The 50705-nt window shown below is 43.4% G+C and overlaps 2 protein-coding genes and 1 long non-coding RNA gene across 5 annotated transcripts; 2 read left to right on the forward strand and 1 right to left on the reverse strand.

Annotated features, from left to right (window-relative positions):
* Positions 1-4069: 4069 nt before the first annotated feature.
* On the forward strand, positions 4070-17097 carry GSTO1 (glutathione S-transferase omega 1). The gene is made up of 6 exons (XM_019459371.2): positions 4070-4215; positions 4436-4544; positions 8346-8568; positions 11563-11661; positions 14991-15097; positions 15850-17097. Exons 1-6 carry the CDS (start codon positions 4182-4184, stop codon positions 16001-16003), a joined length of 726 nt encoding a protein of 241 aa, XP_019314916.2. The 5' UTR covers positions 4070-4181; the 3' UTR covers positions 16004-17097.
* On the reverse strand, positions 12038-15850 carry LOC109272867 (uncharacterized). The gene is made up of 2 exons (XR_008424919.1): positions 15262-15850; positions 12038-12358 (listed from the first exon to the last, which is right to left on the reverse strand). It is a non-coding gene; the product is annotated as an uncharacterized LOC109272867 (long non-coding RNA).
* Positions 17098-17222: 125 nt separating the features above from the next.
* Positions 17223-42473, forward strand: GSTO2 (glutathione S-transferase omega 2). Of its 3 annotated transcripts, XM_019459363.2 has the most exons (8): positions 17223-17923; positions 23814-23924; positions 24193-24301; positions 26873-27095; positions 28050-28151; positions 35063-35149; positions 41063-41169; positions 42181-42473. In XM_019459363.2, exons 2-8 carry the CDS (start codon positions 23894-23896, stop codon positions 42338-42340), a joined length of 819 nt encoding a protein of 272 aa, XP_019314908.2. In that variant the 5' UTR covers positions 17223-17923; positions 23814-23893; the 3' UTR covers positions 42341-42473. The 3 variants fall into 3 exon arrangements, with proteins under 3 accessions (XP_019314908.2, XP_019314913.2, XP_019314915.1); XM_019459368.2 differs by lacking the exon at positions 35063-35149; XM_019459370.2 differs by lacking the exons at positions 28050-28151; positions 35063-35149.
* The last annotated feature ends 8232 nt before the right edge of the window (positions 42474-50705 follow it).

Below are 50705 nucleotides of genomic sequence, written 5' to 3' on the forward strand. Positions count from 1 at the left end.
CTGCGCGCACAGAGGTCCTTAGTCAGGCGGCCTCCCGGGGCTGTGGACGCCTGCACGCACCTGCCGTAGGCCGCGGCCTCGGCCTCGGCCTCGGCCCCACAGGCCAGTAGGTGTCCCCGGAAAGTGTGGAGTTGGCCTCGCAAGCGCCCCCACACCGCTCTGTTCCACGACAAGAGTAGCTCCTCCTGGCGCACGTGGGCGCCGCCATCTTAGGTCCATCCTCTTCCCTCTTCCCTAAAATCAGTTTCTTAAAAAAAATTTTTTTTGATATATAGCATAGAGTAATAACTCAGATTACATAGAAAGGTTTTCAAATGAAGACAGTCTTCATCTCATTTCTTCTCAACTCATTGTTTCCTACCTCAGTTCCATTGTCCAGAAGCCACCTTACAGCGTAAGAAACAGAATATAACCAGGCCCTGCAAGCACCGCACCATGTCACGTGCCTTCTCTTTTTCTTTCTCTTCCTCGATCCAGCGGTATTCACTCACCTGAATTCTGTTTATTATTGTTGCTTGCTTCTCAATTTTACCACATATGCGTGTGCCATAACTGACATGCTGTGTCATTTTGCATGTTTTTAAAGTTAATATATTAGTCATGCCACGTATATTATTTTGTGACTTGCTTTTGTGACCCAGTCTTATGTTTTCGAGATGCATTCATGTTAATAGTTGTAGCTGTAGTTTATTAGTTTTCATTGTTGGATAGTTGGCCATTACATGAACATATGAATACACCACAAATTATTTATCCATTGTACTCAGGGTACACTTTTACTATCCCTCTGTCCCTGTTCCCCCCCCTCACCCCCCGTTTTTCATTTTTGTTTTTGTTTTTTTGGTTTTTTGCTATTCAAGCTCCTTTCTTTATGGACCATTTATTCCTGTATGGCTTCTTATTGTAAGGATTATAATGATTTTTTTGTTTTTTCACTTGACCTCATTCTGGGCCTTACTAATTCTTTCATTCTCATTCCACTGGTATTTTTCCATGGAATCTCTTTGTTGAAGGCTGCCATAGACTGTCACAGAATGTTAATTCTGTAAGAAGATAAGGGCCCCTAATTTTTCAAGAGATTTTAAATATAATTAATTAAAATAATAACGAGTGAAACACTTCATGTGACTTCAATATTCCTAACTTACTCTATAAAAATACCTTATTAATTTTAATTGATCGTGTTCTAAAAAGTATAATATTATTCAAATTACATTCCTGACGAGTCACAAAAGAATGTTGTATCAAGTGAGTGTATATGGTCCGTAAGTCACTTGTGAGTTATGGTGAGTGAGTGTATATGGTGGTACTTAGAAGGCAAAACACTGTTTCTTATCACTGGGACCTCCAACTCTTGACCTTTAACCAGCAGAATCAGTTTGAGTTAGCCCCCTCAGGTTAATTACTGACAATCACAACTGCAAAAATGTGAAATACTGTGCCCTTCACCTGTGGCTAACAGCAGTGGGTATCCAGATGGTCACATTATGAACACAATCACAGAGGGCCTGGAGAGGAACCACTATAATGCACAGCAGTACAGTAGTTTCCTGGGACAATATATGTTTTTTTCAATTTCTTCTTTTGAGCAATTAACCTTTTACTTTATTGTTGAATTGGATCTTTCAAATCATTACAACAAAATGTTACACTAGTCATGAAGTTTTTAGGTTGGCCAATCAGAGACTTAAATGTACAAGGTTAATTTGCATTATATCATAAATGTGCTAAAAGACCTTCTAAAAAGTTAGTTTTCTAAAAAAAGAGCTAAGCAAGACCCCTGTGTTAGTACAAAATGTGCCTTAATTTTTTCCATTTAGTATCTGTAATAATAAGCATTTATTTAACGTTTATTCTGTGCCAAGAACTCGTCTAAGTGTTTTCTATATATTTACTAATGTAATACTTCTTCAAACTCTATAAGGGAGGCAAGAAGTTGTCACCACTGCATTTTACGGATGAGGGAACTAAAACACAAAGGGATCTTGCCTACACTCACACAGTTTAATAAGGGGTTATTATAGAGTTTTATAAGAAATTCATATATTGAATTATTAATTCATAAATCCATATGTTGAAACCTCACCCCCCAGTACCTCAGAATATGACTTTATTTGGAAATAGGTCCATTACAGCTGTAATTAGTTCAATTAAGATGAGGCCATATTAGAGTAGGGTACCCTAATCCAGTATGACTAGTGTCCTTATAAAGAGGGGAAATTTGGACACAGATATGCACACAAGGAGGAGGCCATGGGAAGGTGAAGGCAGAGATGGAACAGATGCTTCTACAAGCCAAGGATACCAAAAATTGCCAGCAAAACCATCCGGAAGCTAGAGGAGAGGCATGAAATAGATTCTCCCTTATAGTCTTCAGAAGGAACCAAGTCAGCTGACATTTTGATCTCAGACTTCTGGCCTCCAGAACTGTGAAAATAAACTTCCTTAAAAAATTTTTTTTTTAAATGTTTATTTATTTTTGAGAGAGAAAGAGAGAGCAGGGGAGGGGCAGAGAGAGAGAGAGGGAGACACAGAACGGGAAGCAGGCTCCAGGCTCTGCACTGTCAGCACAGAATTCACGCACTGTGAGATCATGACCTGAGCTGAAGTTGGCGGCTTAGCTGACTGAGCCACCCAGGCGGCCCTAAACTTCTGTGGTTTAAGCCACGTAGTCCGTGGTACTTTGATAACCTAACCCTTGAAAACTAATAAAGGGGTGGAGTGGGCATCAAACCCAGGCAGGAAAGGCTGCAAGATTGGTGTGCTTATCACCTCACTCTCTGCCTCTCCCATAATAGAGCTAATTAAAATAAAAGCAGACACCAAGGCCTGGAGCAAATAAATGGCACAGGAATTACCAGCTTGCAAATCTAGGCAGACAAACAAAACACTGACCCCTTTCTAGAGTCTGTACCATGTGCCCTGGAGCCTCTGCTTTTCTGCCTCTTTAAGGGACTTTCAGCAGTGGCTCTAGACAGACATTTGTCATAGATCTACAAGTCTAAATTTACGCAGCTCACTTGCGGGACTCTGAGCCTGTGCCTCTACTCAGCTTCAAAATCCAAACGTTTGCGGCGCCTGGGTGGCTCAGTCTTTAAGCATCCGACTCTTGATTTCAGCTCAGGTCATGTTCTCACCTTTCTGATGGCCCCTTTGGAGGGATGGAGCCTACGAAAGGCTCTGTGCTGAGCCTGCTTGGGATTCTCTCTCTCCCTTCCTCTCTCTGCCCCTCCCCAGCTTATCCCTCTCACTCTCAAAATAAATAAACTTAAAAAAAAATCCAAACCTTTAATAGGTTTTTTAAAGCAGCACCAGCATTCTGAGGTTAGTATTATCCACATTTGTGCTGTTCCCTTTGGGTTAAAATTAAAAGGATGTGTCCTACAGGTGACAGTAAGAACAATGGCCCTCCCAGTAGCCATATTAAGCTATGCAATAGTAGTTGTATTAAGTACCGACAAGGAAAGGAAAAGGCTGCACAGATGGATGGGCGACCTGACACCGGCAGTGGACAGGTATCTTTACAGAATACATCCCAGAACTGTGAGCAAGCTCGAGGCTGGGGCCCACAAGCCCTCAAGTCAGGGGAGTTTGGGGACAGAAGGGGATCTGCACCCAGACACATGTCACCTGAGAGCAGCGGGTGTGCCTCCTCGCCCAGGTGTGGGGTGTGGGAGGTCAGGTCAGGGTTAGGCGTGGACATACGTGGAGGCCGGCCTGGAGACCACCATCCTTCTGGATGGGGGGATGTCTCTGAGGGTGTCCAGCTTCTTCTGTGGCTCTGGACGTGGGTACCTCTCTTGGCCAGCGAGTACACTCGGGCACGACCAGCAGCTGCAGTGTTTTAGCGCTAGTTCTGCAAAACCGGGAAGGCCAGGCCTAGGTGGGCGCGTTGGGTGGGTCTCCGGCTGCGATTTCCCTGCAGGCTCTTGGCCGCAGGGGCGGCGCGTTCCCGCTTGCAGAGGGTGGGAAGGGGATTCTGGAAGCCGCGCGCCAGCTTTCATTAAGCGCCCGGGGCCACGCGGGGCCCGGAGAGCACAACCCCCGCCCAGCTGGCGGCCGCCCCCCGGCAGGCACTTCTGAGAGGAGAAGAGAAGGGAGCAAGGACCGAGGGAGGGGCGACGTACTTCCTGAATCGCCTGCACACCCTGGGTCGCGAGCTGGGCCTGCCCTGCGCCGCGATGTCCGGAGGGTCAGCCAGGAGCCTAGCGAAGGGTGAGGCCGGCCGGCCGCGGGAGGAGGGGGGAATCTCGGCCACCCCCTGCCGTGTGTCCGGTGTGGCTGTTCCGGAGCCACCCAGGGGGTCCCCCGCACGCGGGGATCGGGCCGGGGCCGCAGCGCGCGGGACCTCTCCGCGGCCTGGCCCGGGGGTGGCGGGAGGATGGGAGTCCCGGCCGCTCTCGGGGCCGTGACCACTGCCGCGTCTCCCCCGCAGGAAGCGCGCCCCCGGGGCCGGTCCCCCAGGGCCTGATCCGCGTCTACAGCATGAGGTTCTGCCCGTTCGCCCAGAGGACGCTCCTGGTCCTGAAGGCCAAGGGAATTGGGTGAGGACCCAGGCAGGGGCCGTTCCCCCAGCCGCCCGGGAACCAGCTGCTGCGGGGCGGCCGGGTGGGAACCTCGGATTGGGCCCCAGGGCTTCCTTTCCTGCAAAATAAACTATTCTCAGACTTTTGGGGGGACAGAGCAAATTATGAACCCACTTCCCAGGGTGAGAGGTAGGGGGAATGCCACAGATTACACCAGTCTAGGACTCCCCATTTAGATCAACCTAACCACTTTATGGATTAGAAAAGCTGAGGCTCTGGTAAAGCTGGTGATATGGGAGATCACTTGACAGCAGCGCTTTTAGGTCTGGTAAGATCCCTGATTCTTGGTCCACTGCCCTTTTGCTTTCACCCCACTTCTACATTCATGTCTGATATCTAATACTGTTTGCTGTTATTCTGAGTATATAGTCCCTTCCCTAATAGTTGGTAATTTACCCCAGGACAGAGTCCAGGCCTTGACCGTCCTGGCAGAGTGCTGAGTTAATTGTACTGGACATATTCTTATAGGTTGGGTTGTTGGTTGAGTCAAAGTGTCTATGCCTAAAAATTTAGTCTTTTGCGAAGCCTGTTTGAAATTAGCATGGTTTTTTTGACCAATGGGTTATGCATAGAGAGTATGCGATAGTCAGTTGGCTCCTGATACCAAATATCCATTGGAATCCCCTCCCTTCCAATGATCTTTGGAATTTGTTGAGCAGACATTAGATACCTGTGGTGTGGAAGTTTAAAACATAGCCCCCATTCTTAAGAAATTTTCCATCTTGGGGCGCCTGGGTGGCTCAGTCGGTTAAGCATCTGACTTCGGCTCAGGTCATGATCTCGCGGTCTGTGGGTTCAAGCCCCGCATCAGGCTCTGTGCTGACTGCTCAGAGCCTGGAGCCTGTTTCAGATTCTGTGTCTCCCTCTCTCTCTGCCCCTCCCCCGTTCATGCTCTGTCTCTCTCTGTCTCAAAAATAAATAAACGTTAAAAAAAAAAAAATTAAAAAAAAAAAAAAAGAAATTTTCCATCCATGTGCTTAAGGTTTATAAACTAATTTTAGTTTTCTAGGGGGAGAATTAGGCAGACAATTTTACCTAAAAGAATGTAAGATGCATTCTTTTTCTGAAGGAAAAAAGTTTCTTCTTTTAATTGTTTCTTTAATGTTTATTTTTGAGAGAGACAGACAGTGTGTGAGCAGGGGAGGGGCAGAGAGAGAGGGAGACACAGAATCTGAAGCAGGCTCCAGGCTCTGAGCTGTCAGCACAGAGCCCGATGTGGGGCTTGAACTCACAAATGGTGAGATCACGACCTGAGCTGAAGTGGGATGCCTAACCATCTGAGCCACCCAGGCGCCCCAAAAATATTTTTGAATTAGCCATCACTTCACTAAAATTTGCATCTTATTTGGATGAAATTGATTCTGAACACATAGCAAAATGCTCAACATTCAGTAACATCTATCCCAAACTTTGTATTTTATCCTAATCTTATTCAAATTGGATTGAAAAAAGATGTATCTTATGCTTATGTAATTGGAAAGTATAGGGGCTCCTGGGTGGCTCAGTCGGTCAAGTGTCCGACTTCAGCTCTGGTCATGATTCGCAGTCAGTGAGTTCAATTCCCGCATCAGGCTCTGTGCCTGGATCCTGTTTTGGATCCTGTGTCTCCCTCTCTCTCTCTGCCCCTCCCCACTCACACTCTGTCTCTGTCTCTCAAAAATTAATAAACATTAAAAATAAAAATAAAAGGATAGGAGCAAGCACAGCTGGATTGGGAGGCATAAAATCCTGGTTTATGTGCCCCGCTGGAACACTAGGTTGAAAACAACCTACCTTATTTACTGGGACAGTTTTCCAAAGGAAAACTGGACTGATTTTACCCAAATAGTGTGTGTATGGGGGTGAAGAATGGTAACAGGAAACAACAGAGGTCTTCTACATTCTGAATCAGTTTTCAGTTTCACACCCAGAAGACTTTTATTGGACAGGTGCTACATTTTCACATGGTATAACCTGACAAAGCATGGTTTTCTCTAAAAAGTGCATCTTCCAACTCGTGGCAGGTGTGTTGACTTGTTAGCTCATAATGTCAGGTTGACAAATCCAAGTGTGTTCTAAGTGTGTTCTTTATCACAAAAAACCCCCCATTTTGTTGTTGTTGGTATAAAACAACTTTTGTTTCATGGTATAAAAATTTCAGAAGTGTTGATAATTCCTTGGCAGGGAGCTGGCCTTGTATTTCTTTCCATGGCTTGTATCTGAGTTCCAGTAATCTGTCCGCACACAAACCTCTTGATACACAAATGCTAGGGTTCATTGTAGCTATTTCTGTTTCCATGGGGGATTACATATTTAAATCCTCAAACTAAATACTATTCTAACTTCTGAGGTGGATGGGGAAGTAGGAAACAAAAGGTGTTGGTGTGTTATTATTTTTGAGTAACTAACCTGTTCTGTTGAATGATTACTCAGATTTAACAATTATATGAAGCTTTCCTTTCTTTTATTTCCTCTACAATCTCTCAGGCAAGAAACAAGTTAGATCTAATTACAGTCTGAATATAGCTTGGATTTCATTTGTTTTCCTCCTTTTGGGTTTGCTTAGCGTAGCTTACTCACGTAACATTTAAAACAAACAAACAAACAAACAAAAAAAAACAATAATGCATGGACATTTAATCTGAAACTTGGTTTTGTGGGTGGATTTTTTGCATTCCTTAATATTTTTTTTAAAAATGAGGACCTTTCTACTCAATTTAGCAAGAGGAATTGAATTTTATCATGTTGATTCTCTTATAGTAGGTAATGGATACAATTCAATTATGTACCTCCTATAATTTGCAATGATACCTTATACCCCAAAGTGGATTATCTTATTGACAATCTTGAAGCATTTTCCACTTATTCATTCATTCAATAAATATTTACTGAGTACCCTATCTGAAACCACTTTTATTTTCACAGCATTTAAATCTGTTTAAAATTTTACTCACTTACATGTTTGTTTATTAATATGAACTAGATACACAAAATCCCCGCTTTCAAGGAGCTTACATTCTAGGGAGGTGACATAATAAACAGGTAAATAAGTGAGCAAAGTAATTTCAGATACATGTCATCAGGAAAACAAGATGATCATGTTAATAGAGGCTCTCAGCAGCTTCAGAGAGGGTGGTCAGGGAGGGCCTCTTGGAATGGTGTTTGACCTGAGAAGACAGGCAGAGAAGGCAGAGGAACAATAAATGTTAATGTTCTAAGGTGAGAATATGTTTGGCAAATTCAGGGAATATAAAAAAGGCCAGTGTGCCCAGATTGTAATGACCAGAGGGAAAGTTATAGGAAACAGGTGTGACAAGTAAGAACAGGCCAGATCACATGCCACAGAGGGGCTTAGAGTTTATGCTCATTGCAATGAGGAGCAATCAAGGGGTTGCAAGCAGGAGGGTGGCCTGATTCAATTTACTTGTGTGTGGAAAATGGACTGTAGGGAGGGCACAGTGGAAGCAGTGGCCAGTGGGAGACTACTATAGTGGTCCAGCTGGCAGATGATGTTTTGGACCAGATGGTAGCAGTATAGCTGAAAAGTGGATATGATTTTGAGGTCTAGCCGACAGGTCTTGATGATCCATCCATTTATTTGACTGGAGGCAGAGGGAGCAAGGGAGAAGGAATCAAGACTGATTTGATTCCTGAATTTGGGGTCCAATCAGCTAAGTGGATGGCAGGGCTGGTAAGGATCTACTCAGAAGTACCAAAAAAAAAAAGAAAGAAAGAAAGAAAAAGTTCCACTCTCTTGATTGTCTTTTGTGTGTCTTTCAGGCATGAAATCATCAACATCAACCTGAAAAATAAGCCTGAGTGGTTCTTTACGAAGAATCCCTTTGGTCTGGTGCCAGTTCTGGAAAACAGTCAGGGTCAACTGATCTATGAATCTGCCATTACTTGTGAGTACCTGGATGAAGCATATCCAGGGAAGAAGCTGTTGCCAGATGACCCCTATGAGAAAGCTTGCCAAAAGATGGTCTTTGAGTTATTTTCTAAGGTGTGTGTATAAGAAATCTCAGCTCTTATTTGAACAAACTTTGTTGTTTAAGCTAAATCAGTGTTGTCATTTATGACTCAGGAATGTGGGAAAGGAAAAGAAAGCAGTGCTCTTATCTGCTCTGACATGTCCTGCAAGTCCTTTCACCATCCAGTTCCTGTTTGCCTCTCCAATGTTAGCCCTCCTTACTCTTTGGACACTGTATTCCAGCCGCTGAATATTTAGCTTTCCCAGACTTGCCACCTCCTCCTTAAATCTTCCCCCTTCTCACTTTGCCTGGTTTTCTCCAAGTTCTCGTTCATGTATCTGCTCAGGTTCTGCTGCCTTCCAGAAGCTTGTCCGCGCTGGCTTAGTGCCCAGCTGTGTTCCCACATGTGCTAACTTCTCTGGGCCAGTGACTGCCTGCCTTCTTGCCTGTGTGTTGCACCAGGGCTGTGAGCTCCTTGAAGGTGAAGCCGTGTTCCCATCACTGTTGGCTCACTGCCTAGGTCTGTGACCAACTCTGCCTCTTCCTAGTTGTGTGACTCTGAGAAAGTTACTCATTTACTTCTGTGCCTCAGCTCATCGCTTGTAAAAGGAGTATAATAACTAGTATAATAAATGCTCCTTTCTTGCAGATAAAAATCAGTTTATATAAAACACCTAGAGCAGAGTCTGACACATGGTAAATACTGTGTTAGCTCTTGTGGTTCTAGCCACAGTGTCTAGCAGCGGGCATCTACTGTGTGTTGGCAGTAGCTCTTAGCTGAGTAAATGACATTCTTGTAGAAGAACTATTTTAATCAGCATCAAGGTTGTAGATAGTTCAAACAATTGATATTAACAAAGAAATGCCCAATAGTAGACAACAGGTATAGCTATGTCAAGTTATCTCTATACCCCTGTTATTCATCAGAATATATGTCGGCATATCTTGTCTTCTTTAAATGGTTAAAGAAATACCTAGAAGGTGGAACTTACAGAGAGAATGTATTACGTAAGGAGACATTGCAAAGGGAAGCCAATGGGGAAGGAAGAGGGAGTTGTCTGGCTTAGCAGAAGGAGAGGGAAAGAGCAGATACCTGCTGTCAAAAGTGATAGACAGGGAACATGGCAATTAGAAGAAAGGTGTTGGAGAATTCAAAAAAAAAAAAAAAGTAACAAGAGATTCATTGTAGAGGCATCTGATTGGCTCAGTTGGTAGAGCATGAGACTCGACCTCAGGGTTGTGAGTTCAAGCGCCATGTTGGGTGTAGAGATTACTTTAAAAAAAAAAAAGATTCATTGTATTGTCTCGAAAGAAAATAAGCTAAAAGCTGGAGATGTTCACCATTACTTCCCAGCTCACATTCAAGGAAAAGGTGGCCTTAGGTACCATATGCCCCCTCCCTCCTGGCCACAGCTCTCAGCAAACCAGAAATGCCCCCACCTGTACCTGCAGCCAATCATCTTCTTTCTTGAGAACTTGAAACTGAGACACAGAGATTAACAGTAAAGGTGTTGAAGCTTTAGAGATGTGTGTGTGTGTATAAATGTGTGTGTGTGTATATATGTGTGTGTGCGTGTGCGTGTGTGTGTGTGTGTGTTTATATAATTGGAGGCTTAACAAACCAAAGGCATGTAAAAAATACATTTTTTAAGGAAGCAGAAATTAAGAGCATTGCAAAGGGACTTGATATCTTGATATATAGGAAACCATATGGAGCAGACATTTAAGGCAAGGCAGGGATAGTTAAAGCAGGCATGCCCAGATGGAACTGTGTGCAGAAGTGCTGCCAGCAAACTTTCAGTTCCAAAGAGGGCAAGCTGTACCGATAGGGACAGGATATCAGGACATTCTCCTGGATTTTTATAAGCACCTGTTGATAAACTGAGACGAGTGGACTTCAAGCTCTCGCAGTGAGAAAACACACAAGTGCCTCCAGCAGGAGCCCTACAGCATCTGGCACTATGCCTGTGAGTCTTCAGGTAGTCAGCCCCTTCGAACACCCTTCTCATGTCCTCCCCGAGGTGGAAAGCAGAAAAATTCTCTTCCCCAGCTCCCTTTGCAGCTGGGGCCAATGCCTGGGACCTAGGCTCTTCCTGTCAGAAACACACATGGTGGAGCTGGGCTCAGAAATGAGCCATGTGGCGCTTGCTTCAGCAGCGCGTGTATGAAAATTGGAACCATCCATCCCCTGCACCAGGATGACATGCAAATTTGCAGAGCGTTCCATATTTTTAAAAAAGACATGGTGGGGGGGCGCAGTCAGGTAAGCCTCCAACTTGGGCTCAGGTCATGATCTCACAGTTCAGGAGTTCGAGCCCCCCAACAGGCTCTGTGCTGAGAGCTCAGGGCCTGGAGACTGCTTTGGATTCTGTGTCTCCGTCTCTGCCTCTATCTCTGGCTCTCTCTCAAAAATAAACATTAAAAAAAAATTTTTTTTTAAAGGTAAAAAAAGATGAGAAACGAGCAATGTGGGGAGACAGGCTTGGGGCAGGGCACTGATTCTGCTGGTGGGAGTGGCAGGGGAGGGGGTGGGAGGGTGGCGCAGAGCCCCAGGCTTTCGGGAGCAGTGGCGGTTGCAAGATTAAATTCCGGGCTTTAGTTACCTCCGAGTCCCACTTCTGGCAAAGGTACAAACCGCAGCACCTAGTGCTCAGCTCACTGGCAGCAGTGGGTGCTTCCCATGAGGTCAGCTCGGAGCATGATTTTGGAATGTTCCAGCTTAGTTCTCAGCCTTTTTTTTTTTTTTCAGCCTCTCAATAATTCAATGGGCCACTCAATACTTTTTAAAAGGTATTTTTAGCTCAAACTCGCCAAAGTGGGTTCTACTATTTGCAACTTATAAAATCCTGAGCAAACAGCACCTTTCACCGCAAAATTGTTTCTAAGATTGATACCTGACCTCTGTGAACACAGGAATGGGTGCACCTTTCAAGTTTCTCAAACACCCTGAACTGGGACTCTGAGGGTTCAGTGAGGGGGCCGGTACAGTTAGCCTCACACTGACAGTAAGAAATTACTCTGTCTAGGTTCCCCCTTTGGTAACAAGCTTCATTAGAAGACAAAATAACGAAGACGGCTCTGGCCTAAAAGAAGAATTGCGTAAAGAATTCAGCAAGTTAGAGGAGGTAATCTCTTCTCCTAGCTTTTATCAGAGTAAATGATACACTGTTCCTGCCCTCTTCTTTCTTTCTATTCCCGTTTCCCAAATCACTTTGTGACAGTTAGTAATAACATCAATTAAGGAATTTTAGGTTACAACAGATTGCTATAAGCAGGTGCATTTAAGATAGAAATCAACACACCTAAAAATATTTTGTCATGGCTTGCTTTTAAAACAATTTGTTGCACTGATGTTAACAAGGGGGAGAAATGCACTGATATTTCCACAATTTGTTACCTGTTTTCATTTTTCCATGCCTGTTTCTAGTCCTCATCCATATATTAAAACAAAAAAACAACAAAAAGAAAGGAAGAAAGAAAGGAAGGTTAACATAACTGTAATCAGGGCATAGATATTATTCTGTGTTTTTTCCACTTAATAATACATAATAAACATTTCCCACCACAGAGTTTGCCATGAATCGTAAAGAAACTTGGAGAAGCCTGGCTGAGTTTTTACCTCCCTTGGGGCAAAGCTGCCATTTGGGCCTTTAGATCAAGTCTTTCTCTTGGTCTTGAAACATACCATTTCCTTGCTCAGCCTTGGGTTTTTACTAGACATAGTTCCTGTCTTGTATGGGAATGTATCCTATATTTTGTCAGTTTGAAGTTTGCTGTAGACTTTCTTCACAACTTTTTTTCATTAAGAAAAATGTTTCTAGTCTGTAAAAAACAAAAAGTAAAAAACAAAAAGTCATGCATTAGTGTTAGATTTTACTGAATGTTTTGTCTATATATATTACATCTATTGATATGTTCATAGAATGTTTTACCTTTAATCTGATAAATATGGTGTTATTGACAGATTTTTCTGGTGTTAAACCATCCTAGCATTACTTGTTTTCAATGGATTTTTCTATATACTATAGAACTAGTGAATACTTAAAGGTGTTGTATATTAATGAGATTGAGCTATTATTTTGTTTTCATAGTGTCCTTATTTTTTATATCAAGGACATTCTAACCTGATAAAATGAGTTGGGTTACTTTCCCTGTATTTCTAATCTCAGAAACCATTTGATAGGGTTTGGCTGTTTCTGCTTTTACTAACTAGCCCAGGAGTTCAGTAGCTCAATGCATTTATTTTCAGTCTTTCTTGATTGTTTAATGCATTAATGACTAACACACTACTTCTAAACATCGTAGCTGCATCCAGTATGTTTTACTGTGAAGGACTTTCATTGTTCAGTTCTAATTTTTTTTTTTTTTTTTTTTTTTTGCTGTTGCCATGATTTTCTCATTGCCTACCAATTATTGATCATGTACTTGTAAGTTTCCTAAACTACATCTTTTGCTGTTTTCTAATTTAATTACATTATGGTCAGAGAATGCGTGTGGGATGTTGTTTCTTTGAAGATTAAGACTTTTGTGTTTGGCAACCTGGTAAAGCCCATGTTTTTAAATGCTTAAATTAAAATATGTAAGATTAACTCTACTGTGGTTTATTTCATAATGGAAATACCTGATAACTGTGGGGTTAGTGGAGTTGGGAGAAGGTATGTACTTTTTTCTCATCTAAGTTCAGACTCCAGATTAAGAACTCATGCTTCAAAGTGAGTAGTATCATTTCCATGCTTTAGGTTGCTGAGAGGGTTATTTCCTTCTGACTTAAACTGTCATACTAAATTTTATTTATGCAGAATATAATAACCAGACACTATAGTTTAAGGACAGACCCAGTTAACATCGATTCATTGTACAATTCTGAGTGCCTAATAACTACAAGGTACTCTGCTGGAAAGTATGGGAGGTAGAAAGTAAGACATTGTCTATACTCTTCAGATATTTAGTTTGGTAGTAGATGGTTGATATATGCCATCAATCTATAATGCAGACTGTTATATGGGCCCTGAGGAAAATTGCAGTTTTAGAAACGGTAAGTTGGTTTATTAGGCAGATAATATTCTCAGTTTCTTTACTTTGGCAAAACCATTAATACCAAGGCATGTTCTTGAATTTCAGGAACATACGACTTGTTTTGGCTTTCAAATAATTTTGACATCAGTTTAATAGTTAATCCAGGGGCGCCTGGGTGGCTCAGTCGGTTGAGCATCCGACTTAAGCTCAGGTCATGATCTCACAGTTTGTGGAGCCCCGCGTCAGGCTCTGTGCTGACCGCTTGCTCAGAGCCTGGAGCCTGCTTCCGATTCTGTGTCTCCTTCTCTCTCTGCCCCTCCCCTGCTCATGCTTTGTCTCACTGTTTCTCAAAAATAAATAAATGTAAAAAAAAAAAAAAAAAACCTTTAAAAAAATAGTTAATCCAGTTATTTCCAGCATATTTTAGGTAAAATTTTAATTGAAGTATTACATGCAGAGAAGTACCCAAAGCATCAGTACAGCTTGATGAATTTTTACAAAGTAAACATAGTCATGGAATTAGCACCCATAACAAGAAACAGTATTAGTTTTGGCTGTTTTTGCTCTTTATACATATGGAATCCTATGATATGTACTCTTCGGGGTCTGGCTTCTTTCATACATTAGGTTTGTGAGATTCATCTATGTTGTGTATAGTTCATTCCTGTTCTTTGTATAGTGTTTCAACCTATGACTACAGCAGTTTGTTTATCCGTTTTACTACTGATGGACAGTGAACAGTTCTATCTTGGGGCTATTACAAATAGTGCTGCAATTAACATTCTCATATCTATCTTTTGGTGAACGAATGTTCACATTTCCAAAGAGGAGAATCATGGGGTTGGAGTGTATGAACATTCAGGCAGCTTTAGTACATACTGTGAAAGCATGGTTGTGCCAGTTTGTGCTCCTGCCAGCAGTGGTTCCGCATGCTTGCTAACTTTGTCTTGTTCATTTTAGCCATTCTGATGGATGTGTGGTAGTATTACATTCTGGCCCTAATTTGCATTTCCCTGATGACTAATGCAGTTGAATATCTTTTCAAATGGTTTTTGGCCATAGAGATATCCTCTTTTATGAAGTTCAAGTCTGGCCCAAATTTCTAATGAGTTGTTTGCCTTTTTTTCTTATTGATTCCCCAGGGGTGTTGGATTTCTCTCTATATTCTGAATGCCAGTCCTCTGTTGGGTGTGTGTATTACAAACATCTTGTAGTCTGTGGCTTGTTTTATTTTTCTCTACTTTCCAGTTTATTTTGTTGATTGTTTGCTTCATCCCAAACCAGGAGATTCTAAAGTTCAAACAAAAAGCCAACTTGAGTATGTCGGCATAAAAGCTACTTCTCTCACTTCCTCTACTTACCTGGTCTTCACAATATCTGATGATGAATCTTACGAAAGGCACACTTAAGCAGTACTCTCATGCTGTTTAACATTCAGGTTCTGACCAATAAGAAGACAACCTTCTTTGGTGGCAATTCTCTTTCTATGATTGATTACCTCATCTGGCCCTGGTTTGAACGGCTCGAAGTTCTGGAGTTAAATGAGTAAGACATTTGAGTATTTTGTACATAATTTAGGATAATGATGACTGGCATATTATATGTTGACCTTTTTTCCTGAACAAAAATGAAACTGTTTTATACAACTGGTATGAATGGGCACAAGCAGACAGGAGGAGAGTCTTGGACTATCCAGGGCATATACTCACCCCCCTTCTCCATTCCTGGAGTGTGCGGTGCAGGGGTGGGCAGAGAGTACTGCAACATGTAACAAAATGTTTTAAAAATAATTTACTCCTTCCCTTCTGGCTAAAAATCCGTAAGTGCATTTTTATAAGCTTTATCATGTGGGATTGTATGACCAATGCTCCTTCCCATTTTCCAGCAGGATCCCTACACTAGTTTCCAAACTCCATGTTTTGAAGTTAGGCAGCCACCTTGGCTTACTCCCAATTCTTAGAGCTATTCCGGGTTACTTTTAGTCAGTCTGGCTATAGATAATAACTATATAACATCCATGGCTGTCTTTCATGTTCTCATTTTAACAAAGTTATCAGTCTGCCTGGATGCATTCTTGTGCTGAGCAAGTCACTTGACTCTAGGATTCCTCTTCCACAAAACAAAGACCTCTAAAATATCTTCCAAATCTAATATTCTGATTATGTGCATTGTAAAGAAATATTTTAAAAGATTAGAGGAAAACAAAAGGAAACTGTAGACTGATAATGGTACAGGAGACTTTGCAATGCCTTCCTAGTTCATCTAGCTCACACATTCATTCTTTTCCCTTCCCACAGGTGTGTAGATCACACTCCAAAACTTAAGCTCTGGATGGCAGCCATGAGGGAAGATCCTGCAGTGTCCTCCCTCCTCATTGAGACGAAGGCCTTTCGAGGTTTCTTAGATCTCTACTTGCAGAACAGCCCTGAGGCCTGTGATTATGGGCTCTGATGGGGGCAGGAGTCAGCCATGAAGAGATGTCTGATATTTCCCTTCACGAATACGAGTAAAACATGCTTTCATTTTACCAAATGCTCTCATGTCTCATTGGATCACCTTCTCTGATTTGACATCGTGGCTTAAGGCCCTTGAGGCCTTCCTACAGAAATGTAAGCTCACATGCTTCTAAGGGTTTTATCATAGTTTCTGCTGAAAATCTCTAAATCATCTCTGGTGAGAACTGGACTTCAATCTAGATTTCTTCCTGCCCATAGGACATTTCCACTTGGATACTCTGTTGTTTCAACAGCTGCCTTCTCAAGTTTTCAATTCCTCATTCTTTTCTTTCCATCAACTTAATTTCACTACCTTTTTTATTCCCATTGTCACCACTTAAGACCAGACTGATAACACCTCAAAGTTAGGTGACTAAGTGTCCTCCTATTTGGTTTCCCCATCTTCAATCTCAATGCCCTTCAAATTCTTCATACCAACTCCCATGCTGGGCACATGGCAGGTATCCCATAAATGTAACTAAATACTGTGAAGGGGCGCCGGGGTGGCTCAGTCAGTTAAGCTTCTGACTTCTTCAGCTCAAGTCACTGTCTCAGGAGTTCAAGCCCTGAGTTGGGCTCTGTGCTGACAGCTCAGAGCCTGGAGCCTGCTTTGGATTCTGTGTCTCCCTCTCTCTCTGCCCTACCCCCTTCCAAAGATAAACATTAAAAAAAAAATTTTTTTTTTAAATAATGTGGAGAACACATCTATCAATTCCGATGTAAGTCTGGATGAGTAATTCAGAAATATTAATGCTATCTTCCATAGCCCACTGAGCTTCTATTTAATTTTTATCATCACATTACTTCCATTAGAAGAAGGTAGGTCAGGGGCACCTGGGTGCCTCTGATGGTTAAGGGTCCAACTTGGGCTCAGGTCATGATCTCTCTGCTCTTAAGTGCAAGCCCCGCTTCGGGCTCTGTGCTGACAGCTCAGAGCATGGAGCCTGCTTCAGATTCTGTGTCTCCCTCTCTCTCTGCCCCTCCCTGCTCATGCTCTGTGTCTCTCTGCCTCTCAAAAATGAACAAATGTTAAAAAAATAAAAATTTAAAGAAATAAAAAAGAAGAAGAATTTAGGTCAAAGAGCATCATTTCATTCTACAGATGGTTTTACTAAGATCCCGAGGCTAAATGAGTCCTTAAGATGCTGGCAGAAAGATCGAGAACACAGCCAACACACTGTGAATATCAGTGAGCTGTCGACCCACCCCATTACAGTCTGGTTTCCGGTACATATTCTTAAACGTAAGAGCGCATAACAATCACCTAAGGCTCACCGCTGGATATCCGATTCGGTGGGTCCAGGGTGGGCTGCAAAGTCCACATTTGAAATGAGCTCTCCCCCACCCCCACCCCCGCCCCATGGTGATGCAGGCGATCCGAGGACCGCACCCTGAGAGGCCCTGAGAACCGACTGACTTCACAAAAGGCCTCTTGCCGCAAACCCTCGGCCGCCACCCACGCCCAAGCTCCGGGTGGACTCATCTCTGCCGCCGTCCGCCTGCCCCACCCTCCAGGCCCCGGTCGGCTGCGGGCACCCTTCCGTCGGATGTAGACCGAGGCGCTGAGCTGCCACTGCCAGCCACGACCTGGCTTCTACTTTTGCCAGCTACGACACGGCGAGCACTCGCGACTTCGGTATCCAGGAGCCTGTAACGCGGCCGCCCATTGGCTCAGCTCCGCACTGCTTGGCCGTAGGGCTTTCAAAGGCTTTAAAGATTGGCTGGAGTTCCAGGCGCCGCGGCCAGTCGGCGGGTAGGATCGCGTTCTAAGGGGCGGGTTCCGCCTGGGCCCCGCCTCCCTCCGCTGCCACTGCCAGCTGCTGCTGGCTCCGCTCTACTTCCGATTCTGTCTGCCGGGCGCGCGTGGGTCACTCCGGTGTGTCTTTCTCTTGTTACCTCCACCGGGTGGGTCTGTCCGGTCTGTGGTGCATTGGAAGGGAGAGAGGTTTGAGGTCAATAATGGATTTTGGATTTTTCACGAATTTCGGGTTTGCCTAACACTTTTAAAAGGAAAACCCAACGACTTATCTTCATCAAAGTTTCATCAAAGATTTTAACATCAAGAAAAGCACAAGCTCTATAATTTAAAGAACAGGTCTTTAAAGCAAATCCCTTTAACTTAAAGAAAAAGAACCTCATTAAATTATTCTTATTTTTCTGATTTGGCTGGAGTAGGTAAAGACGACCGAAGATCAGGAATTCTCAGGCTTGCATTCGGCACCACTAGGTTAGCTACATTACAGGGCATTGGCTGCAGGCAAATTTGGTCCCCGCGAAAGTCTTCTCGTTGTGAGGATTTATGGGACTCCCCTGCTACGTTCAACTACTAATAAAAATAATAGCTAATGTTGAATGCTTGCTAGGTATTAAATGTCTCTTAACCAGTATCTGAATTAATCCTCCCCAAGCTACAGAATGTGTTGGTACTATTGGCTCTAAGTTATGGGAGGGGGAACATTGGGGCATAGAAAGTTGTGTGTTTCCCAAGGTCACCAAGCTAGTAAATGCTAAAGAGGTGATTTAAATCCAGCCTGAACTCCTACAGTCATTCAGAGCATTCTTGAGATAAGATCATACATTTGCTTCTGCCCCAGTCTCTATTCACTAGCATTTAGAGGCTGAGCCAGGAGAGGATAGTATCCACCTTTTGGACACACCACTATTATGTCTGGGATTTAACAGGAAGTGTTGATGTTCCTTTTTCAAATTTAGTGTGTTTTGTTAAGTTTTACAAATATTTGACTTTGGCTAATTTCAGGATCTTGAAAATCTGCCTTTGCTCTTTCAAATGATAACATATTAAAATGTTTAATTTTTTTTTTCTTTGATCCCCCAAGCTGTAAGGAGAAATAGGAATAGGAAAGTGGAATCCAGTACTTAGAAAGAAAGTCTCCTTTGACTCAGGATTCCATAGTGGGATGATGAAGTTCTTCCTCTGGTAACTTTAATCTTATTTGATGTGTCCCAGATTGGGGTGTGTGTGTGTGTGTGTGTGTGTGTAGTTCAGGAGGGCATTGGGATTAAAATAAAGTGGTGGAAAGTTACATACTTTCAGTTATAGGTAAGTCCTGGGGATGTAATGTACAACAAGATGACTATATGTAACACTGCTGTATGGTATATTTGAAAGTTGCTAAGAAAATAGATCCTAAAAGATCTCGTGGGGAGAATTTTTTTTTTTTTAACTGTATGAGGAGATGGATGTTAACTAAACTCATTGAGGTAATCATTATACAATTTATATAAGCCATTATACTTTGTATCTTAGACTCATACAGAGCTGTATGTCAATTATGTCTCAATAAAACTGAAACAAAAAAGTCCCAAAGGCATTAGAACACAGGATTCCCTATGAGCCCAACTTGCTGGAAACAGTCCTGAGTTTAGGCCTATTTGAAAATAGAGAATTTCCCCTTACTTATCTCATTCTTTGAACTTGGCGAACAAGTTTTGAACACCGGTAAGATAATTTTTCATGTAAATTAGGCTTCTGAAATGTCCTCCAGTTTCTGCCACTGTCAGAGATTGGTGTAACAAAAAAAAAAAGTTTTTTAACTGAAAAATGCAAACTCTGCTTTCTCTCCGTTTCTCAAAACAGAGACGTGTGTAGTTAAAGAAATTATTTCTCTGGTGGCATTCTTTTCCTAGGCTTGAATAATTATCACTCATGACTGAAGTTCCCTACAGTTTCAAAACTGATCCGGTTCTGTTTCAGGTAGCTAGAAATGATTTAGAGTAGGTTTCATATAGCCCTATTACTATTTATTTCTTGCTTGAGTGAATCAGTATAATAGTGGTATAAACATGATATAATAACATAAGAAGAACGTTTGCAAAGAGGATTTCAAAGAGGTACATATTGGTTCTTAGAAAGGAAGTAGGGATAAGCTTAAAGGTCATAATTAAAATCTTTCTAGGGAAACCATAGCATTCAGTGGTAAGATTAAGAACCACACTACTGAAATGTAGCCTGCAGCCTGCAACCCATTCAACTGGCATTAAATTGGTAGCTGGTGAAATAAGTATTTTCAGTTGAATTTTAATTCTAATGTGCTTGGCAAAGCAGAATTGCGGTACATTTCATCTTTATAGATACAAAATTGGAGTGCACTATGCTATTAGACATGTGTTCTTATTCACTAATATTAGTCATTAATTTCCAAACACACTGAGCTCTTACTATACTGAGGATGTGCACAATTTCATTCAATATTCAAAACCTATCAAGTAGCTACGATTAGTGTTCTTTTTTTACAGATGATGAAGATGAAGGTCCAAGAGGTTAGATACCTTGCCCAAGAGCCAAAGCCAGGGTTTAAATATAGTGCCAAGTAAGAATCTTGACAATATATTACTTCTTTTCGGAGAAAGAAATGTTTCCATCATTCTATCTTTTCTAACTTCACCAACTACACTCCCATTTTAGAATGTGGCTTCCAACACACAGGTATACTTTTAATAAATAATATCTTCCAACTCTTAGAGTTGATTTTCCTGATGAGTGGGGATGAGGAGAAAAAAGTTGGAAATACATTCTCTCTGGCATGGTAATAAGATGATTCAGGAACCTTTTACTTTGCTAATGGAATTCCCAATTTGTCTATTGTTAATTCAGTCATTGTCAGTATAGAGCAGGGATGGGCAAACTAAGGCCAACAGGTCAAATCCAGTCCAGTGCTGGTTTTTAATGTTTATTTGTTCTTGAGAGAGAGAGAGAGGGAGAGAGAGAGGGAGACCCAGAATCAGAAGAAGGTTCCAGGCTTCTGTCAGCACAGAGCCGGAGGCGGGGCTCGAACCCACAAACCATGAGATCATGACCTGAGCCAAAGTCGAAGACTTAACTGACTAAAACAGCCAGGTGCCCCTCCACTGCTGGATTTTTTACAGTCCAAGACCTAAGAATGTTTTTTACATTTTTACTTTTTTTTTTTTCAAGTTTATTCATTTATTTTGAGGGAGAGAGAGAGAGCTCAAGCAGGGGACGGTCAGAGAGAGAGAGAGGCAGAGGGAGAGAGAATCCCAAGCAGGCTCCATGCTGTCTGCCCGGAGCCCAATGCAGGGTTCCATCTCATGAACCATGAGATCATGACCTGAGCCCAAACCAAGAGTGAATGCTTAACCAACTGAGTGACCCAGGCACCCTGGTTTTTACATTTGTAAATGGTTGAAAAAAAAATCAAGAGAATAATCATAATTTGTGCCACATGAAAACTATATGAAATTCACCAAAAGTGAGCCCTAATGAAAACTGTGGGCTTTGGGCAATGATGTGTCAATGCAGGGTCATCGATTATAAAACTGTACCTCTGATGGGGGATGTTGATGGTGGAGGAGTCTGTGTATGTGTAGGGGTAGTGAGTATATGGGAAATCGTATCTTCTCAATTTTGTTGTGAATCGAAAACTACTCTAAAAATAAAATCGTTAAAGTATATATAAAATTTAAATTCAGCATTCACAAACAATGTTTTATTGAAACACAGCCACACCCATTCATTTGTATATTCTTTCTGGCTGTTTTCACCGTAAAATGTAGAGAGTAGTTGAGACAAGCTGGCTAGAAGAGCCTAAAGTATTTATTATCTCAACTTTTATAGAAAAGTTTGCCCAACTCTGGGATAGAATAAGATTCTGGTTGGATTGCTGCCCCAGGAGTTGAACTTCCAGGCTTCAGAATCCTCCCTCCACCTCTTATTAGTTGTGAGGGTTTTGACAAGTGACTTCACCTTGCTAGCATCAGCTTGGTCGTCTTTTAAACTAAAATTATAGAATTCTTATAGGACTATTTTAAGGATTAAATGATTGAATACACATAAAGCACCAAATATGTGTTAGTAATAATTTCACATTCCTCTTATGCCCACCCCCCCCACCCCCCTTTAAAATCTGGATATATTTTCTTCCAACTCTTTGAATCTGCTTTTCTTATGTGAGGATACATTGGTCTGCCGAGGAGTCACTTCCTTGTCTACCAAGAAGCTCTCACATGATATGGCTATATTCATTGCTTTCATCTTACCATCCAATTTGTTCTTTCCCCAACCGCCCTTTAAAAAAATATTTTAGTAATCTCTACACCCAGGGTCGGGCTCAAACTCACAACCCCCAGATCAAGAGTCGCACACTCTACCAACTGAACCAGCCAGGCGCTCCACTAATTTGTTGTTCTTGGTCAAAATTAGCTCCAGAATAGTAGTTATCCTATTACTTTATCCGTCTTCCAAAATGCAAAATTGTTAGCATGGCAAGTCAGTTTACCTTTTGCAATACCAGATGTCCTACTGACATATAATATTTTCTTTTCAGAGAACACTTATTCAAACATTTTTGCCACTCTCCAATTCTTATAAAGTGACAACTACTCAAAACCACATGAATTCACTCTGAATGACTTAGCAAAAAATGTAACCGAGTCACTATCCTGAAGATTTTTAAAGATTCTTATTCAGTAGAAAAAAAAAAACAAACCTATTAACCAATGATTTCTGGATAGATTGGAATTCCAAAGGCCAAAAGATACCCATTCATAAGTTACATAATTAGGTTCTGTCATTTTAATAAAGATATTTAAATTTAGTGGACATCTGAGCAGCTGTTAAGTGTTATATCTCACACATAATTAATACTTATAAGAATGGACTTAACATTCCTACCCTCTTAACCAACTTTAGAGGCCAAGACAATAAAGTCAGGCTTTGAACTTTTAAAGTTCTTCAACCCCACTCACTGGTCACGTTGGGCAAGTAATTTCATTTTTCCGAGGCTCTTTTCTGTTTTGCAAGATAGGAATAATACTAGCTGCCTAACTGAGTAGTCATGGGAATCAAACAAGGTAGTCAATGGAAATCAGTTGGTGTGAGTGAGACAGATCATGCTTTTCTTTCCTTCTTTACCTGTCAGTCTTATACAATCCATTGACAAGCAATTCCCATTTCAACCAAGTCCTGTAAAATTAAAGGAATTATTTTACCACCTGCTAAATTTCATGATCTCAGCCTATCAGGGTCAGAACAAAGACCAGCTACCTCCATTATGTAAGGTAGACGGAAGAGCTATCCAAGTGGTCCCTGTATTGCTGGGTTGTTGGCCATGTTTTCCTTGGCAACTCGAGTTTTCTCTGAAATGAGTGCTGGGAGTGGTAAGAATTTACAAATTTGTCTTTGCCTCTAGGTAAAGAATGTTCCTATTCCTTACTAGTTTTCTATAGCTGGGATAAAATATCACAAATAGGGCCAGAATAAAGGTGAAGCAAGTGAGGGGCCTCGATTCGCTAAAAATTTAAGGAGGCACTCACTCTCTGGGTCACGCAAGATTTCAACACTAACAAGTTTTCATCCTTATCTGCTATATCCGGAGGAAGTCTGGCTTCACTTAAAACAAACAAATCTTATTCATTATAGGGAGGTTGTGTCCAATTGTCTTAGAGATGCAGGAGGGAGGGTTTAGGATGGGAAAGAAAACGTATCATTACCCTGGTCAAGTTTTACTAAACTCCCTTGAAATACAAGCTGGAGTTTAAATGCCCAATCTTCAGGGACTTTGGATCTGGAGGAGAGACCCACCCTGAATGCTCTCCCACGTGTTCAAGGCAAGGGGTTCTTTTCAGGGTTCTCTTGCTCACTCTGACTTTTGGGCTTCCAGATCTGGGCAGATGTCTCTCTTGGTTAAGTTGTCCTAGCTCCCCTCCCAGATCACTTCCCTTCTGTCCCCTCGCCGCCTCCCCTTCAACCCCGACCTCAGTCACTCAAAAATTGAATTTGGGGCTAGGAGGGGCAGGCTGGAGCGAAGCTGTCCCTAGAGCCTGCGGCCACGGCGAGGGTAACACGCCGCGCAGACGCCGGGAGACCATGGAGGATGCGACCAGGACCTTTGGGAAAGGTGAGCCCCCTCGACAGCTGTCTCCGGACTGGGGCTCCGCGTGGCTGGGGATGTTGGCTCTGGGAGATGGGGCTGTCGGGCCATGGCCCCCAGACCAGCGCGGCGGGGAGGGACTTGAGGGGTTTCTCTGCACAAAAGCCGAATGAAATGTGTCCTCTCTGGGACTCGGGAGGCGGGGTGCGAGCAGTTCTCTTGGGATCCCCGGGAGGTGAGTGAGCCCACCTCCCCGTGGGTTCACCGGTCCCTCGATCCCTCCCACCCCCCGCAGGAAGCTGCCCCCCGGGGCCCGTCCCAGAGGGCCTGATCCGCGTCTACAGTATGAGGTTCTGCCCCTTTGCGCACAGGACGCGCCTTGTCCTCCGGGCCAAAGGCATCAGGTGAGAAGCTGAAAGCCAGAGCCCCAGAGGCGAGCGGGGTGCTCAAAATCTGGGGCGCCCTGCCCGGGTTTCAGAGGCGCTCCTTGTGTCCCTTTCTTCTGAGGCAGAGTCGGTAAGTGGTTAGCAGAGGGCGGGTTCTTTAGCAGGCGGTCCTGAACTGCATGGCTTGTTCGTAGCGGTGTCTGTGCCGGAAACTTTCAGGACACCTCGCGGTAAACTGAACCTTGCCTCTGGCGAGCCGGTTCCCTCCCGTAATATTTGTGAAGGAAGGGCACTGCGGCTGCTATGAGTCCTCCTCTGACTGCTCCAGCGAATGGGCCCCCCACCCAGGCAACCAGGCAACTTCAGTTCACTTTCTTCATTGCGCTTACCGCATCCAGCATTTTATCCGTTCGTTCCTCTCCCCTCCACGCTCCTCGGCCCCACTGCCACCACCGCCACCCCCCACCCCGCCCCCGCTGGCCAAATGTAATTTCTGAGGGTAGGGCTTTTGTCTGTTTTACTCCTGAGCTAGAAGAGAGCCTGGTGCATGGTAGGTGTTGAAAAATATTTTTTGAATGAATGAACAAATAGTTCCAAACAATGAAGTAGGTAGAAAGAACTGCAGTCAAGAGGTGTCTTGAAGGTTCTAACATGCCTGAGAAATAGGTACATTTTCTTCCAGAAGGAATTTTGCAAAACTAGCACCTGCAGAAGGAGGTCTGGGTATGGAAGGTAGAGCAACTTTGCTGGAATACGGACTGAGGAGTGCAGCTGGCCAGAGCCAAAGTGTTGAGGTTGTGTTATTCCAGGCTTTTGACTCTCTTGGAGAGTCATTAAGGGATTAAGGGAGTCATCAAGGGATGACTTCAGAGTTTCAGACTGATGTCAGAGAAATACCAAGAAATAATAATGGAGAGACATTTTATTATGCAATTCTGTTCTGTTGAGTGTATATGGCATACACTTCCAGATTCTTCCTTATGGCTTGAGTCTAGTTGGCCCTAAGGTCACCTATTTAAAATAACAACAGCTCCAGGTTTTACCCTTAAGTGACAAGTTGATAGTTTAGGAAGCAATGTAAGTATTTCTTTAGGGCAGGGTTTTTCAACTTTGGCACTATTGACATTCTGGGCCAGGTAGATCTTTGTGTGTGTGTGTGTGTGTGTGTGTGTGTGTGTGTGTGTGTGTGTTTGGGGTGGGGTGGGGTGCTGTCCTCTTCATTGTTGGGCATTTAGCAGCATCCCTGGTCTCTACCCATTAGATATGGCAATCAAAAAGTGGCTCCCCATAGTGACATATGTCCCTGCAGAATGGAGCAGGATTACTCCTGGTTGAAAACCACTGCTTTAGGATTTAAGATACTCTCCTTGACTGAGCAAACAATATACTCATTTGTTTCCTTTACTCTTTTAAACATATGTGAGCACTTCTGGTAACTTTATAGGCTTGAGCCTCTAATAATAATGGGAAGAATAAAAAAGTTATTACATGCTTATGTACCTAGGCACTGTCCCAAGCACTTTATTTTTTATTTTTATTTATTTTATTTATTTTTTATTTTTTTTATTTTTTAATATATGAAATTTACTGTCAAATTGGTTTCCATACAACACCCAGTGCTCATCCCAAAAGGTGCCCTCCTCAATACACATCCCCCACCCCGCCCTCCCTCCCACCCCCCATCAACCCTCAGTTTGTTCTCAGTTTTTAAGAGTCTCTTATGCTTTGGCTCTCTCCCACTCTGACCTCTTTTTGTCCCAAGCACTTTAGACACACTTATTTGATCCTCACCACAATGCCAAGATGGCCACAATGATTCCTCCCATTTTACAATTAAGGACACCGAACACAGAGAGGTTAAGGAATTTGGCCAGCATCACAAGCTAGACAGTCCAAACCACAGGCAGTCTGATGCCAGAGTTTGAGCTCATAACTGCTAATATTTACCATATCCTTTTGTGACTTGTTAATATCATATTTGTATTTACAAGCTTTAAAACGTAGGAAACTCTGTAATGCTGTGCTTAAGAGTGTGAGCTCTGAGTCAGACTTCCTGACTCTCAGCTTGGCTCTACTATTTCCTAGCAGTGATAATGGGCAGGAGATTGAACCTCTTGGAGGCAGGAATCACAAAGAGCAAACAACACAAGGCAGAAAAAATGTTTAGCTCGTCTTTTTTTTTTTTTAAGTTTATTCATCTTAGAGAGAGAGAGAGAGAGAGAGAGAGAGAGACAGAGCATAAGTGGGGAAGGGGCAGAGAGAGGGAAACACAGAATCCGAAGCAGGCTCCAGGCTCTGAGCTGTCAGCACAGAGCCTGATGTGGGGCTCGAACCCACAAACTGCAAGATCATGACCTGAGCCGAAGTCAGACACTCAACCGACTGAGCCACCCAGGCACCCCTAGCTCGTCGTAACTATAGCAATGGAGACAATGATGTTGCTGTGTATTTTTCTTTGTAGAAACCTAAACTTTGAAAAACTTATTGCAAATTGAAATTTTATACATTGATTGCTTCTGCTTTCCAGATGAATGTCTGTCTGCGTAAACCTCTCATTTTTGTTGTCTTATTTTCCCTCTGCTTTTGAAGACATGAAGTAATCAACATTAACCTGAGAAACAAGCCTGAATGGTACTATACAAAGCACCCTTTTGGCCAAATTCCTGTCCTGGAGAACAGCAAATGTCAGTTGATCTATGAATCTGTCATCGCCTGTGAGTACCTGGATGATGCTTATCCTGGAAGGAAGCTGTATCCATATGACCCTTATGAGCGGGCTCGCCAGAAGATGTTATTGGAGCTATTCTATAAGGTATATCCAAAATTTTAAAAAGCCACTTACAGTCTATTTTACTTTGTATGTCTTTCCCAAACCTCAGTTCATTTTTAAAGCTAAATCATTGATGAGGTTGTTTTGTGTTAATACTACGTGCATCTTAGAAGGAAAACTAGTATGGAGTAATAGTAGGGCTCTCACCTCTAATATTAAAGATGAAAGGCTTAACTGATAGGTTCTTTTCCATTTCAACTAGGAGACTCAAGAGGTATGGTTACGGTGTGGTCATGACCATGTGACTCAAGGTGGGAAGGTTGAAAGAGCTGAAAACTGGTAGCGCTTTAAGGGGAATATTTCTAAGGTTTCAGGTAAAAAAAAATTGGGGTGTTAAGAAGGTAATGCATGAAGGGGGACTGGACTTTATGCAGAGCAACAGTGCCAACTACCCAGGAAACATGAAGAAGAGAGAACAGGGGATACCTGTTGATAATACAAGAAAAAATGGAGTTTTATGATAGTTCTCTTTGAAAAGAAATAAAAGCAACTCAAGAACATTAATGGCTGACCTATCTTGAGCATTTATGCTGTGCCAAGCAGGGCCCTACCTGCTTTATAAAGGTCAACTTGCTTAACGCTCCCAACAGCCCTGCAAGGTGGGCACTGTTATTGTATCCATTCTTCAGATGACAACACTGGCTTAGAGAGGCTTAGAGAGGTTAAGTGCCCCACCGCAGATTGAACAACGAAGAAGTAGCTGAGCGAGTAAGGAGCACTGGAGACCCCCTTTAAAGTGCCTTGTTTTGCCAGGGTGCTGTGATAATGGATTCCTGGAACCCAGAGATGGCATGACCCTCCCAGGAGGTGGGGAACCTGGATGTGCGTGTTGTCCTGTTCAGTTGGAGTGATAAAGCTTTGGCTGTGTTTTCAGGCAGAACAGGAGCACAGAGTTTCCTTAGACTTCTCCACTAAGAACCTGTGTTCTCTGATTAGGTCCCACATTTGACCAAGGAGTGTCTGGTGGCCATAAGATGTGGGAGAAAATGTGCTGATCTGAAGCTAGCCCTGCGTCAGGAATTCTGCAACCTTGAAGAGGTACAAAAGGGGGCCCCCCTCCTGGTCAGATTCAGTGGAAGAGGTGATACAGGGTCCTGAGCCTGACCCCTTGCTTTCACAGACTTATTCTTTCTGCCAGAAGTTGATATGTTCAGGTGCCAGTCATCTGGTTTTAACTTGTGGGTGCTTGCTCCCCACTAACCTGTTATGGAACTATTCTTGAAAATCTGGCAAGGAAGGGGGAAGGACACGTGATGAGTTTCTTCCTTTCCCCAACTCACCACATTCTTTACTGCTGCATGGCTTCTGTACTTTCTGCCAATGAGGCTAAGATTTATATTTGTTAGGGATTTTGTTTGGCTGCTAGCAAAAGGGACCTTACTACTGTAAACTTATTTTATAACAGTTTGTTCTCTCACATAAAAAGTCAGAGGTAGTCAGGGCTATTTTGATGGCTTCTTTATAAAGTTATTAGGGACTGAGGCTCTCTTTCCATCTGCTTTGTCATCTTTAGTGCAGGTCTTTCATCCTCAAAATGACAAGATAGCTGCTGGAACTGCAGCCATCATTTCTAAGTTCCAAGTTGAGGAAAGGAGAACAAGGGGGGAAAAATGGCGAAAGGCCATGCCCCTTTAAAAGACTTTCCCAGAATCCCTACTCAATGATTCCTTAAATCTCATTGGCCGCAACTTAGTTGTTGTGTGAGAACTATGTGCAGAGCCAGCTGGGAAATGTAGTCTTTTAGCTGGGGACACCTTGAATAAATCAGGGTTCTGTAATCAAGAAAGAGGGGAGAGTGGCTATGGGTAGGCAAGGAGCAATCTCTGCCAGCAGATCCTTCCCTAACCTTGCAGTAATACAGCTACTTACCCCTTACCTCTAGAATGATCTGAAAGGTGGTTCTATGACTTCCTTTAAATTTGTTCTAGAATCTGATATGTTCCCTTTATGGGGGTGGGAGTTGTAACTCTGTTGGCAGCTAGAGAATGCTATTTTTATCCCCTTCAGGGAAGGCTGATTATTAATTCTCTTTCATTTGACCTTTGTCAAGTGGAAGCAGATTAAATTTATTTACATTTCCAGCTACCTATCTTAGATTTGTACAATTGCAGTATTTATGGATGATGAATAATTATCTATAAGAAAGGACTTCTGAAAGAAGAAGAAGCTCTGATTTATAGCATTTTCTATTATTTTTTTAAATGTTTATTTATTTTTGAGACAATGCGAGAGACAGAGTGCAAGCAGCGATGGGGCAGACAGAGGGAGACACGGAATCTGAAGCGGGCTCCAGGCTCTGAGCTGTCAGCCCAGAGCCCGACACGGGGCTGGAACTCACGAACTGTGAGATCATGACCTGAGCCGAAGGCGGACGCTTAACCGACTGAGCCACTCAGGCCCCCCCCGATTTATAGCATTTTCTGATTTCGGTGCTGTAAATACTCCCACCAAATGCTGATTCGACCTACCAATGTTGTGTCTAAGCCCGGGGTTGAAAAGAGATGTGATTGGTGATTGGTCAGCTTCGGCACAACACTGAATAACACCTTTCCTCTTTATCTTCAGTAGCTGAGTCCTAGAAATAATTTGTTAAACTAGCTGAGGTAGGTATATACCAAAATACTGATGGTATTTAAGGACCACTGAATATTCAGGATTGTTCTAGCAGATTTGAATATGGTTTTTGTCCCATTATTAGCAAGACTTTTAAATACAATGTAGGCAATATCAGAATCTGAAACATGCCCAGTTAGCTTGATCCACTCTTAATACCAGTATATTGACTCTAGGAGATTCTACTGAGGTAGAAACTTGTCAGAATAATTTTGATAGAGAATGTTCCCTGACTGGTGCAGCTCTTTTGCATGGTTTTATATAATCAGGATTTTGTGTGAGCTGAAAGTACATTAAATATACATGGTCTTTCTGAGTGATAAGTAAGGCAAGATACCAATACATAATCTTCTGCTCAGTTTACTGCTTGCAGCCTTAAACTGTGACAGTTTCTCTTTTTCAAGTAATGCCCTGACTTTTAAATTTGTTCTTAAAAAATAGTTGCATCAAAATTAAAGATTCATTGTGCTTGTTATTTAGCCGCATTTTTCTGCAATATGTTTACAATGCTTTGAGATACATTACTGCTGCATTCATTATCAAACTGGCAGAGTCCCCACTTGCTTTCCTGTTCCAAACATTTGCATGAGCTTTAAAATGACAGGGATGCCCTTCCCTAACCACACTTTCTGTTGTCAAACCGATTTTCTAGCCTCTACTGAATCAATCTCAGTGGCACACGTCTTTTTAGCTTTATTCTTTTTTTAACGTTTGTGCTTGACTTCGCCGTATCAGAATAGCACTTGAGCCCATTTTCGTTTTATCTTTGTGGATTTGAATGTGGCAGAACTTTCAGAGGTTCCTTTTTTGGGGGGTGGGGTGGGGCTAGTGCCTTCATTCTAAATATTTTCATTGTGGAAGCAGTCAGCCCAAAGGCAGTGAAAGACAGGATTCGGCCAGATTTCTCTGATGCTGCGGAATTTTGCTCTGATTCAGCGTTTCTGTATTATGAATTCTGTATTCTGGCTGTTGCTTGGTTTCTTACCAATCATCAGTGGAACTCAATAAAAGGGAATGAGAAGGGTAGTAACAGATAACTCTGGAAAACACAATCTGCCTAGGAGGGAATGACAACCTGCCTAGTAACTTGAGGCCTTCAGCTTCCGGGGGCCACAGGACACCTTATATTGTTTTTAATTCTTTTTTTTTTTTTTTTTATTAATAAATGTTTATTTAGTTTTGAGAGGGAGAGGGAGAGGGAGAGAGAAAGAGCAGGGAAGGGGCAGAGAGAGAGGGGGACAGAGAGGGTCTGAAGCGGGCTCTGCACTGACAGCAGCTAGCCTGATGTGGGGCTCCATCTCACAAACCTGGAGATCAAGACCAGAGCCAAAGTCAGACACTCAGCTGACTGAGCCACCCAGGCGCCCATGTTTTTAATTCTTGGTATTCCCCAACGTGCCTTGTGATGTCTCCACGCAAAGCTTCCCATGTCGCCAAATTTGGTTACATGTCTTGTGTTTTTAGTGAGGTCAGATTTATATAAGCTGTATTGACATCACCCAGGAACATCTCTAGTTAAGTATTTTTGTGATTCCAAATTTCTCCCCTAATGTTAATTTTTAAAAAAAAATTTTTTTAACGTTTATTTATTTTTGAGACAGAGAGAGACAGAGCATGAACAGGGGAGGGGCAGAGATAGAGGGAGACACAGAATCTGAAACGGGCTCGAACTCACTGACCCTGAGATCGTGACCTGAGCTGAAGTCGGACGCTTAACCGACTGAGCCACCCAGGCACCCCTACCCTAATGTTAATTTTTAATCTGTCCTTTCTCCTCTCCAGAAAGAATACATTTGCGCCCAATTAGATTATATTTTCTTGGTTAAGTTTTGCTATTTTTCCTTAATTTTTATTAATTTCAATAATGAAATTATATGTTGCTTAATTATTTATCCTTTGATGTCAGCAGGAGAAAGTTTGTATCTGGCTAATTGTTCACTGAAAATAATTTTCTATAGCCTTCTGTGTATGGCAAACTATAACCTAAATTTATTTTGTTGTCAACAATTTAACATGTCTACAAACTAAATTAGTTGTTACTAGCTATGTTTTTATAACAGCTTTATTGAGATATAATTCACATACTATAAATTCACCCTTTTCAAGTGTACAGTTCAGTGGCTTTTAGAATATTTACCGAGTTGTGCAACCATCACCGCTAGTTATTCTACAACATTTCATCATCTCGAAAAGGAACTCCTTAGTCATTAGTATTAGCTTCCCATTTCTTCAAAACCTTCCCAGCCATCAGCACCCACTAATTCACTTGTCTTTATGGATTTACCTGTTCTGGACATTTCATAGAAGTGGAAACATAGAATGTTAGCTTTTCATGAGCTTCTTTTACTTAACATAATGTTTTCAAGGTTCATCGTTTATTTTTTTTATGGCTGAAAAGTATTGCATTATTCGGAGATACCATATTTTGCATAGCCACCAGTTAATGGACAGGTGGGTTGTTTCCCCTTTCTGGCTATGACAAATAATGCTTCTGTGAGCATTTATGCATGCGTTTTTGTGTTGGACGTATGTTATCAGTTCTCTTGGGTTTGCTAACTGATTTAACATGTCTACTAATGTGCCATTAATTCCAGTTGTAATCACCATCCTTCCACACTAGGAAACTGATTATCCTCTATTCACAATGGCTAATTGAGTGTTTTTTGTGCTGTTGCTACTTTGGTAACTTTATTCACTGTCCAGTTCTGACAGCTGCTTTCCATGTAGATGAATATTTGCTATATTTCTGTTAATAGCCTTCTGCTATACCATCTACCACCATGTAAATAATAGAATAATAATTATTCTCATCATGTAGAAATTAATTTTACTTTTCTCCAACTATAAATTAGTATTTGTTCATTAGAGAATTTGGAAAATATAGAAACTAAGAAAAAAAAATCCATAAGCCCATTACCCAGAAACAACTATTGGTATTATTTTGGACTTTTTTTGTTTTCTTTTTCTGCTATGTAGTTGAAATTGTACTGTATATAGAACTAGGTTATCGTTATGATGTAAAGATTTTCCCATATTTTTATAAACTCTAGAATGCTTGTTTATATGTATAAGAGCATTTTTAAAAGAAGCATGATTTATGAGGGTGAAAAATTATAAAACTTAATGTACATTAGACAGGAAATGGTTAGATAAATTATGTTCATCTTGGGGCGCCTGGGTGGCTCACTCAGTTGAGCAGCTGACTCTTGATTTTGGCTCAGGTCATGATCTCACAGTCTGTGAGTTCAAGCCCCACATTGGGCTTTGTGCTGACAGTGCGGAGCCTGCTTCGGATTCTATGTCTCCCTCTTTCTGCCCCTCCCCGACTTGTGCTTTCTCCCTCAAAAATAAATAAATGTTAAAAAAAATTTTTTTAAATAAAAAAATTATGTTCATCTTGTGGAATTCTGTATGGCAGTTTATTTTTTAATGTTTTTTTAAATTTATTTTTCAGAGAGAGAGAGAGAGAGAGAGAGGGCACTAGTGGGGGAGGGGCAGGAGAGAGGGAGACACAGAATCTGAAGGAGGCTCCAGGCTCTGAGCTGTCAGCACAGAGCCTGGTTGGGGGCTTGAACTTGTGAACCGCAAGATCATGACCTGAGCTGAAGTCAGATGCTCAACCAGTTGAGCCTCCCAGGTACCCCTGTATAGCAGTTTAAAATGAATGAAGTAGAGCCATGAGTACTGCCATGAAAAAATTGCCTAGAAATATTTAAGTGAATTACACAGTAATACAGATGGCATGATCCCATTTTTGTAGAAGAAAACAAATGTACATATGTGTACATATGCATGTAAATGAATGTCCAGAAAAATGCCTTTATAGATAGATATCACACTCCCAATAGAGGTTGCTACTGGGAAAGGGATTAGAACCAGGATGAGAAAGAAAACTTGGTAAGAGCAGGGATGGGGAGGGCAGGTCCTTGCCATTTATACTGCTTTCTTTGTGGGGGGCGCCTGGGTGGTTCAGTCGGTTGAGCGTCCAAATTTGGCTCAGGTCATGATCTCACGGTTTGTGAGTTCAGGCCCCGTGTCAGGCTCTGTGCTGACAGCTTAGAGTCTGGAGCCTGCTTCAGATTCTGTGTCTCCCTCTCTCTCTGCCCCTCCCCCACTCATGCTTTCTCTCAAAAATAAGTAAACATTAAAAAAATTAGGTTGCTGTCTTGTTTTTAAATAATGAGAAAGTATTTCTGTATTACATGTATAATCTTTAAAAACAGAAAAAAATTACTTTCTTTCTACATAATTTGCCATGTGTATAAACCATACTTATTTATCCAGCACACCCATTAGGAGTTTTTAGATTGTTTCTGGTTGTTTACCATTGAACGGTGCTGTAAGAAACGGCAGCTGTTCTTTTTTGCATAAAAAAAAAATTCTGTATTTTAGAATATGTCCTTAGGCCAGACTTCCAGGAATGGAATTACCAGATCAAAGGGTATGAACATTTAGAGGCTGGAGCAGTGTGTTGCTAAATTGCTTCCCCAAAGACTTGTGCTGTTTGCCCCCCCTCCCCCAGCAGTGTATAAAAATTCTCTTTGCACTTCCCCCTTTCCACTGTTGGGAGATTTCATTAAAGATGATATTTGCCTGCTTTGGAGAGAAGCAATAGTTTTTCATGGTTGCCTTAATTTGTATTTCTTTGATTGCTAGTGAAGTGGAAGATTTTCCCCCAAAGTATGCTATCTCTTTGGGTTTTGTGAAAATGGTCTGTTACCCGTCTATCAAGATCTTCCTGATTTTTCTTGTTGAGTGTAAAAGTTCCTTATATGTTAAAGAGTTCCTTATGTATTAAGGATATTTGCCTGTTTTTAAAAACGCTTTTTTTTTTAACTTTTAGTTTGGCTTTTTTTTTTTTTTTGGTACATGTAGAAATATAACATTTAGGGGCACCTGGGTGGCTCAGTTGGTTAAGTGTCTGACTCTTGTCACGGTTCCTGAGATCGAGCCCCTTCTCAGGCTCTGTGCTGACAGCACTAAGACTGCTTGCACTTAAGACTCTCTCGCTCTCTTTCTCTCAAAAATAAAATAAATAAACTAAAACAAAAAAAAAAGAAATACAGGGGTGCTTGGGTGGCTCAGTCGGTTAAGCGTCCGACTTAGGCTCAGGTCATGATCTCACGGTTTGTGAGTTTAAGCCTCACATCCGGCTCTGTGCTGTCAGTGCAGAGCCCGCTTCAGATCCTCTGTGTCCCTCTTTCTCTGCTCCTCCCCTGCTCGTGCTCGCTCTCTCTCAAAAATAAATAAAAATATGAAAAAGTGTATTTAAAATGGAAATCTAACATTTAACCATATTGTGCTATAGGTCTTTCCCGTTGTGATTTCTTCCACAGCTTTTACAAATAGGAAGTCGTCTACCCCTTCAGGAGAAATGGAAAATATTCATTTGTTTTTTTCACCCACGATCCATCACTTTAAAGGTATTGGACTTGTCAAGCCTTGGCCTACTAGCTTCCCCTCTTACTATCGTGCTCATACACGTCGGCAAAAGAAGTGAGCCTATTAAAAGGATCCCAGCATAGAATTCTCAGGATGGTCCTTTAATCCCTGAATGTTGACAAATTGCGTTCTGAATCTTCATAGGGGACTCCAGGTCATAATTGTTAAGCAGCAGGAGGTTAAGAAGCAGAACCTACTTCTGAGGCTTCTTTCCAGAGGAGAAATGGGTTTATATGTACTCTAGTTTGTCCTCATAGTTTGTTTCTATACCCTTGGTTCATTTTACAGGGAATCAGTTCTTTCTCGCTGGCTCAGCCTCAGCAGTGCTTCAGTGTAACAGGGACCAGAAATGTCAGAAATGTGAAATCTTGAGAATCTTCTCTCTCTCTCTTTTTTTAATGTTTATTTATTTTAGAGAGATTGAGAGAGAGAGAGAGAGAGAGAGAGCAGGGTGGGGCAGAGAGAGAGGGAGACACAGAAACTGAAGCAGGCTCCAGGCTCCGAACTCTCTGCACAGAGCCCAATGCTGGGCTTGAACTCAAGGGCTGTGAGATCATGACCTGAGCTGAAGCTGGGGCTTCCCGACTGAGCCCCCCAGGGGGCCTTTGAGAACCTTCTCTTATTTTTTATGGACTCAGATTTCTTCCCCCTAGTGGAGTACTTTTCTGCTACTTCTGGAGAAGGGTCTGCCTTGCTGATGTATTGGCAAGTGGTTTTGTGTCTTTTTGGGGCGGGAGGGGAGCGAGGTTCTGCTTCTCAGGAACTGTTTCCTTCAAGAAAAAAACTCTCTCTTTGTTCTCCAGCGAGGACAGCAGCGCTCCCTCAAGCCACTGCTCTGTCTGCCCTCTTTGGAGGCAATGACAGTGGTGCAGGGCAGCGACCTCCTGAAGTTAAGCACAGTGAAGCATTAGTGAAGCTGATCCCAAGCTTTACTAACCAAGACTATAGATGGAAGCTTTTTAGTGTCTAGTCTGAAGAAGTCTGGGATTTGCTTCTCTTTAAGATCTTGCTTCTCTCACAAAAACCGTACAGATTTCTTTTACCTCCTTGGTAAACTTCCAGGGCAAGCAAAGGCCAGGGCGCCTTACCACCTATGGCCACAAGGGGGTGCTCCGCGCTTCTTCCTTCCACCCGCGCTCTAGGGCGAACCTCTTTTGGTTCCTCCTGGGGGAGCCCGAGAGGCCCTCGCAGAGGACAAGGAGCCCTTTCATCCGGGCTTTTTCACGTTGAGGGGGTGGAAACACTGTACCCAACGGTCCCTCCCTCTTCATTTGCATGTTCACTCCTTACCTCTTTTGACATCCACAAGCAAGGGAAGTCTAGTAGTCAATTTTCAGTGAAAAAAGTAGATTTTTAAAATACATATATATATTTCAGGACATCAAATGTCTTTTTCCCAATATCCTAGTTCTTAAGCTTGGATTGGAGATGTGTTGATACTTTTAGGAAAGTGGAGAGCTAGAAGCTGGAGCCTCGCTTCCCTCAGCTGCCCGTGTGTGGCCTGGGGGGCGATGTCTGGGGCCTTGGAATAAAAACACCTCTGTAAGCAGGCTATTTTGCCTTGCTTGGCATACCAGAGACAATAGTTCTGAAAGTGAGGGATTCTATATGTGAGAGGTGGGTGACAAAAAGAACTCAAAATAGAGTTTTATAAAATGGATATTAGCATAACCACTGCTAAGTGGGGTTGAGGGAGCACAGCTTCCTATTCCATTTGTGACAATAAAACACTTAGGGAGGATAAGCCACTGGAGATTAAGACTATCTGTGTACTCACTATCCTACTATCCTGTTTTACTTCTGACTATCCTAAAATCTGTCAAAGGAGCTAATTGGCTATAGGCAAGGGACTAAGTTTAAACTGAGAACACAGGAGAACTATCTTAGTAATGTTGACCAAAGACCCTCTTATCAATGGAATAGGACAAGAAGGAGAGAATTTTGTAAAGATTTTATTTTTAAGTAATCTACACCCAATGTGGAGCTCAAACTCACAAACTCACATGCTGTGCCCACTGAGCCAGCCAGGTGCCCCAGAAGAGAATTTTGATAAAGTTTTTTTTGTTTTGTTTTGTTTTTTACTGTGATTGTGTCTCATCTCCCAGTGGGCTGGTGCTCTGGCAGAGCCCATGTTTGAGAGAGAGAAAACAGGACTGGGGAGGGAGTTCTCAACGGGGAAGCTCACAGTTGGACCAGCCTTGGCCAGAGAGGGGTGGAGGCTTTCAGAGTTTGCTGATTCTAGGGTTTTTGCTGATACTTAAATTTAAAGAACAAAGAATTCACAAGAGACTGTGACTACAGTCGTCATACTTAGATATCTGAAGTTCAACAACACAAGGGCTGACTCTAGTATGGGAATAAGGAGAATGCTGTTTTCGTCTGAGCTCCTGCACTACCCAGAGAGCTCCTTCACCTCCCTAGGAGTGAGTTTCCTCCCCTGAAAAGTGAGAGTCCCTTTGTGCTTCCACGTGAGAGGCAAGAATTGGCTTACCCGGTGTGTTTTCCTCTCCTCCTCGGCTGCCAGGAAACTCAAGTCAGATTCAAAGATTTAAGGAACTCTTCAGGCCCCTGGGCTTGATATTTCCTTCCTTGTTTTGACCTTCTGTTCTAACTTTTGTTTTTTTCTGATCTTAGTGGTTTTGTAAAATTTTTTTAATGTTTATTTTTGAGAGACAGAGCATGAGTGGGGGAGGGGCAGAGAGAGAGAGGGAGACACAGAACCCGAAGCAGGTTGCAGGCTCTGAGCTATCAGCACAGAGCCTGATGCAGGGCTTGAACCCACAAACCGTGAGATCATGACCTGAGCTGAAGTAGGATGCTTAACCGACTGAGCCACCCAGGCGCCCCTTTCATGTTTTTTTATTGCACAAATTTTTTACACTGCATCTCTAATCCTGTGTGTAATGAGCATGGTGTAAAAAAATGGTAAAGTGGGAGGGGGGTCCCAGTAGAGGAGTTCCAGTGACCCTTACAACACTGATGTTCTGTGATTCTTAAGGGAAAAGCCACTGCACATATCTGAAGGTATCAGGTTTGCATGGAAGGGAGCTCGCTTACTGAGGGTCTTAAAGGTTTCAATAAACCTGTAAGGAGGGCTGGCCAGGATGTTCTACATCACTGGCACATGTCTGCAAAGGAGCCAGCACTTTGTGCTACTTTATAGGAAGATGGAGATGGCTATTCTCTTGGGACTTTTATTATTTAAAAATTTTTTTGTTTAATGTTTATTTATTTTTGGAAGAGACAGAGAGAGAGAGACAGAGTGCAAATGGGGGAGGGGCAGAGATAGAGGGAGACACAGAATCTGAAGCAGGCTCCAGGCTCTGAGCTGTCAAGCACAGCTCAAAGCCTGATGCAGGGCTTGAACTCAAGAACTGCAAGATCATGACCTGAGCCAAAGTCGGATGCTCAACTGACTGAGCCACCCAGACACCCCTCTCTTGGGACTTTTAGACTTGCCCTGTGAGAAATCTGGGGGAGAAATGCCTGTCTGAGGCAGGAGTCAAGAATCAGAAGCTGTATCAAAAACTCCAAGGAGTTTTGATGTTACACTTGAATTTAAGAAAGCCCAAGGGAGGGGTGCCTTGGTGGCTCAGTTGGTTAAGTGTCTGACTCTTGATCTCAGCTCAGGTCATGATCTTAGGGTCCTGAGACCAGGCCCCACGTTGGGCTCTGGGCTGGGTGTGAAGCCAACTTAAGGAAAAATAAAAGAGAGAGAGAGAGAAAGAGGAAGGAAGGAAGGAAGGAGCAAGGAAGGAAGGAGCAAGGAAGGAAGGAAGGGAGCCCGAGGGAATGTGTAAATGTATTTTGGCGTGGGAGAGATTGGCTAAGAATAAGTAATACTTCATCTATTTCATCCATATGCTCATTTTGACTTTTTACTGTATCAAGTACTTTGATAGGGCTTGAATTACTTTGAGTGTTTATATAAGAATTAATTATATCTGTAACATCATGTATATCAAAGACATACTCCTACTTCGAGTAAATAAAAAGCTTTAAAATATATACTAAATAAATATCAATTACTAAGCAGTTATTCATTTTTGAAATATCACTTTACCAAAGGACCCATCATGGGTTCTAATAAATGTCCATATATGATTTGTTTTGACAAGGACTTTCCCAAGAGCACCGCTGCTCTGCAAACAGAAGAATTATACAGATGTTCTGGGGTTGATCGATTTAGATTTGGTTCTGATTTGTGCCGTGAAGGCCAACAGTAAGTTGGAGAAATATGTTTCGAAGCCAGAGATAAAAGTTTGGGTAATTACGATCTATTCCTGAACACAAAGATTTGGTGCTATCTAGAACCCATGAAAACTGAACAATTTGTTCTTTTCTGCTGTAAGTCAGATCTGTTTTCCTTATGCCTTAAAATAGCCTCTGTCTTGAGTTTTCATTGGCCAGATTCTACTGGTTTAGTTCCATCCTGTTAGTTTTCTTGAACAAAGTCATGCTACCTAACGTTTTTTTAGACTTCCAGGACACCAGTCATGTAAACTCCTCTTTACCATATTAGGGGATAATGAAAACTTAGATTTGCTTTTTCCTCTGAGAAGGGTGGCAGGTGGGGGGATCCCATTGATCTTTTCTGTCAGGGACGGATCTGCTTTCTGTACAGGTAGACTCTGGACATCTCTATGCTTTCTCATCATAAGAGCTTATGTTTATTTATGCATGATTACATAACTCCTCACCATAACCTCTGAGGTGGGCGCTAACTTACCACCATGTACAGATGAGCAAACTGAGGCAAGTTGCCCTGGGTTCCATGTTGAATAGGAGGTAGAGCCCAGGATAGGATCAGGTCTGACTGCTCCTGAGCTCACCTTCTTAATGACAACCCTAGACTACATCACAGAATCCATAAGCTGGTCTGGAGTATGAAAAATCAAGCCTGAGTGGTAGAGATAGGAAGATAGAAATGTATCTAAAGGATGTAGGAATCTGGATCTATAGCTATAGGGGAGTAAGCAGTTGATTATGAGTTATATGGGTCAAAGAGAGTTGTTTGCTTGATTTACCTAGGTAACTGGCCCCATACTTTTCTCTTTGGAAAGACCTGGTCCAAAAGTAACCTGTGTTAGACATTTTTGCTTTTAAAATTTTCAGGTACTTTTTTTTTTTTAACTGGCATTTGGTTATCTGTCTGTTAAGAGTTTATCTGTTTGGTTTACAGTCTACCTATCTGGATAAACTTGTCCCATTGGGAAATGAGACATTCTATTTTAATGTAAAAAGTTGACAGTGACGAGTGGCCAGAAGTGTATAGTTCAAAGAGCTCAAATAAAAAAAAGAAAAGATGATATAAAGACAGTGTTGGGATTTGAGGGAGTCCACGAAGACCATTTGCTCTTTCCTGCTTTAGTTATACATTGATTGATAAATAAATCTAAAGAGTAAGACATATGGAGACTATAGTATTCCCTTAATTACAGATAAAGTGGGTCCTGGAAAATGAGGGAGCAGGGTTCCTAATGTGGCCCCCTGCCTCTCAGTAATGGACAGCGCTGGCTTGGGGCAGGGCCCCTGTCTCCAGGAACTGAGCTCATCCATGGAAAGTTTAGCACATGGAGGAACGTGTTCTAGGCTAAGAGGGCAGAGCTGGGCTCCCTCTGCTTGGGTTTTCCTCCAAGTTCCCAAGTCACATGAGCCACCCCAGTGCTCCAGTGTTGAAAGGGGGGAAGGGCTGAATGTAGCTGGGAGTTTGACCCTAAAGGAAGTGGACGAAACCTCAGGAAAAGGGAAGACTGACTGCCTAACAAATTGCAAGGAGAATCAGAGCCTTGGTTCTCTCTCTTTAGGAGTAAATTTGATATTTGTATTTAGCATCTATAAGCATGGCAGCAGGTAGGTAAATTAACTTGCTTTTGTTCTATTTAAACTTTTAGATTCTTGGCTATCAGAACACCGTCTTCTTTGGTGGAGACTGTATATCCATGATCGATTACCTCTTTTGGCCCTGGTTTGAGCGGCTGGATGTGTATGGAATAGCTGAGTAAGACATTTGACTGTGGGGTTGCACTGGGTAACAAGCAGAATGACCAGCCACACAGCATGGAAAGTTAGGGATATTTAAAATAGATGAAGTTGCCCGGTGGACCTGGGGAGACCGTGTAGGGGTCCGCAGCCAGAACATGTGCTTTGTTCCGATGCTCAGAGACGTTGAACTTGTATTGGCATCTGCTGTACTCCCAGTCCAGTGCATAATTGGGCGCTGGACAATTATGGCATTGGGGAACCGAGTCCTGCCCCAGCAGAAGTGCGTCTGTACCCTCACGATGCGCGGGCTCACACCTACCCAGCCATGCTCTCCCGCACCTCCCACTTTGGCTGTCTCCAAAGGAAGATCACATAAAACATAGTTAGATATTTTAAACTATGTCTCAAAATACACATTACCAAAACCTGTCTCCTCTGGAGATGGAGTACTGAACCACAGATCGGGAACCCTCACCTCTTCCTGGATTTCCCACTCACCAGTGGTACTATTTTGAGCAAATCACTTCCATATCCTAGACCTAAATTTCCTGATCCATCTTTGAAAGGGCTGGGTCAGCTCCATTATTTCAAGGTTTGATGATGGTTTTACTGATTTTTAAAAAGTGTTTTTGGAAACGACTTGTCTTGTTTCAAACTCCCTAAAGTAAAATCTAACAATGACAGAAGAATGTTTTCTTTTTGTGGTGGCGGGTGGGGGGGGGGGGGGTTGTCCTTTTGTTGGTAAACAGTGAAGCCCAGACACCTTACTTCCCAGAGCAATCAGTCCACAAGCATTTTAACTTGTGAAAAGCAACAACTTCTGTAAATTCCAAACATGCACAGCTGTTCCCCAAATGAGCTTTTCCTCCAGTCAATGATCATGACCAGTTGATAATAAGGTAACTAAGATAACTTCATTGCCCAAACAAACCAGTCTTTTGTATCTTGTCAATCTAAGAAGCACGCCTGCCACCTTTACCCATGGCTTCCCTTTCAGACAAGCTAACCGTTCTTTCCTGTCCTGCAGCTGTTTGAACCACACGCCAGCTCTCCGGCTCTGGACAGCAGCCATGAAGCAGGACCCCACAGTGTGCGCCCTTCTCATAGATAGGAGCATTTTCTTGGGCTTCTTGAATCTTTATTTTCAGAACAACCCTGATGCTTTTGATTATGGGCTAACTTGCTGAGTCTCAGTCTCCCCCCTCACATCCAGAATTCCCAAGCACGTCGTGACTCTACATCAGGGATTGTTTTGGTGGGTCAATCAATCTCTGTTCATTTTCTTTGAGGTTCTCAATAAACATGGAGACAGAAAACGTATTCTTTCTCACAATCCGTTTGTATGACTCCTCAGGCCTCTACCTTCTGATGATTCTCAAGAAATCTCAAGTGCCCAGTGCCAATGTCCAAGCACATTTTGGGAGTCTGTGTGCCTCCTGGCTCCTTGGCCTTTGGCCCAGTTTGACCTCCAGATCACTGGTGCTCAGGCTGATGTGGAGGTTCAAGGCTTGCCCATCAATGATGTTCATCATTACGGATTGGGCCCCTCCACAACCTCCCTGGAGAGAGGAAAGCTGGAGAAGAGGAAGAGGGAAACACTCCAGGCCCAAATACTCTCCATTTGGCAACTGAAAGCTGCTGTCCACATGGGCATACACGCGTATCATTCTTGTTCACACTTTGGCGCTGGCCTGGGAGACACCGAGGGTCTTGTGACTAAAAAAATCCTGAAGCAGGAAATGAAACACCCGTTGTTCCCCTAGACCGACTACGTCAGAATGTCACCGGTGCTGTCAGGGCTCAGGATGGCTCACAGAATGTTCTATAGCCAACATCCTGCCTTGAAAAAATAAACAACGCCCCAAACCCAGTCACAGGCAAAGGTCACTTGGTTGCATTTGCATCACACACACTTTCACTTGGTCTCAACAGATGCCTCTGGTTGCCTGCTGTGTACCAAGCCCTGGGCCATGTGGGGGCGAAAGATGACAAAAACACAGGAGCCCCTGGTCATTCCATTCATCTTGGTGGAGGCTGTAGACTTCGTGCTTTGGAGCTGGTTCTCTGGCAGTGGGAACGCTTGTCTTGGCCCCATATGGCACCTCAACTGGCTCTGCCCAGCACTGCTCACGACCGAGGGTGACTGGGGGTGCCGGCAGGAACCGGACACTGGCAGCTTCTATCACTTACCCCATAGGAGTGGGACAGGGCTGTCCGATGCCATCTTATCTCCAGGTCTGGGGATCAGCCTGTCATCATTTCAGCTCTGTTCATGTTGAACCTCTTCTTAGCTTCCCAGCCGTGGCGAAAGACCAGGCAGTAGTGGGAGTGATATTGTGACTTGTCGGTGCCCACTGAGCTGTCTGCAGCCCCTGCCTCTGACTCAGCCCAGCCAGCCCTGTTTCTCCCCACGTCTCAGCCCAGCCCGGCCATCTGCTGCCTCTGGGTTGATTTTGACTCATGTCAATAGCTACCGGTGTGGCTCTGAGCCAGCTGGACAGACGCAAGCCTGCTTTGGTGAGGTGGCCCGATCTGCCAGAACGGGCGCCACGTGACGGGGGCAGTCTGCTCAGGATGGGGCGCCCTGTTGCCATGGTACCTGAGCCAGAGCAGAGCAAAGTCTGCGAGTCACATTCTCCTGGATCTTTGCTTGGCCCCTGTGGCCTCTCCTAGGACTCGGGGACTGATCGGACTTTGCAGGTGTAAAATCCTGTGTGTTGGCAAGTATTTGGCGTGAGACCAAAACTGCTGTTGACACAACAGATAATGGCATGTCTTTGGATGACCAAAACCAAAGATGTTCTCTTTGGGGCTCTACATACTAATTTAGGAAGCTTGCAAAACCAAGAAACACAGGATGAGAAAAGTGCTCGTGGGGAGAGGTTGCCGGCTGGTGGCCCACAGCCCAGTTTGGGAGGTGAATGCTTTTCGGCCAGGCATGCTCTCTGCAGTTTGCTGGGGTCACCTGCACTGTCTTCCATGTCTTCCTTCTCCTTTATGCCACCCGTCTGCCCCACAGAGGAATCAGTTGTTAACCTCTGGATAAAAGTGTAAGGATTTAGCCTGGAGAAGAGAGGCAATTAAATAATGCTCCACAAGGAGCTTTTAAAATACCATGTCTTTTATTGCAGGAGAGGGCAGAAATAATATATTAGGGCTTTTTAAAAAATGCAACAATGAAAATAGGAATTCTTCCACCATCTCGTGTTGCAGAGATAACCGCTTTTAACAATCGGTGTATATCTTATAAAAGCATGTCGAACTTACAGATTTAAGCTGAAAGCTGTTCTCTATGTCCTGCGGTGTGGAAAAAGAGAAAAATAGTTTGAAAGAGCCTCATTGTCATACATGAGGTTAACATCCGAATCCTTGACCAGAGGAGGTCCTGTGAAGCTCCCGTCCCTAGTGGTTCTGAACTGGAGCCCATCTGGACCGAGTCCAGTGACATCCTGGCTTGGTTGGGGGTAGGCTGGGTGGCTGGGACAGCTGGAAGTGATGGTGGGGGTAGGGGGAGATGGTGACTGTTACTTGAAGTTCCTTCTAGCTCAAAATCTCTCTGATCTCAGACAAAGCAGCGGTTGAGCGTGCGAGTGGCTTAAGTCTGAATTATAAGGCCCGAGCTGGAGTGTTTCTTCTGTGTGTGCCCTCCACATTGCCCTTTGGAGCTCTGGGTACAGGTGTGTGTGTGTGTGTGTGTCTCTCCTTTGATTCCTCAGTTTCATGTGTTGCCTGGTCCACCTTTCCTTTGTCAAAGTCAAGGGCCTTCTTGACGCAGGGGGAATGTGCTGCTTTGCCTTCAGAACCAAGCTTGACTCTTGGGTGGTTTATGTTGGCTTGTTTCCATTTGTTACCTAAAGTCTTCACAAATAACCAAATATCCAGCCCAAGGGGGCTCTTGTTGATTAGCCTCCAGCCTCTCTCTCCCTTTCCCTCCCACACAGAACACTGTACCCGCCCAGGAGACTCATTTCCCATTCATCTTCCTCTGTGAGTCCCTGGAAGCCTGGCCATTGGCTTTTTCAAACATTTTGCTCCCATCTGGCTTGTCAGAGCTCTTGAGCCTTTGCGAATACTGTTTCCTCCACTCTCCCAGTCTTCCTCAGAGCAGCCTGTTGTTTTGTTTTGTTTTGTGTTTTGTTTTTTTCAACCAGCCTTTTCTCTGGCAAAGTTCAGATAAAAATTCTTCTTTGTGTAAAGAGATAGCATACCAGTGTGGATAAGAATAGGGCTGTTCGGTCAGATATTCTGAGCTCATGTCCTAGCTCTGCCACTCATTAAATTCTGTTGCTTAACCTTTCTGAGCATCAGTTTCTTATCTGTAAAATGAGACCATTGTGTTTATTTCATAGGGTTGTTGAAGAATACTGGGATCATCCACGTAAGGCCTCAACACTTGCCAGGTAAATGCTCAGTGAATGGTAGGAAACCCTATCATCATGGTGAGACTTCTGTGAAAGATCAGACTTGACCTCTGTGTCCATTCTCCCATGACCTTGTGGGACATGGTGTCCTACATTGTACATGGCTTGGTTCATGGTTTGGAGTGTTTCCTGGTTCCGTGTGTGGGTTTGATCTCAAATGACCTGTGAGCCCTTGGAAGCTGGGACTGTTCTCTCTCCTCCTCCTCTTCCTAGCACTCCAAGCCTAGTTTAATACTGAGTCCCCAGATCTTGCCACATTGTTGATGATAGTAAAATAAATACCCTTTCCCATGTTGCGAAGAAGTACTCAGAATCTCACTTCTTGGCCTGCTTGGAGCACACTTAAGGGAATGGATTTGAAATGACCAAAGGCCTGTGCAGCTGTTAGGCAGCTTGGGTGCTTCATGGAACACACCAGCACCCCAGGAGCATGCTGCTCATGGAAAGGATGATCACACACGTGCTCCAGGGAAGAGCTGTGGAATACTGTCTTGTCACTTTCTCCCAAGGATCCACTGCACCAAGACTCCCCTTGTAGACAGCAGGGGTCCAGGCGGCCTACTTTGTCAGTAGCAAATGGCCTGCAGGGCGTGGCTGAAAAGCAAAAGTCAGCTCCCTGGCATACAGGGCAGGCTAGAAAGAGCATTTGCAAGCCCAAAGCAACTGAGGCAGGCTCTGACTGTGCAGCCCACCCAAGGGAGCCTGAGCGGACCCTCTCCTGGGAGCACAAGACAGGTTTCTGAACCTAGTATGGCTATCTGTTAGCAGGAGCAGCCTTTGATAAAAACAGATAAATCTGTTTCCAAAGCCATGCAATATTTGGGTTATTATGCTTAGGGATTTAGAAAGTCTCTCAAAGGATATATGTGTGTGTGTGTGTGTGTGTGTGTGTGTGTGTGTGTGTATTTGCATGTTTCTGTGCATTTCTGCCGTAGGAGGAAGGTACCAGGATAAATAATTAGAAACTGTACAGATGGGAAGGTCAGGAATTGTTTTTTAAAAGTCCATCCTAAAATAAATGGTAATTGGCCATTCATTTGCTAAAGAGCAAGGCCCCCTTTGGAGACTTTATCTGGGACCATCTGATGGTAGCAGGGGTGTGGTGGGGAACAGACATTCCACCTGCAGAGGCTGCCAGAGGAAGAGCTAGCTGGGGCTCTGCTAACCTAAAACCTAGGCCTCAGGTTTATGGAGGAAGGAACCCAAGGTGGAGTCAGAACAGACAACCTTCCGTTTATGGAGAGCTTACTATTTTTGGTTTTGTTGTCCTTGACTTTATCACTCAAGTCCTAAAGCTAAATCCTACCTTTTTACCCAATCTTCTCAATGGCTGTATGAGGTGGACAGCGTGATCCCATTTTATAGAAGAAACAGGCAAAACCAAGGCTCGTAGAAACTAAGAGACTTGCTGAGACTTGTTGGCATAGCTGGGATTTGAACACAGAACCCAAGCTCTTAGTCCCTGTGCCACTTACGTGGTCTGGAATCTGACTCATTGGTCTTTGCACGGCTTTGTCATGAGAGAAGCTGGGTATCTAGTGGGCAGCACCTTACATGTGGGCCTCCATTTTGAGTGGGCACATGGAGACAGGGCAGGGGTCTGCACTTCCTTGTCTCTCTCTGGATCGCTAAACATTCAGGCTAAGTGATCTTGCTGCTCTAAGTCTGGTTCTGGATGGGTGGAGCTTTGGTAGCTTCCCTGCCTGGCCAGGTTATAAAATGTTGCAGGACACAAATGTGTGGAGAGGGCTTCTTGGGAATTGGTCCCAGCAAAGTACGGGTCTCAAGAGGGCGGAATGCCACCAACCTCCGCCCTGCATCAGGCTCTACTTAAGGCCTCTGCTGTCGTCTTGGTTGGCCCGGATTCCTGGGGTAGGGGGTCGGTATGGGCTGACTCATGGTCCTTGGCTGGGAGATCCTGGGGCTGATTCAGCACTAGTCATGCTGTTTGAAGGAGCCTCAAGACAACAGTCAGCCACTGGAGGTCCAACTACTGTCCCAAGAGATATCTGGCCCAACATAGTTCAGTCTACTCTCCAGAAATAAGTGAACAGAGAGGCCTTGGGGGCTGCGTAAGTCATCTCTGGCCAGGTAGGAAGACAGGCCCAAGGGCGGCTTGTAGAAAGGGGTGGGAAGTGGGTCTTTGCTTTGTTTCTATCTTAAATACAGTTACCTTAAGAGAAATCTAAAAGATCACTGATCAGTGGGTTTTAAAGAAACAGATGGGACCAAATTCTTCCCAATCCCCTACCCCACCCCTGTCCTGCAAATCTCACCTGGCACTTTTAAGACCTACCTTTTCCCAGGAAGAAAAGAAGCAATGTCTTTGAACATCATGGAGATTTATGTGGTTCCATCTTGCTGGAAGAGAATTTGTTGTTGACAGTTTTATTTTCTGGTTTCTTTGTGGGGCTGTAGAGGAACATCAAAGGAATAGAAAATGCCACTTACATAGTGAAAGCAGGGTCCTACATTGTGCAGAAGGAAATAAACCAGCCCTGGGCCCAGATGAGCAGAACACAAGCATTTGGGAACAGAACGACAATCATTTTGATTTGATTTTCTTTGGGGAGGCCCTTCCCATTTTCCTGGGTATAAGGGAGCTTAAAGCTGTTACAGCCCAAGCCCAAAGCTGATCTGGGAGTTCTCAAATTCCCTCTGGCCATGCAGGCCTCAGAGCCACATCAGTTCACTTACAATTCCTTAATGCTCTTTGCTATTCTCTGGCTTATATTTTGGCCATCAGTTTTGTCTTCTTAATAGACCCACATCCCTGGGGATACAGCCCTTGTCTTAGACTTCTATTTCCCACATAGTGCCTGACTCAGGATAGAACACAAGTTATGTTGCTTAGTACTTGGTTAAAAATGCCTTTTCCTCACTCTGGAGTTAAGATGATGGAATAAATCTCAGGCAATAGTTGATTTTTATGGTAAGATACCTGGAGGTGAACCCATAAATACCAAATTGATGAGTACATATTATAGCAATTACCAGAAGGGCAGATCACTTCAAAGCGGGCTTTATGCCTGGAGATGTCCACTGCAGTGCTGTTTATAATAGCAAAAAAAGTGGGGCCACCGTAACTGTTCCTCAGGAGGAGAGGCTGGGTAAATTAGGGTACATGCATACATACAGGGAGGTAGTAAGCCAGCAGCTATTCTGAAGAAGAGAGTAGAACCAAATGTTCAAAATGGTATCCAAGGAAAGTTAGATGGTATGATGCAATTTATGTAAAAAGAAATGGGGTGCATGCACACATGTGATACATACATAGAAAAATTTTGGAAGGCTACACAAGAAATTTCATATTGGTTATGGCAGGGGAATGGATGGAGACAGGGTGGGTACTTCTATCTTATTAATTTTTCTGGCAATGATTGAATTTTTTTATCATGACTGTATTGTTTTTATTAAAAAAAACCCAACTAATTAGAAAAATAAGCGATCTTTGGATGCCATCTAAAAGATGCTCTTTCCAGTGTGGGGGGTTGAGGGCAAGGCAGAGGAGGGTGAGCGGGGTGGGCACCAGGCAAGCAGAGGGCGCGTGTTTCCCACACTGAGTGGTTATTGGTGCTGTCCGCTCCTGATCTGCTGGCCAAACCAAACAACCTTCCAGCTCTATCCCAGGAGGTGGAGAAAGATGGAGCATGAGAATGTTCTGAATCACAGCCTATGGAGTGACTTCAGTTAAAACTTCCAGGACAGGGGTACCTGGCTCACTCGGTTAAGCCTTGGACTTCAGCTCAGGTCATGATCTTACGATTCGTGGGTTCAAGCCCCACTTTGGGATCTGTGCTGACAACTGGGAGCCTGGAACCTGCTTCGGATTCTGTGTCTCCCTCTCTGCCCCTCCCCCACTCACGCTTTTTCTCAAAAATAAAACATTAAAAAAAAGAACTTCCAGGACATTCACTGACCCTGCCAGTTGCCACCTATCCCACCCTGGAAGTTGGCCGTAACCCCCTGCAGCACCTAGCACGGTGCTGACCACATAGGGGCTTCATGGTTTGGGGCAGATGAAGTTACTGTCTCACTCAAAAATCAACAATGGCTTACCACTTCTCATTTTATGAAGTTCAAAGTTACCTTGGTTTACTTTGCCTTCAAGGCTTTTCTGTGATCAGCCCCAACATTTTCAGACTCATTTGCTATGATTTCTCTGTATCTATCAGCATATATACCAGCCCTGCCTGGGTTCAAATCCTGGCTTTGCCGCTCACCCTTCTGTGCCTTGGCTTCCTCATCTGGAAAACGGGAGAATAATAACAGCACCCACATCTCGGGGTTGACGTGGGAATTAAATGCATGAATACACAGAAATGCACGTAGGAGGGTGACTGGCACAAGGCAGATGGTACTTAAATGTTGCCTATATCTATTATGCTTTCCTAGCCTCACTCCATGGTTCTGGCTGGAACACTCTTCCTGGTCAGTCCTACCCATCTTTCAGAAGCCATATCAGGCAGTGCCTATCCCCTTATCCCCCCAGGGTAATCAGTGGTTCTTGGACTTTCAGAATCACTTGGGGAACTTGGCAAAATGCAAATTCCTGGGCCAGACTCCTAGAGACTCCACTGCCGTCTGCAGCGTGGCCCAGAAACCTGCACCCAGGGGACACCTGTAATGTGTCTTTTGGGGCCACACCTGGTAAAACAGCTGGAACTGGATTTCTCCTGTCGATTCACCAGTATTTCCATCATTCGTTTTTTTTAAATTAAAAAAAAAGTTTATTTATATTTAAGGGGGGCGGAGGGGCAGAGAGAGAGGGAGATACAGAATCTGAAGCAGGCTCCAGGCTCCGAGCTGTCAGCACAGATCCCGAAGCGGGGCTCGAACTCATGAGCCGTGAGATCATGACCTGAGCCGAAGTCGCCACTTAACCGACTAAACCCCCCAGGTGCCCCGTTTCCATCATTCTTGTGGCCCTTCCCAACCTAACCAGCGTCTTGGCCTCAGGCCGCCTTACTCCTTTCCGTGTTGTCAAGAGGTACAACAAAATGTGGTTCTGGATTATGTCACACAACCAGTGAGCGGACGCCCGGTGAAGTCAAATAGGCTTGGCCAAGGGAAGAGCTTCCTCAGAGAAAGAGGAAGAGGACCTGGGGGTCCTCAGTGGAAATGCCTCAGA

This window comes from Panthera pardus, unplaced genomic scaffold (assembly GCF_024362965.1).
Source record: "Panthera pardus isolate Hobbes unplaced genomic scaffold, ASM2436296v1 HiC_scaffold_22, whole genome shotgun sequence".
NCBI lineage: Eukaryota > Metazoa > Chordata > Mammalia > Carnivora > Felidae > Panthera > Panthera pardus.

Bases quoted from the DNA above. Each gene is read 5' to 3' on its own strand.
- GSTO1 (XM_019459371.2), top strand. From the start codon at position 4,182: ATGTCCGGAGGGTCAGCCAGGAGCCTAGCGAAGG. The intron at 8,569-11,562 runs GTGTGTGTATAA...TACTCTGTCTAG, and splicing joins TCTTTGAGTTATTTTCTAAG to GTTCCCCCTTTGGTAACAAG. The intron at 11,662-14,990 runs GTAATCTCTTCT...TTTAACATTCAG, and splicing joins AATTCAGCAAGTTAGAGGAG to GTTCTGACCAATAAGAAGAC.
- GSTO2 (XM_019459363.2), top strand. From the start codon at position 23,894: ATGGAGGATGCGACCAGGACCTTTGGGAAAG. The intron at 23,925-24,192 runs GTGAGCCCCCTC...CACCCCCCGCAG, and splicing joins GACCAGGACCTTTGGGAAAG to GAAGCTGCCCCCCGGGGCCC. The intron at 35,150-41,062 runs GTATTGGACTTG...TTAAACTTTTAG, and splicing joins CACGATCCATCACTTTAAAG to ATTCTTGGCTATCAGAACAC.